Genomic DNA, 72089 nt, shown 5'->3' on the forward strand with positions numbered 1-72089 from the left:
ACAGTTGTGCAATTGTTAGTCAGCTCCTGATGACTGGACTTACTGCAAGGATGGAAGTGTAGTGAGCTTCAGGTGTTTTGGATGGTATTTGGCATGGAGTGTGAATGTGGTTTGAATGTTGTGTATCCATTTTCCTGACACAAACTGAAGGGTGCTTTGAAAGGGAGGAGATGCAAGGTGATGCTCCCAAAGTGAACCCTAACTATTGTAAAGCTGATGGCAGATAGGTCTGCTGATGTAAGTTGCTTGGGTATTTGTCATATCCCCATGCCTACACATCCCATGAGAAGAGCTGAGTGTCACCATGAGACTCAGAAGATGAAATGTTGGAGGAAAGATGCAAAAAAAGATGCTGGAGAAGAGATTGAGAGGAACCTGATAAACAAATGTTCTGAAAAGATGGAGTTGGGGGAATTGAGAAAACAGAAATTAGGCTTCCCTAGCCTACAAGCAAAAGAGCTTGATAATTTTTCTTCTATCCTCTTCTCCATGCTTCAATTCTCCAAACTCCTGCTGTAGCTTGGAAACCTCTGCATCTGCATGAGCTTTTCTAATCTACTCTCTGTTATACTAATTCTTCCAATGATCTTTACATACCACTCAGAAGCCTTATGCTCCCAAATACTCAGTTCATGCTTCTCAAGTACCTGAACATATTGGAAAGATCACAGAGAGGTGTGAAACATGTCTGACCTTATAGTATGCTGTGTGGAAAAGGGAAGATGGGGACTGTGGAAGGTTATTTTCTTCCCAAGTACAAATGAGCAGCTATGACAAGGAAGACTCAAAGCTTCTTCAGCATTTCCCATTTTCCCATTCTTTATTGTCTTACCAAAAATTATAGTGACCTTAGTAATAACATGCGTGGCTTGTGCAAGGAGGGAAGGCATTTCAAATATTGATATCAACAGCCTTGCATTCAATTCCCTGTACTCAGTTCTGCAGATTTAGGAAACATGACAGCTATATCCTAACTGCTACAGCACGTTTCAGCAATGTCATTTTCCCCAAGTGGAATTAGGAAAACACAGCACTTTAGAGTCTGCATAAAACTCTGCTTAAAAATACTACTGGCTTAGTGCAAAGCACTGTCACAAGTTCTTGCATAAGGTTTGCAAACTGCAAAGCATCCAGGCCAAAACTCACTTATATTTCCTGACTGTACCATGGCTGGTGGCTGTGACAGTCTGCCATAAAAGCCTTCTGCTTCAGCAGAGCCCTGTAGTCCCTTTGGTTCAGCTGTTCCTTTCACTGGGACCTTTAATTCCAGGCACTGAGGTGAAGAACTTTCTCAGTTGCCTTTGCTCAACAGAGCACTTGGTCACACCCCCAGCAGCCAAGAACCTGTGGGGTGGATCAGAGCCACAGGTTGAGCCACTTAAACGTGCAATAAATAGATTTTAGTCGAACTGGTTGGTGCTGTAAAATGCTGGGCTTTAGGCAGGCTGTGTTTAAGAGGTTTGCTGTTTAAATGATTAGAAATAGACTAGTGACCCACTCCCAGGAGGCACAAAAAATGTCAAGTCAGTCTAGTCAGCTTGTAAGTTTTTGGTGGTTTAGTGTTTGACCAGTCAGCTTTGAACACCAGCCATGGCTCTGTGACACACCACCCTGTGGCAGGCACAGCACTAGAGGGCAGAGCTAACACCTGACGAGAAACTAGGGTGCCTTAAGGTCCAGGGAACATTCCTTAGACTGCGGATAAATGAACTCCTGGGAAATAGCTGCAGAAAGAAGCTAAGACACAAAAGTTGAAATATGAGGTGACTGGTAAAATAAATGACAAATTAATTGCTATGCTGGAAGCATGACAAACGCTATAACCATGGCCTTGTGTATTCCCTACAGCTGGTTGGGAGCATTTTCAGCTCTGAGGGACTCCTCCTTCTTCCATATTTGCAGGGATCTGTTTGCAAAAAATGGAAGGACTGGATGTGTCTCTTTGAAAACCAAAGCAGAGGTGCTGGAGCACAATTCTGCAGTGGAAAGGAAACTCCATGCTATGAGCTGTGTGCCAGGGAGGTGGCAGCTTTGCTGGGACCAAAGTCCTCCTGCCACTGGCCCTGAAGTATTCCTGGGTCTCCATGCAATGCTCACAGGTGGTTGGAGGCAGTTAAAGTGGGAGTGGATGGAGACAGTGTGAAGTTCTGTGATAAATACTGAAGGTCAGCTCTCATGTGTTGGTCTCTGTTGGCCCTGTGTGTGCAGGGGATGCAGCAGAGCACCTGCTGATGCAGGTACAGGGGCTGGTGAGGGCAGCCTGCTCTGGAGGAGACTCACAGCATCAGGGAGAGCTCAGGAAGGGACTGTCTTTTATCTGGTTGTTGCCCTGGGACTGTGAGAAGATGAGCCACATTCCATGCTTGCTCCTGCCATGCCATATATCCCCAGTGTGGGGCATTCAGCAGCTAGACTGGGTAGATGGAAGCAGATTTGAATTTAATTGCTCTCTCATCTAACTATAGGTCATGGCTGGTGAAGGTTGGAGAGCGTGAGAAACTGGATGAAATATGAAATGGGAGTGTTATCTCTGCAGGCTCAACATAGAAATCTAGGCAAGGTATTAGATTCTTATCCCCCTAGACTTTTACAGATGCCCACAAGGAAAACCATTTGGGTAAAACTACATCATTTTCTACACTGCTACATAACTTTCATCCTTTAAACTGATGCAAGGCCTCAAAAAAAGAAGAAAGTAAAAGTTACCACATTCCCCCAGCCAAATAACACCAACCAAGAGCAGCCAAAACTTTGGTTTACCTCTGTTTGTCAGAAAAAAGAATTGAATTAATTTTGTATATCACTAATATTGCAGCTGCTATTTTATGACCAGATATCTTAATTCTTTTCTTGAGACTGCTCAGTCTCCAAGAAATGAAGTGTGATTTTTACAGTTTACATGGCAATGATTTATATGAGAGTCATGGCCTGTCACATGATAAGACCTGACCCCACACAGCATGATGTAAGTGTAAGAATCCCACTCTTTCTTAGGGTCAGCAGCTACATGACACAGATCCCTGTGTTCAACCCACCACCCACAAAGTGAGGGAAATATGTCTTTTCCTTTTTTTAAAAAATTTCTCCTTTTTTGTCGGCTCCCTGAATTACTTTCAGGTAGTTCTGCACATTTCTACTTTTTCATTTAATTAGGTGCAAACACTCTGTATAAATAAAATAAAAAGTTCTCTGCAGCTAGTAGACTGTTGCAGACTGCCAGACACCAAAAAATGTTTGTCTGTGTTGCCATTGCCTAATAATTCACATTTTATAAACAAAGAAATCTTTCTCTCCCACTTTTTTCTCTCCCATTTCCAGTTAGCTTTTGGGGGTTAGAAGCTTGGATCCAGCTGCAGAATAAGAAGTTTGGATGCCAGTATACAGTAGGTGTACTATCCATGGAAACAATAGGTGTACAGTACTACCAAGGCTCCCTGCCTGCCTTTCAGTCACACAGACTCCATATCCTTTAGGAGATGTCATTGCAGTGCTTGTATGTAAATGCTACATAATCTGTTAGGTATTTCAGATCCCTTTGCGTGGTCCTTGGGAAGCCAAGTCATAATTCTTTATGTCCTATTTCTAGCAGGGGCACAAGACACAAACTTCCCCCATTACAGCAATATGATACTATGGAAGTATCTATAAAGAACTTATGTTGATTCACTAAAAGCATATCAGAATGGTGTGTAAAGTTGGTTATCTCTGTTTATATGTGAAGAGTCTGGAGAGGCTGTGCAGGCTTATGAGTTGATGTGCTACTAAACTGCAGAACCCAAATCCTCTTGGTTTCCAAAGTCCCCCAGTATCTACAGAGAGCCATGGTCAACATGTCTGGCCATAGGAAACCAGTTACTTGTTTGCATTTATATATGGATCAACTGGTATCTGAAAGCTGGGAACTCATACCTGGGCATGGTATCACTGCAAACAGTTATAGAGTTATCCTATAGTGCCATAATTCTGTGTAGATGCTGCAGGTGAGTGTAGGGCACTGAGAAAACTGTATGCCTCAATTATTTGTGTATTTAGCTCCTTTCAACTTCAGCTCAAGACAGGACTTCAGAACTTCCAGACTGTATTATAAATTCTAGTAATCATGATGGTTAGAGTAATTTAGTCACCCCCTTGCTCTCTTTCTGGATCTCTTTCTTAAAAACAAAGCAGTGAAAATTTAGGATGATAAGTAAATCTGAAGCCTGTATCCTATTTAAATTCAGTTCTTCAAGCTAAATTGTGCAGACTGTCAACATCTATTGAAGCTATTGCATTATGCAGAGAATCAAGTTAAACAGAATCTCATACTTTAGTGATAGAAAAGAAAGGTATCTTTTTCTGAACAGAAACTTTATTTCTATTGTGCTTTATTCTGATATGAAAAGTGGCCATTCCTATGACTTTCCAGCATTCTTTCTTCAAAAACCAGTTTCTTGGCCAGCTGCAGCACTTTAACAAATCTCCCAACATCTACCCAACTTAGCTGGAGATAGCAAATGTTTTGGAGTGTCTACTTGCTCAAGACTTTAGGACCCTAGTTCTTATATTGAAGAGGCTCAAGATCATGTGTTAGAATCTGCAGAATTGGAGCAGTGTTTACAGTATATAAATTTTCACTGTCAGAAAGTAAATATTCCTAATAGTAGATATGAAGAGACCAAATACAATAGTATGTAATGTAAATAATTGTGTTGCTATTTGCAAATGTGTCTTTATTCACTTTCATTTGTTTTAGGTGCTTTATTTAGTCTTAACAATCCACTCTAACTTGAACGACGTATTCCAGATGTAAATGTGCACGGATGCTGTTCAGGTTGTAGACGCCCAAACCTTTATTGTGTGCTTCACAGCACACAAGTGTCTTGTGTGTGTGCATTCATACGTGCATGTACATGCTTTATAACCCAGTGCCTTCCTGTGTCTTACTCACTGCATAAAAGTTTGCACACAATGAAACTCTGTTATACGAAATATCCCCTTTGGCACCTTCACTGCTCCCAAGGCAGGCATGATCTATCAGTGGTGTAAAGCTGCAGGCACAATTAATCTTTTGTGATCTGTCATAATACATTGTATTTCACACACTGAATAGTCTGACTGATGTGTTACTGTAGTGCCATGAATGCCGGAGTTTCTGAATAAAAGTTTATATCTGTTTCTAAGCATCTTAACTTCCAGATCTCATTTTGAGATTTTGGTTCCAAGAAGGATTTGGTTCTAACAGCAGAAATTTTTTTTCCTCTATTAATGTTGATTTCAATGCAAAACCATGCATATCTTCTAAGTATAAAACCTACTCTGCTGAGCTCTATAAAAATCTTCCAAAATACACTAAGACCAGGAATTTTTGCTGGAATCTAAGACTGGAAGGACAACTCTTTGGCAGTGAAATACTTACCTTCCAGGAATTCATAACTGGTAAATATCCTTACCTTTCCACACTTACAGACTTCCTTTACAGTTGAGATGGGAAGGCAGGAAGAAGCCAGGTCATTCTACAAACTGTTCATGCCTTCAAAAAGGAACAGATCTTGTGGTCTTGTGGTAATTCTTTAAAATCAATAAGATGTTCTACTCAAGAATATAAGCTGAGATTTTCCAAGACAGAAGCCAGAGTGGCAACATGCCTTTACTTATATCAACACAAGGAAATGAGCCAATTATAGCAAAACTAACCCAACAGACCTTAGGAATTTTAGATAGAAATCCAGAAGATACTGCCCTTTCCTCCACCTGCTTTGGCCAAACTCATGAAGACAGAAAAGGGCCAACAAAGTCATCATCTCTCTGACAAGTGTCAGGGAAACCTGGAGCTATTGCTGTGGTCATGGTAGGTCTCTGTTAATGTCTGTGAGTCTTGCTGTAATTTCTTACTCAGTTCCATGGAATCTCTTTGCTGTCTCAGTGAAAGTGTCCACCACTTTTTAAAATAGGGACAGAACTATTGGTGTATTAGAGGGTTAAAACTGCATTTTATGCCATTAGCTACCTTGCTAATAAAAGAAACATAAATTCAATGCATGTTACAATTTTCTGTTTCCTTTTCTGTTATGTTGTATGTTCATTCCTGTTACACAGAGCATGGAGTTTCTGTTGACATAAAATGCACTTTTGTAGTTGTGTTATGCCTAGGTTAAGGTTGAAGTGAGAAAGAAACTTCCTATTCTTCTAATTTTGGGGGCAATCCTTACGAGTTACGCTGGCAAGGCAATGCAAAACAACCAACCCTGCTGCCCTTCCTATTCTCTGGCTAAACAGAAAATTCAAAGCTATCTAAAACCTATCTGCAAGTTTTCAGCCTGTAGATTCATATGCCAGTTATGGGTATACAAGAGAGGAAGAAGGCTACAATTCTTTTGAAGTCAACAGGATCAGAGCATCATCTTCCCAAATTCATCAAATGAAGTTGTTTTAAATACTTCTACTGCTGTGGTGTTACTTACTTCCTTGAATTTCTTACACAGGAGTTCCTGAGCTTGAGTCATTTTTGTGAGACCGAAACCAACACTGCACAAGTTCATCATTCTCAGACCATGGCTGTAGCTGACTACACCTTGCCTTGGAGGACACCAGGACTTCTGGCAGTGACAAGGGTCAGCTCCTTATTTCTGCTTCTGGTAGCTCATAGTTTCTTGCCAGACTGAACATTTCTGCCCAGCTTCAAATTTCTGAGGGAAAAAATTTTAAGAAGCTGAAATAAAAGCAAAATAGGATGGGAATATGAAAACAACATTTCTGAGCCCTGCTGAGTTCCAACAGCAACACAAAACTATTCCGTTTATATATTTAGCTAAGTAAATCCTGCATCACCACTAGTATGTTTCCTCTCATTGTGGGGATTTCTTTTGACTTGTCTTGGGACAAATATAAGACGAATGAGAATGAGGGACAGATGTCAGTTCTGTAAGTGCTAGTGGGAACTGGAAACTCCCTTCAACAGCTGCTTTCAGAGTGCTCAAACCTCTTACCAAGCCCATTTATCTGGAGCAGGAGTGCTGACAGAGACCAGCTGATGGACCCCAGCTTCAACCTGCAGCTCCTCATGGCCGCCCCAAAGCTGGAATGTGAAACAGCAGGATTAATCCATCCCAGGGCTGCTCTTCAGGGAGGCTTGGTCACCAGGGTCCCGTGCCTTTGTCACCTGTCCTCAGCCCTCACCTGAGCACCATCACTCTCGCTGCAGCAGCCCCTGACCTCAGTAAGGCACCGCTGGCTGATTTTGTGTTGAGGAGAGGAAAATGCTCCCCACGCCTGCACCCATCCCTCGGGAGATGCACAGCCGAGCCCCAAACTCACCGGGAACCAGCACCAGCTATGGAGCTGCCCTTCTCCCTCACACAGGGATTGCTGCTGCTGTTGCTTGTCCTTTCCCCCCTTCTCTCTCCCTGCTGGCTTTCGCCTTTCCTCCACGGTGATCCATTAGGTATTTACGGGCAGGATAATGTGACTTTTCACACCGGCTCTCTGTGCGCGCTGCCCTGCAGACCGGGCTGGGTAAAGCCTCTCCCCAAGCCCAGCTGGCTGGACATCTCCCCCCACCTTCCCCTCCCCTTCACACCAGCCAAGCCAAGGATTCCTCTCTCCCTCCCTCCTTCTTTTTCCACCCCTCCCGCCTTCAGTGCAAACCCAAGACGCAGGATCCTGCCGAGGGAAAGGGCTCCTTGAAATCATCACGGCAGACCCGGCTACGAAAGTGCAGAGGAAGAGAGAGAAAAAGCCTCGGCAGCCAACCTCCTGCGGCTGGGGGCTCTGGAAGCAGGGCAATGGCTCCAGGCTCTCAGAGATTCCCTCTCACCTTTCTCCAGGGCGTGGGATCTGTCTTCTTCTTCTTCTTCTTACTTCAGATCATCTCTGTTCAGGCTGATGGTGAGTCTCCCATTCAGTTTGGGCTGGGTTGCTATGGCTGGAATGAGGACTGTATGTTGAAATGTGTTATTGCAAAAAAGAAAAAAAAACAAACCAACTTTTTTTTTCTTTTTTTTTTCTTTTTCTTTTTTTTTTTTTTTTTTTTTTTTAATAAGAGGCTTAAATACACGCCCCAGTTTGTATTAGGAAACTTCTGATTCAGAGCTTTTTGAGACTTTACAAATATCCTGGGGTTAAGCAGAGAAAGGAAATAAGATCCCAGAAGGCTAAGATTATTTTATTACAACAGAATGACAGGATAGTGAATTTTCCAGAGGAAATAAGAATAAAGAAACAAAGCCAGAACACGACTAAGAAGGCTCAGCTATATTTTAGGAGACCTCTCCTTACAATTCAAAGTACCTTTTCTCCAAAGAACTTTTCCATCTCCCCACTTCAGATGTGTCATTTTATATGGGCAGGTACCTGAGAAGTGACTTTGATAACCTCTTCTGTTCAGTGCCACACACACTGAAAATGACTGCCCACCTTTCTGTATATGAGCTTCATCTGCACTTCACTGCTGAGGGATGTGATCAGGACATGGATTTGGCTGAAGCACCAGCTACCAGTTACTCTGAAATGGGACTTTTTACTTGCTGATGGTGATCCTGAAAAGCTGCATCTCTTGAAAGTATCCAGTAGCCTAATGCCCTTTTAATGATTCAGCTCGTGATAATGATGATCAACTTGTCTGAGTTGGTCATCATTACTTTTGAAACAACTGTATGTTTTCCTGGGACAGCAATGCTGAATTTTCTACTTTTTTTCCATTTTCACAGCTGCAATAGATTTATGCCCAGTCTCAGGATTTTTTAATTCCAATATCCTAATCCTTTACCATTGATGTTTGCTGAATTATTCCAGACAACAGAACTTAAACATTGTAGGGCAATAAAAATCTCTTTTTGTTTGTTCTCACAGTATTTTTCCTGTTTAACTTAAATTTCTTTCAGTTGGTGACAAAGTATGGCAAAGGAAAGGGAGAAAATTAATCTTGCCTGTATGTTTCTACAGCTTCGAGTAGAATGTATAAATATATTCCATTTATACAACAGAATCCTTTCTTGTAAAGTTTAAGCAGAGTTACATTTCATTCAGCATAAAGGAAAAGAAATGCATCAGACAACTGCACTATGTTGCAGTAGGCAAAACTGTGATTCTGTTTTTAGGATGTACTCCTTCCTCAGCAAAATGCCTTTGAAATGAGAAGAGAGGGGAAAAGCCTATCCATGAAAAAGGAATCTTCACAGAACTTGAGGGTGCAGGGCAGGAATAATAGTTTCCCTTGCTAAGAAGGCTTCACCTGAAGATCCCCTTGTTATTTCAGGGGCACATTCCAATTTTTGCTATATCCATAAAACTAATGAAATTAACTTTTTGATTCCTAAACAAGCATCTTCTAAAAGAGATAGGGAAAAAAGTTGAAGATCATTTTAAGGCAGAGGTCATGACAGATTTTAATTGTCATTCAACAGTTTGTCAAATTTACTTCACGTGTGGTAAAACATTCTTAGTATGAAAGGCAGACTATCTGAAATACTTTACAGTTGTCAAGCATTATTACAATAATGTGGTTTGCAATTTTATTTAAATTCTATGTAGCATTGTGAAAGATGTGTAAGTCTGCTATTAACTTCATCTTCAGTGGGTTATCCTAATATTAATATTTGAGGGCACAACTGTAGCACTGTCCTATAAGCCATCTGGGTTAAAACAGAAGAAAACACTGTATACCAGCTTTAAAAATCACTGTTATGTATTTAAGAAAATCTGAGAGTAGGAATTAGTATTAATCCTTTCTTTTATAGCAGATTCTGGTCTGATCCAGTCAGAAATCACCTCCTCATTTTAAAGGTGTGGGTGAAAATATAATGGTGCTAGTTTCTAATACATGTTAATGTCACTTAAGTGCCAATGTTCTGAGTGACACATATGTGTTTGTGTATTTTTCATTTTTAACTGAAGATATCTCACTGTGTTGTAAACTGCTAAAGGGATTTTGAATATGTCTTGTAAAAAACCTGTGAAATTCAGACTGGCCCCTGTTACAGCCAAACCTCTGCAACTGGTTGCAATGTATTTCCTTAAGGAAGACTTTCACTTTATTATCTCTCACAAAAATCATGACAGGGAGTAGGCAATAAAACCGACAGCTGTTGTGGTCTGGTGAAGGTGTAAACCTTCAGAGCTTAATTGATCTCTCTTGACCATTACTTACCGTGGCACATATTGCTGTAGCACAAATAGGCTGCAGAAATACCCAGGCAAATGAAGAAATAAAATATAGCTCCATTTCACTTTGCAGCTTTTTTCCCCAGTTGAAATGATCTTGCTCAAAGCTGTTCAGGTCCAGGTCAGATGGACAGAAGACTCCCCAAGGGCTTGTTCATACTCTGAGGTACCATGGTGTGCCACTGCCTGTGCAGTTACTGGAGAATAAAATGTGTTATTGTGGCAGTTCTCAATTGTATCACTGCGAATTCAGGAGGTTTAAATTGTTTTCCATTTGCACTGGAATAGGAGAACGAGGATGTGACTTCCTGAATCCTGCACAGGAGTTGCCTCCACTTTTTTTGCCTCCCTCTTTTTGTTTTTCCAAGTCTGCTAAAATACCCACACGTATGAACCATAGTTTTCTGCAGAGTGCTTGCTCTGACACAGGAGAGGGTGATGGCGATTCATCCTCCGTACCGAGACACTCCTGAAATGAAAAATGTGCTAATTTCAAAGCTTCACTAATTGTGCCAAATTGGAGCTGCTCTGTTGGCTGAATTTGGATCACATGGAGTCCTATTGGTCAAGCCAGCAGTCAGCAGTGTCCATGCATAGTGCCTGCAGAGGTTGCAGGTGAAAGGATGCAGAGTCCATGGAGCTGGGCACAAACAGGATCTGAGAGACATGCCTCTAACTAGAAACTGATGACATCCAAAGTAGGAAAGCCCCTCTACTAAAGTATTTAATTTGGCTTGTTTTGCATCCTTTTTTTTTTAAAGTAAAGGGAAAAATGTATGGTTTTTTTCTTCTGTTCTCTCTTGACACTCACATTTCTGTAGCAGGTGTCTACACATTTCATTCTCCTGCTTACAAAATAACACACATTCACGGGTAAACAATTCCAACTATTTGGTCCTAAACTGTCCAGTAAAATCAGAATTTAGGCTCAAGCTGGGTTTAGCTGATGGGGAACTCAAAGAAGACATCTTGATTTTGCTGTTTTTCTGATGATGCAATATTTTTTTAATTGAATAAGACATCATTCACTGTTGTTTCTCACAGAAATAAACTACACATTTGTGAACACTAAGTAGAATTAGTAATTAGCCAAATCTCTGTCTGCAATTCTAGAGTGACTGGATCTTCCACCTTTACACTTACAATCAAGATACATTGTTTCACATATCCATAGAAATTAAAATTAAATTTCTCTAGAAGCACAGAAGTGACATTTCCTTCCTCTGCTCTCCTTCATCTCAATTTGAAATTTTAATATTCAATTAAAAATGTATCAGACTCCACTTTTGCACATCTTTCACCAAATTTGTTTTGTTGAAACTTAATCAGTTTTATTATTTGAAATAGGAAGTGTCATGTCGTGAGGTCAGCACACTGGGCATACCTTTTAAAGTGCTTTCATTTTATATTATTTTTGAGGGATGTTCTTACTTGAAGGTATATTTGACTATGCAGTTTTCTGATCCTTCTTCAAGCATGATGCAAATCCTGCTGAAGACATAGGAAATTTGAACTCATTTCGGTGGGCTTTGAGCTGTGCCTGTGCACCTCAGAAGAACTTCTTGTTGCATCTGTTTCTGTAAAAGAATAAATCAGCCAAACTCTTTTCTTGATAACCAATAGAATTCTGTTAAACCCACTGATCTTCTGTAAAATATAAAGAAACAGCTTTTGGACTGGTTTTATTTTTGAAGAACTCCTTTTTTTGCACTTCCACATATCTGATTGTGGATGACTTGAGAGACATTGAAAGCATTATGAGGATCAGTTGTTAGAAGCTGAGTTTGGCAAAATTTGGAGCTGGAAATAAGGTGGAGTAAGAGTAATGAACCATTGGAACAGTTTACTATAAAGTGTGCTGTAAATTCTCCATTACTTGGAGGCATTGAATCATGACTGGATGCATGTTAAAAAGACAAGCCCTAGTTCAACCATGAATTTTTGGACTTGATGGTGGAATTGCAAGGGGAAATCCACAGTCTGGCAATGCAGGAATTGAACAAGGTGATAAAAATGATTCCTAGAAGCCCTGAGATCTATGTCTCTGTGGGTATGTTTTCAATCAGAATACAGTGGGGTACTCTTAAGTAAAAACTATAATGATCTATTGTAAAAAATAACTAAAACATTCTCAATAAATCAAAATATAATCAATATTCTGTAATAATAGTGATCAGATAATGGTAGAAGATAGCAATCTAATATAGGCTAGTTATTAAAGAGGAAATCTCTTTTGTTTCAAGCATGAATTTTTCATGAGAACTCTGAATCCCACTGACAAATAGAGGTTGGAAGAATGATGTCTTATTATTTATGCCTCATCATTGAAGTGAAAAGCTTTATCACTTGTTTCAAATGGGAATCTAAAAGAATCTCACTGTGACAAGAATCTTTTTCATTCTGAACCTGCTAAACTCAAGATGCTCAGTATGCATCCTGAGAAATACTACTTTGCATGGATTTTTAGCTTGATCTTGAAACCAATAGGACTTTCATTGTTTAGAAAAGCTCCAGAAAAGTGTGTCATTTTGGTAACAAATTTCCACCCCCCTGTGGAGGTGAGAGTGTTATGGGAAACGAATGTTACAGGGCAGAAATGAAGTGACAGAGTTGAGAGGGAGCTGAGACACAATGACTGCTCAAAGGTGCCACAACCAAAGGCATACTGCATTCTTCACGTACACATGATCCTCCAGCCTGTGTCTTATGGAAATACAGAAGAGTCTCACATTTAAAACAGAATGACAACACATATCTTGATACTCTGTCAGAGATAAGACTGATTTCAACCACCCCAATATAAAAAAAATGACGGCTATGTCATCAAGTATAAGAGACAATACATTTTTAGGAAACATTTCATTACAAGTAGGACCAATACAAATGTTACAAATAATTATCCAGGACCCTTAGATTCTCTTAGACTGAAAATGATGCCACTTTTGAGATTAAAAGTGAGAAAAATTTAATACATCCATATGATGTATGTTAGCCATGACACTATAAGGTGCAGAATTCAGTGTTGCAGTCTTTTTTGTTTAAGGGGATTTCCTGTTTTCATGTGGTTTTGCGGTTTTCCTGTTACCATGCTAGCATGTCTCCTGTATTTTTTCTATCAATGCCCCTCAGTAATGTGACACATCTCAGGATATTGAGGACTCAGCTATTCCATTGGTCATCCACCTGATAAGTGAACTTTGCTTGCTATTATATTTTCTAAGTAAGAAATTAGACAAAACAAAGGGCACATCTTGAAAACTGGGCACATAGCCAGAGAGCTTCTAAAAGTTTGAAGAAAAATCACAGGTTGGTCTGGCAAACAGATTGGCCTTCTTTACCCACTTGTAACCAAATTCTGTCTAACCAGAATTTCCTATAAAGTAATTCACTGTAACTTCCCAACCTGTAAGTCTTTCCTAGCTCACCTTATAATTCACTTGTTTGTATAATTAGATGATCCCAGATACCTTTTCAAAGGACAAGACTCTGTTGGCAGCATCTCCACAGTTTCTAGTAAAAAGTTAGTGCATCTTAAGTGCTAGCAAAGAACATAGCAGTAGTCAAGGGGAGCTGTCTCAGCCCCTGAGATAGGCTAAACTCCTTTAAAAATGTAACTCTTGCTCACTGGTAAAATGACTAAATAATTAACTAATTCTATCTAGATGGAACTCAAAGCTTGATGATTTTCCTTTCTTTAAGGTTTCTGAGTGAAATACTAATAGCTAGAAAATAAGGGTTATGTCATGTCAAAATAACATTCATTATTTAATTTAGATGTTATGCAAATTTGCCCTATATGTCTTTGACAGTGCACCTCAATCCTGACAGTCTAAATGTAGAATGTGGACAAGTTTTTAGCTGGGACAGAACCTGTAAATCATTACACTTAATCCCTGTTTTCCTTTAGGAGCAAAAGTTGTTTTGCCACTTAAGAATGGCTGTTCAAAGTCATCACCTCTCTGTTTATACTGTCTCTCTCCCTAGGCCATGCACATTTCACTGAGTCTGTCGAGGCTTTGGAAAAAGGAACCACATCAGTGTCATGTGCATTATTTGGGACATGTTGTAAAGAATCCTGATGTTTGTGTACTCAGGGATGTAGAGGCTTGCTGCTTTCACTACTTTGTGTAAAACCCCCTGTTCTAATTACACTTAATGGTTTTGATTACAGTGGAGAATGCAAAGACAATGTAACCTAGTGGTTATCACACTGACCAGTGTTTCTGGCTCTATTCCTTGGTCAGCTACTGTTAACTGCCTCAGGAAAATCACTCTGGGTACTCTGAATTTCTGCTCCTTCTCATAGCTGCTTGTCCTGCTTATTTGAATTGCCATTTTCCCAAGTCAGGATGACTTCCTGCTGGGCACATGTAGAATTCCCATCAAAGTACGAGTCCTCATTAGGACATGTCTACCCTTGTTAGCTAATGTAAACACAAATTACATGCTTGCTGGAGGGAAACTACATTTTTTGATGTAAGGACTGTGATTCTTCTAGTGGGTGTAGTTGTGCACAGGTGAGAACAGAAAGCTGTCGGGGGCAGATCTACCCTGTATAAGTTGCCTGTATTTAGGATTAAAATTAGTTTTACCAATTTGTTGAAAGATTATGTGGTGAGAGTGGCACCTGGTACAGAACCAGGCTGAATCAGTCTGAGAAATTCCCAATACTGGTCAATATCTCCTGTGAGTGTGAAGCTGGCTACATAGCAAACACTGGGTATGTGCTGGAAGTTATGCATTCCTGTAACCACTGCCACGAATCCCCTTTGGAAATAAGACATAAATAAGAGTTTCCAGGCATTTACTGAATGAATGGTGCTTAAAAAATTTCTTCCTGCAACTGCAAGCAATCTCAGTCTGTACCTTTGAAATCTAGGAGGAATTCTGTGGGATGTTATCACATCCTTCAGATGTGATAGAAAAAAAAATAGTTATGTCAAATTAAATGTCAGCTGCAAAGTGTCTCATTGTTTATTTCTTTTACTGGAGCACCCAGCTAATATGTTCATTCCATAACCCAGTAACTTCTCAAACTTCATTGCCAAAACCCCAACTGACCTGTTCCCAGTTGCCAAAACCTCTAACTTGCACCCTTTCAGCTTTCCTGGTATTAGATAAATTAAAGTAAAACAAACTGAACTGAAAATAAAAATAACACAAAAAATGTTATGCTAAATATGTTCTCATGCTCATTCAAAAAAAATAAAAAGCCTTCCATTAATAAAAACTCTATCTCTCTTTCCAAAAAGACATGATAATGAAGCAGTCTGCATTTAGACACCAGATGTCATGGAATGACATAATTTTGATTTTAGAGAGTAAGTGTAAATCTATTTCTGATGTGGAAGGCAGGGCTGCAAAACTGGCTTTTAGGCATGTGCTTACTTTATGGATGTAGCTGTTAGAGAGTAACTGTAAAATGTTTAGTAATGGATTCCAGCATTAGTAGCCTACAGGAGCTGTTCTTTGTGATTTTAACTTTATATGTGCATATGAGAGAGTATCATGCTTTATCTCTCCAGATCTGAAGCACAGACCTACAGAGGCAAGGCAAGCTTCCCCTCTGAGTTAGGAATGACTAGTGCCATTCTTGCTTTTCCTGCTGTGGACAAAATTAAAAGAAAAGCTAACACAAGGATATTTACAGTCCTGATTGAATTAGGCTTTCCAAAAAAAAAAAAAAAAAAGGTGGGCCATTAAAAGAACCTTAGTAAAAGAAAGCAGGAAGGCTTTATTTGGTGATAATTTGCAATATTTATGTTGAATATGTATTGAGTACAATTCCATGATGGATGACATGTCCTTTCTTGGTGTTGCAGGGAAAGTGTTTGCACTTGAGTCCAAGAACAACTCTCAGGGTCTGGATTTAGCTGAAGCTGAGAAAGCCTGTGTTGACCTGAGTGCTCGCCTAGCAACTGCAGAAGAGCTGAAAAGGGCTGTTCTGGACTGTTCTTTTGCTGGCTGCACCACAGGATGGCTCGCCAGTGGCTCTGCTGGGTAAGGACAACAGCATAACACCTTCTGGGAACTATGAATGATGGTTGTCAAGCAAGTTTTCCACCTTGACTAAGATTTACTGAAAAACACTGGCCACAATTCAATCACCATGACATACAGCTAAATTGGCCACTCTCCCCCAAGAATTAGTTTTTTACAGCTAATATTGCAGGTGCACAAGTATTCATCAGTCTCACATTATGATTTCACAGATTTGATGCAATTTCCTGTCCCTGGCCTGTAGTGGGGTGCTGAGCCCTAAAGAGCCTTGCAGGACACATGTCCTTGCTGAGGACACACTGCAGTTGGTGTCAGTGTTATTCTGCAGTCCTTCAGAAGCTCAGCAAACAAAACTTCTCACGGTAACCACGTGTCTGTCTAAGATATTGATGCATGGCTGAGCAGACAATAGGCATGTTCAAAAGGGCACTGAGGCACTTAGAGATGATAACCCACATGTGGTAGGGAGTTTGTTGGGAAAGCCCACCAGGGAACTGACATTGTCGCTCAATGTGTTTGAGGCAGCTCAGGTGACTCAACGTGGCACTAGGCTGAGCTTTTCCTTGCATGAAGCACTGTTGCCTCTGTAGATCCTAATTTAAAGTAGGAATGTAAATGGAGGGAATGTCTTCCCTAGTGTTGAGGGAATGTCTGATATCACTGAAGCTGGCACCATACAGGAATTGCCCAAAAGGAGTATATCAAATCTATTTTCAATGTTCAATGAGGATGAAGCTTTGTTTTATGGAAAAAAAGTTTCCAAACTTAAACATATTATTAGGTTTTGTGACAGTTGCCAGTTATTTTAAGTAAACATTGGTGTTTCTGTATTTTTAGTAAAAAAATTTCCAAAGGACAGAAAAATACTACTATTAATGAAATATTACATTGAAACTATTTCAAGGAAAAGCAACCATTTTCTCCAATTGTATTTTTTCCAGGTGAAAAAATTGTTTGAAAATTTATTTTTATGTAAAAAAGAATATTCCAGAAATGTCACAGGATAAAAGACAGCGATCTAAACCCCAAAAATCTTTTTTCCCAAGACAGTTGCTGAGATGTCTTGCAGGCTGACAAGCCAGGAAAACCATATAACTGTAAGAAGTCCATGGCAAAGTTGTTGCACTGGGTCTTTTTTATACAGCCTTTGTATTCTGGAAGTAAGGATGGGTAGGAGGAGAAATCATGGCTTTTTTATCTAAGCAATACCATTAGTTAGTCCAGTGAGATCCTCATTTAATTGCTACAGGCACTGGAGCTGTGACTATTAATAGATCAGCTGTGGACTGAATATTTTCAATATCAAAATTGTGATAAAAACACATTGTAAACATGGGAAGGAAATGAAGACTTTTCATCCATTCTAACTTGCTGTACTCCATTCCCCCAGTAAACCTGTCCTTAGCATGGAAGTCTCTAAACTATTTATCAGAAAGAACCTTGTGGGGGCACATCAGCACACCATTGTTGTGCAGTCACCAGGTCTGACCTTCACTGGAAAGCTTCACTAGAGAGAAAAGCTCTTCAGAGCTGGAATTTTGTACTCTGGGGCTATTTTACCCATGGCTGGGCAAGCACCAGAATGTATGTTACTTGGTTCGTTGAACTGGGTATTTTTGGCTCTGGGGAAAAATAGGAATTGTGTACTGCCTGAAAAGGCTAATCTGTTTTAACTGTAACTAAATGCAGCTCTAGAGAAGGAACTGAGCTATTGAGCTCAAAGAGTGCAAATGGGACAAAGCTGTTTAAGTTGAACAAGTTCAGCTCCAATACAGAGATTTACAGAGAAATTTAGATGAAAGGGTGAAATGATGCCAAAAGGACTTCAATGATAATACATGCAGGAGGAACATGCAATCTACTTGAAAATATCTTTACAGGGTCTGATTTACCTCTGCCAGGTCAGGAAAGATATGAGGGCATTGCTATGGACAGCACAAAGAAAACCTCTGTCTGACTACAGCTGTAGTAAAAAACAGACAAACAAACAAACAAGCAAATGTTCAGCAAACGAAGAAATTGCTAGAGCGTTCACGGAATGGCATGAAAAATATGAAAAACATATATACACGTAGGTCAGGGTAATAGCCTCCTTTGGAATATTACATGTATTGTTACAGTGTCTTGGGAAAAATACTAAAAGGGCCTCAAAAAAGGGCTCAAGAATGACTAAAGTAATAGAAAATCTATTAACAAGGAATTCCAATTATTTTACTAAATTATTTTTTAAAACGTACCGATTCAATACTTTGGGCATTTCTTGATAACTGGAAACATGACAGCAGGGATAAAGGATAGCTGGTACACAGAAAAACCTCTACACATCAGTTGATGTAACCCAGAGAAGGGAAAGCAGGCTTCATATCATGCCCACAAGTTAGAAAAGTATGGAAAATTATTTCCAAAAGAAAGGACTCTTTGCTGGGCACACCTTGTGTATTTATCTTGATGAAGCTCCACATCTTTGAATGATAGGTGACCTCCCCACATATGGCAGGTCCAGAACTTTTCAGGAATTTATAAGCTGGATCTAAAACCCTGGAATCCTCCCAACAGCTGACAGGCATCCAATGCAGAACACAGAGCTTCAGCTGAAAACTCTCCTGTATCCTCTTAGACTGTGTACATCAGAAAGGAGACAAATAGAAGGGAACATGATAAAAGTTCCTGATTTCAGGAAGAATGAGGTTTAGTTTATTTATTTGGTGCCTGGAAGATATCCCAATCTTTCCCCTGAGGAAAAATGGATCAGACATTGGCAGTAGAAGTAAACACAAGCAAATGATGTGATTGAAGCCATTTCAGTGTTGCAGATTTTCTGACATGCTTCAGCCTTCCTTTCACCACTTAGATTTAAAACTGAACAGGAGCTCTAGCAGACATGTAAGGACTTTTTCACTGCTAGATCCATTCTCCAGGTTTTGCACAAGTCTGTGATTTGTTCACTTCTGATGGCTATTTATGGTTTTAGTGAGTAATTACAATCCCACTCCTGGTAAATATATCCATCACTGTTGATTATTTTGTCCTTATAATTATTTTTACAGCCAAATCACAGCCTGGAAACCAGTGGGAGTTTCTCCTGTTGTGGCAGAGTCAGTGTGAGCATGTTTATACTGCTTGCTCTCTGGGCTATAGCTCTTCTGTGGGCAAAGAGGAGCATTTGGACTAAAGACCCAGTCCAGTTTGGGTGACTGTCAAATTTCTGATGACTGTCATGTAAATGCAGATCATCCATATTTAAATATGTCCACTTCAGTCCCTGCAAACTGGGCTAGCCCAAGCAGCAGGTCTTGATGAATATGAATCATTTCAACTGATGCAGAATGGAAATTGCTTAAACAAATAGATCCCTGCCAGTAAATCCAAATGCACAATAAACTGGGTGGTTTTGTGGTTTGAGCAGCCTGAAACAGAACTTCTTTCACAGGAATAAGGGCATGTTCTTGTCTTTCCCTTGCAGTTGTTCAGGCCAACCCAATTGAGGGTTCAGAGCTCTTCACACAGACATGTCCCTGGCAATCCAGGGGCTTGGGAACTTTTTGAGAAGAGCCACTGACAAGTAGGCAGGGATAACTTCTCCCAGCAAGCCAGAATTAAGCCCTTTACAAGTCAGTCCTGACATGTGTAACTTATGAAACATTACACATTGTTGCATTTCAGGAAATGAAACATCGTTAGGCAAGTCTCATTTGTCAGATGAGCTCTAATAGCTATTTATACTAAAAATGACACTCTTATGACTTACTTGCATGTCAGACAAGTGAGTCAGTAAAACCATCAAGTGATCTGCCAGAATATAAATGAAAAAAGGTGGCACAGTTCTCTGAAAGGCTCTCACTGCTATCTTTTGAATTCAGATGTCATGCTGGAAAACTTTGTGTTGAGTCTTCCAACACTGGGCAGCATGTCCTGTAGGGTTTTGACTTCTTTTCTGGGGTTTTTGAAATTTAGGAAGTGAACATGACACAATTGGTATTAATATCTACCCTGTGCAAACAGCCATTTATTTTAGAAATTGTTAAACATCCTCAACACCTTGTATTAATATCCCCACAGCAAATTTACTCATTTCCAGTGCTTTTGTAGGATGGAAAAGCTGAAGCTGTCCTATTCCCTATCCTGTTCCTTATTTGCCTGCAAAGAGATGGAGCCATGTTTCTCTTCTGTAACAGCTTTGAAGCTCTGCACAGAATTTTTCTTCTATGACAGACTTCCTGCAGGGCTGTCAACCTGCTTCTTTGCATGAAATCCCTGGGCTGGTTCCTACCCAGTCCCTGGAGCATTTATTCCAGAGGGGATAAGTCTGGAGTGAGCAAGCAGAGTCAGCTAGAATAAACTCTGCTGTGAGAGTAAGAAGACAGGGTTTCTTTTCTTGGCTGCCCACAGACCAGGTGTTTGTTACCAGGAAAATTACTTGGTCTCTATTTTTCCTTCCTTTTGTTAGCTCTTTGGGTTTTGCACTGGCTGCGTTTGAATGTTTCTACAGTGTCAAACACAAGAGAGCTCTCACTGCAGATGACACCAGTGGGAAATGTAATAATGAGAGTCAAATATGGCATTTCACAAAACTACCTACTTCTTTTTCTGCCTACTGTGTGGGACTTGCCCAGTACCTGACAGTATGGTATGAAAAGCACATTTCCTGGGAAAGAAAAACAGCAATATCCAAGGAATTAAGTAAAGGGTCAGTTGCTAACCCTTGCCAGTCCTCTCATCTGTATTTGTAAAGCCCTGGGCTTGTGGGTCCCTTGAAATTCATCCAGGTGTACACACTAAAACAGGCCCTCTAGCTCTCTGCAGAGAAGCAGGTCTGGTGATGTGTCACTTTGGCAAGCTCTTGGTTTTATTTCAAGGCTGTGCTCTGCTGACTGGTGATAATGCACATGAATTTGCTCCCACACATGTCTTTGAGGCAGGTCAAGTAATTCCCTTCAAGAGAAAAATCCAGACATAACTGACAGGGCATGGTCCAAATCAAAATGCTGAAGTTGCTTATGAAATTGTCTGAGGAGGTCTTGGGCTACAGAATGCCTTCATGTCACAAACTCTAGTCCCACAGCTCACAGCTCGTGTCATGACTTTGTCTTCTTGTCAAGCTGCTTCTTGTCAATCTTCTCATGCAAGGTAAAAACAAAGTAATTGTGTTTCAGGAATAGGGATCTCTACATAAAGCTCAGTCAGGAAACTTGAATTTAGGAAAAGGGCTTGGCCAGCTTAGTCCAAGGGATGGTATCACTGAGCAACGTAGCCATGAGCCACTTTCCATCACCTTTGGGAGGAGAGAAGCAAAACTTGGGACAGCAGCATGGACAAAGTATGACAGCTATGTTTCTTGTGAAAGAGACAGCCCAATCATTGAATAACTTTTTAGAAGATGTATTTTTTTGAGGAAAAGCACTGCACAAAAGAAAATACATACGTTTTTTGTATTTACTAGGACAAGCACCCAAATCACCATCTGCTGGACTGTAGCATCACAGTCCTAGAGTTGCCATTTGCTAAGTGAGATATGACTCGCACTTTTAGATTGTATTTTTACTGGAAGGTGTTTTGTAACGAACTCAAGGGATTTAGCAAAACTTTAGCAAGCTTTGGCACAAAAGGCATGGGTTTGCTAGTGAAATTAATTAATGCCAGAAGGTTAGAAATCTTTCATAAGACCAAGGAAAAGCAGAATATTGAACAGAAAGACGACTTTAGTGATGGAGTAACAGAGATGGGATGCAATGCAACAGTATTTTATGAAGGCTATTAGGAATTTCTGCCTTAAACCAGCTAGAAAGGCACAGCAGGAGAAAGAGCTGGGTGCAGTCACAGAACACAGGACAGCAGTGGGCTTGTCAAAAAGTGAAATAACTCACCTAAAATTTGTGAGAAAAATGAATGTGATCATCCTAAAAGACATCCAGCAGCAATTCCAGGAGAGAGGGCAATACTGAAGAGCTTGAATGAGGCAGCAGTGGGACACCACCTGCCATAGTGTAATGCAATTCTCTGCAGCCAAACTCAGGAGGTATGGGCTAAGACTACGATTAGACAAAAGAGGCACTTCTTTTATCAAAAGGGGATTAAAGGTGATGATTTGTTTATCTGAACAAATGAAGACAGAGGTGGGATATACTTATTCTTTCCAGATGCACAAGAAGTGCTAATTCCAGGATTGGAACTTGCCAAACCGTTCTAATGAGGTTGATTTTCTACTTTTCAAAAGAAGTTAATGTATTTTGCCTTTTGTTATTCTAGAATCACTGTAATGCTTTGTTGTATCTGAAAGCCTTTCCTCTGAGGATGAAGCTGTTTTGTAAATTATTAGCATTCAAAAAATATTTTTGTATTTTTTTAAACCCTTTGGTAACTAATCAGTAACCTCTGTTATGAAAGCCATGGATTAAACTGGAGCCTGTAAAGTGAAATTGGGTAAAACCACCTTTCTAGTGATGCTTGACATGTCATTGAGCACCCAACTGGTCCAGGCCAGGAAGCAACATGCACTCCTTTGCACACACTCAGAATGCTCAAATTATATGTGCCTAGTGATGTTAGAGTAAAATGGCCATATAAAATCTTTCATACTAGGCTACAGTATGAAAGCCTGCATGAATGGGCCATATTTATTTAATGAACAGAGGCCTTACTATTTCAGTAGTCATACGTACAATTTTAAGCACAAAAGGCTGCATTTTGGTGTATATTTTTAAGAATCTAAAGGATATTGGTTCTGCCTTGGTAAGACCTCCTTTTGACATTTCCAGTGGCAGTATTGCTGTTGGAATGTCTTCATGTCACACTTAGCAGCTGCTTTCTTTGGGACACATCCAGCCAAAATTAGCCTCTATAGTTCCCAGGCAATGGACTTTCCAAAGCCCACCTGCACTCCCCTTCATGACTTTTCAGGGAAATTTTCTTCCCTTTGGTAATCATGAACATGTCATTTATATTTTATTCCTCATCAGAGCCAGCTTTGTAATTTGCAGTTTCCCAAAATACAGAGGGGAAAGACTAAGAATAAAAACCCCCTAGTTTGGCTCCCAGACTACGGTTGGTTTTTTTCTCTTACCTAGTTACTGAAACACAAACAGTAAAGCTGACCCATTAAAAAAAGGAAAAGCACAACATGTTGAAGACTTTTCTTTACCAAGAAAAGTGACGAAGTTTTAAACTTTCTAATTAGGGGAAGGTTTCTTATAGTGTGTTATCAACCAGACTTTCAGAATGCCTCAACAAATACATTGTTCCTGATCTTCTTCTGAGCTGCATATATTGCAAGCTCATACTACTATGAATCAATGTCATAAGACCATTCTGACTCAGTTCAGTGAATTTCAGTTCAGTGAATTTATCGACTAAGACTACAAAACCTAAAATCAACTGGTGGATAAAGTAGCAACTGGAAAAAATATCCCACCTACTGTTTTCTGATGGATCACACTTTATCATATAAACTCAGCTGTCAAATCCATATGTTTTAACTTGGGCTCACTGAAATATTTTCGAGTATTACAAAATTGCCTTGTGATTTTCTTAGAAAGCAAAATTATCAGTGGATACTACTATAAAAAAGGGTTACCATTTATATAAAAATACTATGTCTTTATTAAAAAATATTTTCTTATACATACATACATACATACATAAATTTATGACATTAGCTATAATTGCAACAGTTCAGGCCTATAATTATAATATATTTATTAATACATATTATATTATGGCATATTATGGCATATTATGGCATATTGTAAAATAAGTACTATTCATGCCAGCTTTTCTGCTATTTCCATCTTTGAGAGTGGAGCAAAATATAGCAGTTACTCATTCATTACATAATACATTAGAAAAAAATTTAAGCAGCACAAGACTAAGCAGAAGGCTTCTGGGAAGTCTGGTTCATACCTTACTGTGCCGCATATTAGAATTTCTCTCTGTGTGTGCACATGATATCTGCAATATCTGAGTCATGGCACAGGAAAACAATGATCAGATTGGCCAAGCTCTGATAATTTTCCAAGGTGGGCACAGAAGAAGGAGTGTTAATTGTTCTTAGTTGGATGAATTGTATTGAACAACAGGAGTTAAGCTGAGGTTCAACAGAGTGCAGAATTCCTGGTCTCCTGTTTTCTCTTTTGGGGGAGAAGAGGCATCGTGAAGCAGTTTGTCCTTCCAAGCTGGGTAGTAGTAGACTAAGAAGATTCCCAGTATTTTGTCAAAGAAACAATGGAGACACTTTTAGGCACCTTTCAATTTTTCACCTGAGAGCAGGGGCTGCTGTCAACACCACCAACCACATCTTTATCTTACTGGATAACATGTGGTACTTTCATGGTCTATGGTGATAGTGTTTCTGATTGGTTTTTATGCTGAGCTTGTGAGCTCATGGCCATGTAAGAGTAATTTTCAAGGATGCACAGATGTTTCAGGCAGATGTGGATCACAGACAATTGTTATGGGTGATATGCTGTCCAAACTCAGTATGTTTCTTCTGAGCATGCCTGCCTTCATCAGAAATCTCCACAGAAGGAAAATGAAATCAAATCTGTTTGTTAACTAAAAGGCACAAAATCAAGCACTACACTGCTCTGAGCATCAGATGACATTATATGCTGAGAAATGAGCTTAAGTTCAATTAATGCATGAAATTATCCATAAATAGAATTGAATGTACGTGACTGCATTTTTCTGAATAGCTGTGTAGGTGGATGTATCCCTTAAAAAGTACAAAGTTTGTGACATTCTCTCAGCCATGATGCACACCCCAGGGCAATAATTCAAAACAGTCAAGAAACAAACCAGGCAGCAACACCTCTCAGCAGGGCGCTGGAAAGAGTTGAACAGCTGTACAATATTTTTGCCTCTTATTTCAGAACAGCTGTGCTGCTGCTGAAGAAATTTCAAGATCTGATGAATTCTGAATTGGTAGCCATTTTTCAGTCATGAAAATTGTAACATTGTAGCATCACACTCTACCTTTTAGAACTGTGACAAAAGTGCACCTGTGTATTTAATCTCTATAGATTAAAAGCTAACATTTTAGGATTTAGGGCAACCCTCAAGAACTCAGAAAGTAGACTGTTAATGTGTATTTTTAGTCATACCTGAAATCCCACTGACTGCAAAGAGACTATTTCTATGCCATGGGTATTGCAGGTCTGATCAACTCGCTACTGAGAAATGTTGAGCACTCTTGAAGCTGTAGCCATCAGCAGCAGTAACACCTTACTGAGGGTTTTCAAAGCTTGCAGGACTGAGCTTCAGGTGGGAAAACCACTGTCAGAGAAGAAGGAATGAAAGAGATTAAATAGATATTTTCTTCCTTCAGTCTTTTAGAATCACAGAATCATTAAGGTATGAAAAGACATCTGAGATAATCAAGTCCAATCATTGACCCAGCAGTGTGTCTTGTGTACAAGGCAAGATTTCTTTCATTTCAGAAGAATTGCATTAGGATGCTTACAGCTTTAATCACATAAATTTCAATATGACAAAAATCCAAATTAAAGTCCTAAGTAGCAGATCCATGTAAATACACATAAAAGATCTTAATTTAAAGCCTTTCTTTATGTATTATGTTGAAATCATATGCAAGGTACAACTTTTTAAGTTTGGTCACACTGGATAGCATCTGAGATAGGTTCTTAAAATGAATTAGCTAATTGCTAAAATCTACCAGCTACAAACTTGCAATTTATTGTACAATATTTGAAAACAAAAGGTGAGAAAACTAGCACTTTAAGTATGATATATTACTCATGAACCAGGTATCCTGTTTTGGCAATGATCTCATTGTACCAAGGATGTGTCACCCACAGATAACTTTGTAGCCTGATGAAGAACTAATAAATAAATTACAGTGTTTTGGGCAGAAGCAAAATAGATAGACATAGAAATTGGAATTCGAAATCAGAAAATTCAAGGCGAGACTTTAAAAAATGTCTTCCAATTATCAGGAATTTTAGTCTTTGATAGAACGTAGAAATGAGTCTGGACTGATTTTCAGAGACCAGAATTGTGTGTTGGTAACAGTCTTCAAAACAAATTTGTTTTCTTTTTTGTTTTCTTTTGTTGGTTTCTTTTCTTTTTTTTTTTTTTTTGAGAGAAAGAGAAAGCTTGAAGCCTAAAGTACAAAATTACAGACAAAAAGCACTTTTTTTTTGCAGTCATATAATTATTTGTTTAGTTAGTGTTGCAAGACATAACTGATCCAGATATCTAAGCAACTGAGTAATTATTGGAAAGATTAAGGTTGATGAGTTAATTTTTGAAGGGAAGCATAAGTGTCTCATTCTCATAGACCTTGTAAGACCCAGTGGAACAATATGTGAACATTATATGCATATAGAACATTTCTAATTGATGTCCGGATCCTCCTACTCATCTGAACTTATTTTAGCAGGTCAAGTTGCTTTTGTCTAACTGCTTAATTACTGATTTAGAGGTCACAGACTTTAAATCCATTAAATTATGAGAGAACTGGATTTAAAACTTGTGGGGACAATATTGTCCTTAAAAAGGGACTTTTTTGAAGAGATTATTTTTTTCCCCTCAAAAAATCAAGTGGAACTTTCTATACAAAGGAAACAAATTTGGTTTTAAATCAAGTAAAGGGGCTTTCAGCAGGGAATGACATCATGTTGTTTTCCAGAGGAGAAGTGTGGCAGGAACCATTCTGGTGCATATGCGTGACCACCACCATACGGCTCATTTCATGTTGACTTTGTTTGTTTGTATTAAAAGAACATTAAAGTTACATATTTAACTACTCAAAAGCTAACACATGCCCAAATGAAAATAGTCTGTACAACCATAATTCAGCCTATTTCTGTAAATCTCTAGATAACATTTAAGTGCATGATCAAATACTGGGTTTCCACTGGATCTTTTTCACTCTCAATTAATGGGCATTTTATTTTCTTTATTTTGGAGTCTTTTGTATTATTGGATTTTTTTTAATCTTTTTTTATTCCTCAGATTTAGTGGAGGACTGATGGCACATTAGTTCAACCATTGCAAAATACAAAATTATAAATTTCCTCCACTGGAAGGATTCGTTCTGTGGAAAGTGTTTTTATCTTCCTTTCACTAGAATAGCTGACAGTGCAACACTTCTACAAGCTTGCTGTCCACAAAAATATAAACCCACACCATTTATGTCCAGCTGCAAAAATTTGCTCTGAAATTACTTTCCCAGCCTTTGTAACCTTGAATTTAACAGTAAAACCAATGTTTTCTACAACAAACTCTCTTCCATTTGCTAGTTTTAAGCAGGCAGTACAGCTGAAAGAAGAGATAATTAGCAAACTCTTCATCATCAGCATCCACAGGGTTGTAAAACCCAATACAGACCTAATACCTTTCTTCAAGCCTATCAGGGACAACAGATTAGGTACTGCTGAGTACCAAACCAGAAGAATTGGAGTTTAATCAAAAGTATGAAATTGTTATTAAAAAAAAAAAAAAAAGAAAAGCTGTTTTTCTTCTTTTTCTTCCATGGACCCAAGCTGAATTTTCTAAGTTTGACTGTATTAGCTTTTGAGCAGTTAAATATACAACCTTAATGGTTCTTTAATGTAAATGCTAATAATTTATAAAATTTCAGATCAAATCTTGAGTTTCCCATTCATTTCTATCCAGGTGCCATCGCTGGGAATATATATTGCTGAACTGTGAGAGCAAAATATTGACTTAATTACTCTGGGTGTAGGTCTGATATTTAGAAGTATTACAGAACATAATAAGATAAACATCCTTTATTGCTCCCTATGCCTTGAACTGATCTACAGTAAACATTTTTCTAATTACTTCTATTTCTCCCTTGGCTTTTTTTCATAGATCTTCCCACTCTACTACTTTATGTGCCAATGCTGAAACAGCTAAGGCTAAAGCCTGACTACTCTGATAAAAAAATCTCCAAATTTTACCTGCATGTACAACTCCAGAAGATTTCTGATTATTGTTTTCTTCTTCTTCTTTATTTTAGGACAATTATATGCAGAAAGACGGGCAGCAAACAGCAGAGCGTGAAAGCCATTGATGTTAAAATTGAAACCGATCCCTTTGTGAATGACCAATATGATGCTTTTTGTGTAAAGGATGAAGGTCAGCACTGCTATACTTCTGAAATAACACAGAGTCATCACTGTCTTGCAACATTTAAAGTTTTGCCTTCAATTTTTCTGCTGCTGAGAGAGAAAGGGGGAATGTTAAGGGATTAATCTTTGTAGTAATCGCTCACTGCAAGAGCCAGCTGCTGCAGAGACATTGGTTGCAGCAAATAAATTGCATTGTCTTTTGTCTTTGCTGCAGTTTAGTGAGTTCAAACAGCACTACTGACCTGGCAGAACCCATTTTGGTGCTCACAGAACATACTTTATGGAAAGGAATATATCTGGCACCAATCTAATGGAGATGGCTGAAGCATGTCCCTTACTCAGCACTGTAGCTGACTGTAACACAGGTTCCCAGCTGCAACACACCACCCTGTTGTATATCAGTATACAACATTTGTATTCAAATAACTTCATTTAAACGTCATTTTAGTTTAAATTTGGTTTGGTTTTGGTGTTTTTTTAACAAGTGTTGACAAGGCTGCTAGGGACACTGATATATCCCAGATGATTCTGAAAACCAAATTATTTCCAATTTATGTCAGGGCTTAAATTTTTCAATGTTTAAGTTCCAGAACCCACAAACGAAAATGAATTCCAGAGACAAAAAGTAAATTGTTACTAATAGGTACATAAAGAAATTTGGGATTACATAAAGAAATTACATAAAGATTACATAAAGATTAAAGATTACATAAAGAAATTTGGGAACCCTTGAAAGAGATTGTTGATGCCCACAGTGAGTTTTTGCATCTGATTTCCAAGAACAGCAAGGGTGAGCTGATGGCATTTACTGAGAAACAGTAAGTTCCCAGCACAGGGGGTCATTCTGATAAACTGTCAGTGGCAAGAGTGGGGATGAAAATATGGTTGAAGTGAAATGTGGCAGAGGTGATGCATATTTGATGTACGCCAAATTGTTCTTTTTAGAAGGAATGACTTTAGCAGAGTTTGGCCATCCTCTCAAGTAACCCTTGTGATATCAACTCCAGGCTCCGTGCTGCTGCGAGCGATGCCAGCCTTGTCACCCAGTTGCTAATGTGGTCACACAAGCACCTTTGTGCTTTCTCCATGCTGCTCCTCACACATAGGACCAGCTCCCTGTAAACATCTGCAAAACTCTCTCATTGTCTTCCTTCAAACCTCTTTTGTCATCATCCCCCCCCTTGAAAAAAACCTTGCAGTGGGTTGGGACAGCTGTGGGATGCTGAAATCATTGCTCTGGCCACTATTGTTCCATTGTGCCCTTGTGCTCCCCTGTGTGCCCCCACCTGCTCCACCCGGAATGTTGGATCTGGGAAAAGGAACTGTGTTTACCTTTTGGGTTTGGCTGCTGCTCACAGTAAAGGGGCAGACAAGAACATAACCAGACAAGGCTATGCTGGAAAAGAGCACTACATGGGACTGAGAAACTGCATGTTTTAAACTCTGGGGGAATTCAGATCATTTGCAAAGAGTGTACAATTTGTGAAGAATTTGTTTTGTAGAAGACAGGGAATTTTCTGATGACAGAAAGGGATGATCATCCCACTGCACTCAAGCAGCCTTTATGTCAGAGATGAGCTATTTGTCGGGTGCAGGGAAAACTTGGGACTCTCAATGTGAGATCAGCAAGCTTCGTTTATTGAGGAGAGCATCAGACACTTATACAGCAAGTAATAAGCTTATGAATATTCTGTAATTTACACTGTCCATTGGCCACACTACAACATCAGCTCTTCCCCATTCCTTAGGGGTTACATCTCTCTTTTCTCATGTCTCTTTCACTATTTGTTATCATACTACAACTAAGCCTAAAGACACGCTATCTTGCAGGTGCAAGACTTAGAATGTGCCACAACCTTGTACTTTTCCAATTCTTAACTACTCTCTCAACACCTTTACACACAGAAACATTTCTGGATGACTCTAAGGTTCCCTCTTCCTTAAATAAATAAAAAAATTGGGATGCAAAGCTGATGTTTGAACAGAAAGACTTAAGTGAAGTTGTGTGGCAGAGCCTGGTTTACAGCTGGTATGAAAAGAGCAAAATCTGGAAAGGAAACGGCCTTAGCCGTAACAGTAACACACAGAGCTGTTGGCTGATGAAAGAATATCCTCAGGGATGCCACTTCCAGTTTTAGCAAATATCCAGTAAGAAGCAGCAAGAGTAAACTCTGCACCGCAACCTCACACACAGCATATCTGTTCTGATCTTATGTACATAAGCTAATAACTACACATCTAAGTTTGGATTAATAAGTTGTTTCTTACTTGAAACCTCATGAATATTTTTTTTTTAGTCTTAGAAAAGTGGACATCCCTTTTTATCTATACATTTGCAATTATAATATAGTAGTACATAATAGTTAAGTGCAAAAGGCAAGTTGTTTTGCCCTGCTGGAAGTTATAAATCCCAGGTTTCTTACACTGAGAGCTATATTAATTTCTTCAAGCCCTTTCATTTCTTTTATATCCACCCAACTAATAAAGAGCAGATATCTCATTATTATTATTTCCTTCTTTGTCAGACTTGGCTGAGAAGAGCCAAAGGCTCAGACAGATTGGTGGGCTGAAAACAGACAGATGGAACAGTCACAATCAACCTCTACTTCAGAAACTAAGCTGACATTAATAACTCCCTGCAACTCTACCTTCAGTTCATAGGACTGTGCAGAATGCATCTCAAAACACCATGAAAGTTCTAGTACAAACCAAGTTGACTTCTTATCCCTTGATTTATAACTGATCTTCACTCAATTAACCTTTCCCATGCAAACGAGTGGAGTCAAATTCCTTAAGCACACATCTCAGCATGCCACTACACCAGGGCAGCAGTCAGATGCTGCAAGAGCTCTGGGCGTGCTCACAGCATCAGGCTTCTGCAAATAGAAGTCCTGAAGAGAGAGACAGTTTTTTGGTTTGTTTCTGAAATGGATTTTGATCTGTACACACAGAGGAATCACAGCAATTGTTGAGACTGAGTCATCTTTTATGGGGAATTGATTCTAAGGGCTCTGTTTGACAAGGAAAGACGTAGCTGTAATGTTTCATGAATGCTCTGAGTATCGCTGCAGTTTGTACAGTACAGAGAAATGTGTCTTCTCAGCTTCTCATAAACACATGTTTTATGCAGCCATTAGAGTCAGCAAGTCTAAAGCAACTCTGTACCAGCTCAGGATATGCTGAGAACATTTCCCTTTTAGGCCCTGAGTGCCAAAAAATGTCTAAAAATATATTAGATTCAGCCAATTTTGAAAATGCAGTATCACACCTAAGTTAGATCTGGCACCCAGAGTGTGTATCTCTATCAGAGTTCATAAGAAAATACCTTAAAGTATAAAGTAGGTAAAACAAGAAAATCAGAAAACTGAATTTTTTCCTGCCTTATTTTTTGTAATAACACATACCAATCAATTCAATATGAATATATATAATCTTTTTTGTTTTCTTTCTTATTTTTTTCCTGCAGCAAAGGAAAAATCTCTTTGTTAATAACCCCCAGGTTTTAGTGGTTCTTTCTTTCAGTGACCCACTGTTATTTACAGGCAACAAATAAGATCTGTTCCATAAGGCTTTGATTTGCTGCCACCACAAGAAAACTAAACAGGCAGCAACTTGTAGTAGAGTACAGCATAAATGCAAATCAAAGTTTTTAAAATATGACTGCTGGCTCCAGATATCCATCAAAGCTTGATGGCTTGTATACATATTTTAGTTAGCCTTTTTCAGCAGTAAGAAAAAAAAAGAAATCAGTGTATTCTTTACAGCAAATTCACGAACTGTACTTTACAAGAGCAATCAAACCACAGTTTGCTTTGTGTAATATTTGAACTACTTCTTTGTATTTGTCATGCTTTGTTGTAGATATAATGTTTTTAGTGCTACAGCTTTATTTTTCATGGCTTTGTATATAGCTGACAGTTAATTCCCACTTCTCTGGTGATGTACCTTGAACTAATAAAGTCCCACAAGTCCTGTCTTGTCTTTCGTGTCATAGGACATGAAAGAACAAAAGCACACTACTGTTTTCAAGGTGAAAGGAAAAAAAGGGTAGTTTATTTTCTGACTCCAACATTCATAGTTTTACAAAAGTTTCAGCGGATTGGAGGGTGACAGTGACACCTCTCCAATGACACTGGTCAAGCCAACAGTCTATCAACTCTCTCCTCCTCCACAAAGGAATGCAAAACAATGAGTTATTTACAGAAAGTGTGTGAGAAAGTTCACAAGAATGTCAACATCAGAAGGCTTAGAAAATCTTAAAAAACCAGGGTGACACTGTCTGATGTCAGAGGCATTGGCATCCTAGCATTGGTAGCTTACAAGCAACATTTACATTGGCTATAATTGAGTTTTGACTCTTCATACTCAGTGCTTCTATCCAAACAGAAAAATTCCATACACTTTAGGGTCTCCGCAATCAAGAAGCAAAATAAACATCCTCACTCATCTCATTCACAGGTTTGACTGTTAGGAGTTGCATTTTCTAATTTCTTAATGACAAGATGACATCCTAAAAATTCCAGTGGCCTCTCTGGAAAAGCTCCACTGAATTGAGTGGTTGTAATGGGAGATGTTTTATGTCAAAGGGGATGTATCATATCAGCTTTCAGAGTGTGGTGCACAGTTAAAGCAGCAATTCTAGATAATCAGATTTCAGTAAATTCCTGGTTCTGCCAGGTGGTGTGGAAGCTGCAGTCTGCATCTTCTTCATGTTGATTTTTTTGCATTGATCTTAGGCTATCCTTTCTGTAGACAGTATTTTATCAAGGCATCTCAAAAAAATCTTTGCAGACTAGTGGAATGCTTATAGTTCAGATAAAGGAGATGCTTCTGGTGTAATCTGGACTGGGGAGGAGAATTGCTATGTTCTTAAAATGACACATGCCAACTCTTTGCCAGAAATCACCTGTCACAAAATCCCTTCCACATGTGTTCTGGGTTTAAAGTTACTATTCTGAGGAGATATTTTTCCTAAAAGCCAATCATTACTGCATGTGCTAACTCAATTAACAGGAGATCTCTTTAGTCTCATGTAAAAAATAGTTACTGAGTCTCTAAGATGTCTGTAACCACAGCTGTCACTAGCCCTAACATATCTGTGCTCAACACCCATATATATCTTTGCTGTGCCACTTATTCCCATGCATTTACCAGATGTTGACTCTGCACATGTATATTGAGCTCTTTCTTGACTGTATGGTGACTTTCACTCCAGGACACAATCTGTGCTAAATTACCGCTGATGTGAGGACCTCCTGTGAACTTTAACTAATTTCCTTATATCTGTGCTGTGCTGTCTTGCTCTGAAGCTCAATCCACCCTCTCTTATTGGAGGTCAGTTATCAATATATGGAGGCTTGTTATCTGTTTGACCTCAATGTCAACATGTAGAAAATTCTGGAAGGGTCACGATGTCCAGAAACCAATTCCAAGTGTTCAGTTTTAAGGTATGATCTTGGACATAAGCAGGCAGAGCACGGGACCTGCTTGATGTTCTGCTGGATGGCCCTTGAGTATCAAGCAGATCCAGCTTTTTTACTGGGAACCATGACTTGGGCTAATCGTTCAGCCAGTAGCAAGAAAATATGCAGGTTTGTGGGAGGACAGATGAGGGAAAAATCAGTGCTCCAGATGGATGGAGGAGCCAGCCCTCATCTACCCAACAGCAGCTCTGCAGGCAGCCCCTGTGGTCACCTCAACAAAGAGCACTACTGTTCCTCTGCATGACAGGCTGCTGCCAACACACCCTCTGTCACGCTCCGTGGCCCAGATCTGCCTCCTCTCCTCCAGCAAGAAAATGGCCTCAGTGCCAGCACTGAGCACACACTGTTGTTCGAAATAAGCCCATGCTCTTCCAGCCCCTGGTACAAAGGCTGCACACAAAAACATGGGGCCTGTCCCCAGAAGTGCCTCGGTGTGATGAGTTGCTGTGCCAGTGTCACTTCTGTACGTGTGCCAGAAAGAACAGGTTTGGCAAAAGGCTGAGCAGGAATTGTCATAGCAACTGAGACTGCAGCAGGATGAGGAGCCATAAGATGCTGTAACCTGGAAAATTCCTGTACATTTTATGCAGGAGAGGACAGCAGCAAAATGGATGTAGGAACTTGAGTTTGTCTTTGCAGTGTATCAGCTTTCACTTATGCTTGTCCATGCTGTCACTCACATGCTGTCACCATGCATGACCTTACAAAGTCTCAGGTGAGAGAGTCAAGAGTTCCCCACACAGTGTCAGTCCATGAACATCTTTAAAATCTCTGCTTTTCTTTCTGCTCATGCATCAGCCAGATCTCTCTTTCAGGGGTTCATAATTCTGTTACGGAGTCTGTTGTCAAATTTTACTGTAAAGATCCCTTTGGCTTTCCTCTTTCCTGGAAGGTTATAATGCGCTTTTTGAATGTGTTTGCCATAGTTAACTAATGTGTTGCTTTTCTGCTTCCTCTGGCAACAGGATTAAGAAGCAACGTTTTGTAGATAAGAATACTCTCTGATGTGTAATTGTTCCATACAGCCCATACAGCCTTGGGATCAATACTTTCATCAGAACAGATATACAGCTCCCATTTGTAGGGATGGAAGTAGCTACATAAATAAAGTACACGAAACGCAAGGCTCTGTAGCCTTCCTATGAGGCAATAAAATAATTTTTTATACCTTTCATCCACATCAATCTCCGTTCATCCGGCCAGTTCACAGGAAAGGCATTAGCTGCTAACTGCTCCTCACTTCCTCGGATGTCAAACCTCCATAAGATTCTATATAAAGTGAGCTTTGTGTAGCCTCAAAAGCTTGTTTTTTCTGTCAGTGTGTGTGTGCATAACTCCCACTAACTTCTGAAGGTGTTAGACGGTATATATATATATATATATATATATATGCCTCTGTGTGTGTACAGTACAGAGAACAAGCTTCAAAGTTTGACTTCAGTAGCATGTCCCTGATATTAGTGGCAGATATTTTTCAGTATACCAAGTTGAGAAATGGTTAATCAGGTCTCTCAGACAATTTCCAAAAGCCCGATCCAAAGGAACTTTCACACAGTGTGGATGTTTATCATAGGATTTTCATTACACTACAAGGTAAATGACTGGCAAAAATAAATACATCATATTTCTAAATAAGCATGTATTTACCTATGCCTGAGTCAGAAGTGGGTAGACGATGGGAAAAGCTGCAGCCTGAGACTCACAAGTGTTTTTCAAAAATGTCCCTGGGCAAAAGCAGGAAAGCATGAGTTTTTGCAGAGGGGAGATTGAAAAGGCTTTTCTGTCAAGCCTATTGCCCATTGAAAAACCCAGAACATGAACTTGTGTCAATGAAACACTTGTCTTGCTTGCAAGATCTTATGGTGATGATGCCCTAAAAGTAGACTCTAGCAAAATAGCAAGGATGCTCTTTGAAGATGTTTCTTCTTCTGCATGCTTAGGAACATTGTCTTGGAGTCTTTTCAGCTTCCAAACAAAAGCTTTTTCAAGGAACATCATCTTTGCTTTACCAGGTAAACAATCAAGTTTTTGTACCAAAGCAAACTATTTCAACAGGAGAGATCAATACTAAAACATAGACCTAGCCCCATGTTTCCCTTATCCCATATAATTACCAGAACTCACAGCCTTTTAATCTTGGTTGTTCTGTATCTGGACAAAAGAAGGTTTTGGATCTTCTAGACAAAGTAAAGAGAAACAGCTGATTTTTTTCTAGCACAGTCAATAGGGTTGTAGAGCCACTGGAAAAAATTCCCAGATTTGAGAAAGAACATAGAAGTGATAATTTGTACCAACACTGCAGTCTTTGCCCTTGGGTTTCTTGGTAAAATCCATGTTCTTGCATTATATTTTTGTTTGTTTGTTTTGTTTTTCTGTAACCAAGAGGCACCTATTCCAAAAAGGGCTGTAAAAAACATGGAGGAATAAGGGACACTGCAAACCCCTTGTGAAGAACTCTTGACAGGGAAGAAGGTCTTTGAGGAAAGAGAATCCACAATGCTCAAAAGTTCTCTAGAAAATCTTGATCTACCTTGTTAACAATGGCCAACATCATTCAAACCTGAAAAAGAGAATTAAAATTCAGTTTACACTGATGGTGGCAGCTGTCAGCTGTCAACCTGCCTCCTCTCCACACTTCTTTAATGCAACAAAAACCAGTTTTGATTTCGCTCATAGTAATTTTTCTCCCTGGCTTCTAATGCTGTCAGCAAAAATACTATCAAACATCTTTTTGAGTTTTATGCCCTGCTATAAATTTAGCTCTTCACATTCTCATAGACAGCAGAGCTATGTTACCCCTGGGTGTTCTTAAGCTGAAGTCACTATTTATTTTAGGGTGTCTCTACCCTGAAAAGTGAGATTTGAATATCTGGGAAGATCCCTGATTTGAGAAAGAGTGGAAGATTAGAGATAGTCTGAAAACTGAGTGGTGTTCACCTGGACCTCTTCTTTCTGTGAGTGCGGATTGGGCCATTGCTCGGCCTCTGCTGGTTTCCTACCGTGTAGAAGAGATGAAAGCGCTGGTCTTAAACAATCCCACCAGCATTTCTGTGGTTAAGAAAAATGACTGTGTCCAAATTGTTGCATTCAAGTCCCAACCTGCCCAAGCTCTTGTTAACTTTTGTAGAATCAGGCAGGGAAGACAGCTGTGATCTGGCACCCTGCCTTGTTTGAAACAAGGCCCTTCTAAATGCATGACTGTCAGACGGTAGTGGACCATCACGGCAGTGGCATCGCAATTATAGCCCAGTTTTTATCTTCCAGCTGTAATGGGTAATTACAGCTGGAAATAATTGTGAAAGGACATAAGGGCATGAAACAGATGAGATGTACAGCTTCTGTGGACGTGTATAAGTTCATCCTCAGGAAAACTCTTAGCACTGCTCTTAGCACGGCACTAAAAGACTATTGTGAAGTCTTTACAATGTCATCTCTTTTTTCCTTCCAGACAAGCCCTGTGGGGACCCACCATCCTTCCCCCACACCATCCTGCACGGCCACACTGGCTTTGACATGGGGGACGAGCTGCTGTACGTCTGTGCCCAGGGCTATGCCATGGGCAACAAGGAGTCGGCGTTCACGCTGCTCTGCGACAGCTGCGGCGAGTGGTATGGCCAGGTCCAGGCCTGCGTCAAAGGTCAGCCCAGCCAAAAAACTCTTCTTAATCTGCCCCAATAAACAGGCAAATGCTTTCTATCTTGCACCATGCCTCCAGGATTTTTGTCTGCAAACGCAAGAGTAGTTGCCCAGATATTTACTCCATTAAAAAAAGTGAAAGTGGGTTTTCTTACCAAATGACTTGACTCGAGAAAAGATTTTTCAAAAAAAAAAAAAGACCAAACCACAAAACCCCCAAGCAAATTGTAAAATGGCATTTCCTTAATTTAAACCCTCAATAAAAACCACCTTTATGTGTTAGTTAAATTCTACAGCAGTCTTTTAACTTTCCCCTTCTTTAAACATAGGCTGAACAGTACCATGAGTTCAGACCTACATGTAATCTGAATTCTGCTTTCTCATGTTACCTTGTTCAATGCATAAACCCACCATTTTTCCCAGTATTTAAAAATGGTCATCACAAAATTTTAGTACTTTTTTGAGAAGGCTATCACATCTTTTAAGTAAGGTTTCTGGCAAAACAGATAAATTTTAAGCAAAGGAATGAGCAGCTGTTGGGTAGCTGAGCTATCTGTATGGGCTGGAGTTAGTATATCCATTTCAGAACCTATATATCCCTTAATGTCTGGAGGCTTGCAAGGAGTTATTTTTACTCATGAATATACCATCAGGCAGTGGATAATCATGAGAAAAGGTCAAACTTGTTCTTCGTAGAAATAGGTCATGTCTGTGCACTAGGGAACCAGATTCTCAAACCCATCCAACAAGTATAGATACACAAAAAAACAAAGAATAAAAGCCCCAGCATTTTTCTCAACTGTTTCAGCTTCCAAAACTGTTTTACAAACAGCAGTTCAGATGATTATGCAAAACAATGCAGGACATAGAAGAAGAACGTGGAGGGAAAAAGGAAAGAAATAAATATTTGTATCTGATCATAGAACAGTTTGGGTTGCAAAGAACCTTCAAAGTCATCTGATCCAACCCCCCTACAATAAGCAGGAACATCTTCAACTTACCCAGTGGGTCTGAATCCCCTATAATCTGCACCAAATTGATAATTCTTTTCCTTTACTGAGGTTAATGGAAATGCTATCTTCATCACACACAGACATAAAGCTGTGTTACAGCAAAATAAGGAAGGGAAAGAATCAGGCCATTTAAGTTGTCTGTGTTTCACTGTTTTCTCTGGATAAATAATCTATTTCTCCTGTTTTTCCCGAGCCTTTCACACAGCTGAAGGGGAGAGGAAAATATTTTTTTAAAAAATAGGAAAGCATGGCTGTAAAATCACAAACATCAACACTGAAACTTGGGAGCAGATGTGATATTGTAGATTATGATTTTAAAAATTATTTAAATGTAGACTTCATGCTGGGGGGCTTCCTCTGATTAATGTTTTTAAAATGTTTTAAGGACATGGGACAGAAAATACAATAATTGTTCAAGTAATAATTATGTATTTAATCCTCCTGATCATAATTCCTTAAGAAAGAAGACTTTACAGGATTATTAAAATGTGTGATACTAGGTTTCATTATTTTTTAAAAAGTAAGAATCCAGTGAAAAAGAACAACAACAAAAAAGAAAATTTAATTAAAAGGAACCTGATTTAGAGTTGACTGATATTTTGGGGTCATGGGAGAGAGGACAACAATTATTAAGTACTCCAGAAGTCAGCACACAGACTGATTTTTAAGTGCTTTGAGGCAAGAGAGCACCTTCCCTACCATGAGGGTTAATGATGGGACTTATTGGAGAATTTATATTCCTGTTGGCAGACTGGACCACTTCTGTCCTGGCTGGCTGACATCAATGGAAAGATGTTCATGCAGCCACTCCAGTGAACATTTAAGTGCTATGTTTAGAGCCTGGTAAGATGATACAGTGCCCTTGCTCTGCATCTGTGCTGGGTGAGCAACTGGGAAGCGTAAAATGGTCCCGATGCTCTTACTCCAACAAAAGGGGGCCACAGGAAAAAGCTCTGGTCAGAGCACTGAGAGATAGAAGGCCAGTTCCTACATCTTGCAGTGTCTCTGAGGCTAGGGACAAGTCACTGCCTTATCCTGCTTACTCCACCTCATCTGTGGAAGAGTGACGACATTTATCCAATTTCATAAAGCTTGCTGGGATTTGTGGATGTTACACCTTGAGTAACATCATTCTACTTGGTAACTGCCCCATTATAATACCCAGCTGTCCAGGCAGAATATCAGAATAAACAGCAATAATTGCATGCTTTTCTTGTTTGTGGAAAAGCATCAGACTGGCTTTACATTCCCAGTTGCTCATGCAGAGCAAATATGGAGTCACAGAACTATCATCATAGCAGTGTCTAAATATAGCAGTTAAATGTTCTTTGAAGTCTCTTTGTGATCATCTTTCCTCTCTGTTTTGATCCTGCAAGAAGAGATACAGTCCATTCTGGCACCTGGGATATAAATGTACAGCCACACAGTCAGCAGATTTGCAAATTAAAATTTTTAAAATATGTATATAATCAAATAGTCACATAATGCAAAATACATGGCAAACCGTGGCTATGGGAATAACTGAACAAAATAATTTTGGACTTATATTAAGTGGATTTCACATGCAGTAAAGTATGATGGAAATTTAAGTAGATTCTGGATACAATGAAATATGATGGAAATTAGGAAAGTAGTACATTACAAATGGCTGTAATGTACATTGTGCACACCAGGTAATAGACAGCAATTTTTAATTAAGATGCTTTTTAAGAGAAAAAGTGACTCTGTTTCCTGTAATTCCTTGTGATGGAAAGGCACTGTGTTCTAGCTGAAAGCACAGGGATATTTAGCCCAACAAAGCAACCTTAAGGAGAGAACAGGGAAATACATGGATTTTGGGTTTGGGTTTTTTTTTAATTTCTGTGGAGAGAATGCATTTGCTTCACAAAATATATCCTGAAGAACATTGTAGTAAGGTCTGAAAGCAGATGCATATGTGCCATGCTGTGGCTGTCCTGCAAGCACAGAGATTAAACTGACAATTGCTAAATGACATTTGTTTGTTTTTTTCCCAAAATAAACCATGAGCTCAATATCAGAAGCATTAATACCAATACTTGAGTGGCAGGGGTCAGGGCTGGACTGCATTAGGCTGCATTCTCTAGGGTTTGCTTCCTCAAAGGGAGGGTAGATGAGATGGCTGGGAAATCATGTTCCATCTCTGCCCTGAAACTGGCTCAGAAGAATGTCATGTATCTGTCATTTTCCCTGGATTATTTGGGTTTTCCCAGCTATATGCTTGTGGCAGGAGAGTCCATATCTTCTACACATCTAAGGAATCTCTCCAAGACATCCCTTGGATACACAGCTAGTGTGTTCTGAGGTAGTCCAGCTTTTCCAGACTGAGGACCATCCTTCAGATTCAGTGTAAGGAGGATTTGGCTGACTTTGACCACTTAATCTGCAGCTACCAGGCTTGTTGCCTGGCTCAACAACTCTCATTACTTCCAGAGTTTTCAAGAATTATATTGGCTCACATTCATGTGGTCTGTAAGCATGACTAGCTAGCACCATTTATTTTTGGTTTTTTTATTTTTAATGTGGGGAGTCAAACAAAATGTCTCTGGCTTTTGATCTTATTTGAGAATGCTTTTTTTTTTGTTCATTCTGTGAGTGCAGAGGAAGAGTTGTGACAGACAAATATAATCAGCAACAAATATGTCTGTGGCCTGTCAAAACAATTGTTATGACAAACTTTGGTTCCCTTTTCAGGCCTGTCACTGAGGGGTTGTATTAGATTAATGTAAAGTATTGATCTGGCATGAATGGATTCTGCCAAATGGAATAAGTTGAAAAAAAAAATTGATGGGTTATTTATTTATATTAGCAGGCTTTCTGCTGGAATAAAAGTTATCCTCTTTCTTATAGCTATTGTAAAAGACAAAAGGCACAATCTCTGCTTAGCATACTGTGGTCAACTACAGAGAAATTTGTGTGCCTGATCCAAAATAAATGGATAATTCTTTGAGGTGCTGTAGCTCACAAATATGACTTATCTTAGGCAATTCAATGTACATGCTCCTTTCCTTCCCATCCTTAAAGACAGATGCTGTCTTTTAATGTTTGCTGTAGCTACTTTGAGATTCTTAGACTAAAGATGTTTTATAGAGTACAAATATTTATAATGATGGTCTATATAGAATCAGGTTTCAATTTCCTGTACTCCAAAAATACACCCATAAAATAAGCAGTGCGTTTTATGGTTGCCCAAAATAGCAACACTCAAAATAGAGCTTGGATACCAATATACTATCTAGAAGAAAAAAAATCAACTGATCCCAGAGTGTGGAAGACCAGGCTCTTGGTTTTTGCCTGTCTCTGTGTTTGGTTACTGTTTTCACATTAGGATCAAAAACTGAAGGAGATGAGAGCTCTACAGAACTGGATGCTTCCCAAGCAGGATTAATTAATAATTAAAAGGATTTTACCTTTTAACTGAGCTTCACATCTTTGGTGGTATGTCATTTCAGCATCTCCTGCTGTAAAGTTCTCATTTCAGACTCAGTAATCTCTCAGACAGTGAATTAAAACTCACTGATCCTTGAGTCTGCCGGAAGATGATACGGTCAAGGTGCAACAACGACCAAATATAGAAAGATTTTGATCTTGGATAAATTAATTTCAAGGCTGGCTCTTCATAAAACCAGACCTGCCTAGATAGAAAGAAAGATGCAATCACTTTAAAATCAATTGCTAGCAGTTAAAAAAATATATATATAAATAACAGTTACAACTACTTGGATAAGAGGTGGAGCTGAATCAGGTTTGTTGTTGCTCTTCAGTACCAACACTAAAATTTAGGGAACTGGGAAGTTCAGGAAAGTGCTGAGGAGGTGAGCAAAAAGGAGTGCAGTGAGCAAAAAGCTGTGCAAACTGTTCCCAGAAAATCAAACTTATGGTGGACTTAAAATATTGTCATGGTAACACAGAGTCACTAAATACTGAGTCCAAGTCCCATTTGAAGGTCTGAGGCCCGGAAAGAAAGAATAGAGTATTATTACTGTGTAAGTCAATCCAGGATCATATAAATCAAACCCCAGAGTAAGGGCGTCTGTGTTTCCTTTGATGGTTAGAGAGCTCAATAGTTGCTTTCATTTTGGCATCCCGTAAGCTAACATTAGTTATGTTGATAGTCTCTGCTATAAACTCTACAAATAGGGGAGATTGAATATGAAAATATGTTAGAGCAGCTTTACAACTTGGGCCACAATCTGATTGTGAGAGGGAACAAGACTCCCTTATGTGGTGACGAGCAGTGCATAATGAGCTCCAATCTCGGGATCTCTTTAGACTACAATGGGCTTTTTCTTCCCCCAGCTCTGCATTAAGAAAACACCAATTCATTTCTCTACAGGCAGGATCATGCCCAAAGGCAGCATGTTTGATGGAGACTCTATTGATGGCTCAACAAACCTTTAATATGTTCTGATAGACTGAGGATTTGCACTTTCTTAGAAGCATGTGCTTTTTCCTGATGTGCCTCCATAGGATCTTCTCCTAAGTGCTGAAACCACAAGGCAGGAGAAACACTGAAGGAAAAGAGCTTCAAAATCTCTAAAAAGCCTGTTACAACAGTTGTTAAGCATTCATCAATGACCCACTCACACATACTGGTCAATGAGATGAATACTAGCTGCCCATTCACACTGCTAACTAAAAAATAGGTCTGGAGGAAACAACACAAGCATGTGGATGTAATTTGTGTGTGCAGATGTGTGTGCCTGCTCACTACAACATAAAAATTACTGTTTGAACCTCAGCTGGATTACTCTAGTGTGGAAAGTGAATGAGTGGCAAAAAGAGAGGTTACAAGAGACACAGAGGTGAGGAAAGACTGTTGCGATGATTCAATTACAAAAATAACACAATTACCATAACGGTTGGTAAACGGTGACTCCTCACATTGTGATGTTCCAGTTCATGGACATGTCACAGACACCTATAGGCTCTCCTCAAACACACTGAACTTTAGTGAAGCAGGCATGCCAGGTATCAGCTTCTAGCAGGAGTCTGGATTATTAGAGGATGTAATAGTTTGAGGCACCATTTTCATGCAAAGAAAGTGCCAGCCAGGTAGAAAAACTCTAAAGTGAAAGCAAGAGAAGGGACGAAGTGAGACTAATGTTTGGCTGTCAGTAGATATGCTGCATTGTGATGGATAGGGCCATGCAGAGCTTCATGAATATGTTGCTAAAGTGCCCTGGTATTCAGAGTTATCCTCCATACATTTGCAAGTCTGAAATACTATTGGAAAAGATTTCAGGATTAATTAGAAAAGTGAGAGGCCTACCAGGAAGATTTCCACTCTAAGAGTTTTATTCCCCTGACTGTTAAATCATCCTTGAATGAGACAGAAGTTTTTTCATGCTTTGGAGAGGATGGGGAGGATCTGGAGGATTACACAGGCAGATGAGAACACTGGACCAGGAGGGAGAGGGGTCTGCTGTTGGCACTTGCTGTGAGATGAGAGGACCTGCTAAGAACGTCCAGCTCTACAGCATGATAGCTTTCACAGAGGCATTAACTCTCTGCAGGCTTTTTGGGACACACATTTGGGTTTCCTTAGCACAACTGCCTTGGTTTCTGGTAGACCCAGATACTATTCCAAGGAAAATACCTTTTGCTAATGCTCATTCTATTTTGGCACCTGGCTTAAGCTGTTCTGGCAAAAAAGTGAACTGGTGTGAGCTGTATCACGGCTAAGTGGTTTTGGTCAGACTGGTTTGACAATATTTCTAATCTTTCTGAAGAGCAGACCAAATATGGCTCTGCCAGAAGTCTGGGAAGCAGTCTCCAAGGAGAATGTGACTCAGGCGGAAATTGAGGTGGGCCCCAGATGAAAATGTAATTCAAAATCGGTTGACTGTAAAAAGGCAAAAGACGATAAGGGTTTACAAATGCAGTGATCTGTAAAACAGGTTCTCCTATTAATTCCTTGTTTCCCATGTCATGCCAGGTCTATTCCTTCACTGTCTTCATAAAAGACTAAACACCCTCTTAAAAAGAAAAATTCTCACCATGATTCAGTTTATTTTCCATATCCCAAGGCACTATTTTTTATTACTTTTAATGCCAGCATAAATCTCAGAAATTACATCAACTTTCTATGGAGTAAAATTTGTGTGAACTGAAAATCAACCACTCTGTCTAGTTTGGAAATTTTTTCATTGAGCTAAGGCTTTAGAATAGTGGAAGAAATATTAAGTACAATGCACTATTCCATTCAAATTCAAACATTTAGCTTTGTGCTTTGAGTCAAGTCTATTTTGCTATCAGTGGTAGGTCTGCTGAGTATTTCTAAATCAAGCTCAAGCTTTGTAATGAGTCTACCCCACTGCTGCACTCAGTTTTTTTACCAGTTTTGTTCTGTGCTCGTTTTTTTCTCTTTTCTCAGTGGCAACATTTAATTCCCTAAAATTGGAAGCCCGAGAGTTGATTACTGACAGACAGGATTATCATGTTAACTAGGTGTTAGGCTTTAAGTGTTTGAGACAGAGTTTTCCAGCCTTGCAGGGTGCACCTTGCTTTCTTCAGATGAAAACAAGCAGAACTCAGTGTCAGCCTTGGTGGTGGAGTCTGCCTCAGCCAGCTCTGAAGAGCTCTTAAGAAATAAGAAATCCTGTTCTGGCTCCAGGCATTGTACCACCGTAACACCAAGGTGCTTGAAGAAAAGCAGGATACTGATAAGAACGTGCCTTGATATCTTGAGCATAAGGTACTGAACATAATTCTTTAAAATCATCTGTCTCAAAAGGGATGAAGTTGCTGTAAAACTTCTAGTTTTGTCTGAGGCATTTCTTTTTATTACCAATCAGTAATTGATTAAATTTTTGCTATATCTTTCTCTCCACACACATTTCTTGCTTGAATAAGAGGAAATTTTTTCCTCAAATCTTGCAAAGAGTCATACTAGGGAAAGAAAAGGTTTGAGAAAACAATAAGGAAAGGAAGTCCTTAACTGCAGACAGTGAGTTATTTATATTAATTTTTAAATCTGGAAAGGTAAGACATTAGCAGTTAGCATTGACACCTATTGTGATTTTTTTAAACAAAACCCTTGAAGTTGAGTATCAGCTCAAGGACCGTGCCCTTTTCAAATAAGCACAGAATGACAAATACTGCCTAGAAGACACTTCACATTGCACCTCTCTTCTTGGATTCTTGTAATAAATGAGCTCAGTGCTTAGACAGAGAATGAAATGTTGGCTTATGAGGGTTTTTTTTTAATTTTTCTAGATGAAACCGAGGCACACATTGACTATGAAGATAACTTTCCCGATGACAGATCAATACCTGTTGCTGAGAATGACCACAGCAATGGCAAAGAGGAAACTGAGCAGGACCAAATACAGCTTTCCTTCAGTAAAACTTCAGAGGAAGGAAGAACTGGGAGTACCAGTGGGGTTACTCAGCACACAGACATTGCTGAAAAGGGAAGCAGGGCACCAACTGAGTCCCCCGTGTCACTCCTCAGCCAAAAAAACTTGTTTTGGTTTCCATCAGAAACTTTCAGTGGGCCCGAACCAGAGAAAGAGACAGATGATTCCACTAAAGCACAGTTTTCTGAAGGTGATAACCACATTGGTGTGAAGACAGTCTATGATGAACCTGGTGCCAAAATGTTTTATGACAGCGAGGATTTCCCCATTGGACCCATCCTCACAACCAATGATACAAAGACAGCGATGGGTGCGGTTGCCATCACTGACGAGTCATGGTTGGATGGATACCCAGTAACACAAGAGGTGGTGGAGGATGATGAAGAGGGTGATAAAGTCGATGGTTCCATGGGAACAGAAGATGACATCATCCTCACGACTGACCAGCCAAATCACGTGGAAGTAAGAAAATCAGGAAATGGCAGCCCAGCTCCAGAGGAAGGTCTAACAGAGATTGTGGCAGCAACAACAGCGGCAGGTGATGAAGGGGCTGAAGAGACAGCGGTGCCACCTACACCAGTGAGTGGTCTGGAGAGCTTCAGCATCAGCGGGGGTTATGATGATGCTTTGTGGGAACACCCGGCTACATCTCTGGAAACCGTGACTCAGGAGCCCACTACAACAATGCTGTTTGACATCAGCAGCTTAACAACATCCATGTCAGAGACCTCTGTGACTGTCAGCCCCTCTGATCACGCTCCACACACAGAACCAAGAGACACAACCACCTACCCAGAACAAGTAGCAACCACCGCAACAGCTCCAGACATCATTACTGACACAGCGACCCAGGAATTAGCTGAGCAAGAAAATCTCACCCAGGGCCTTGGAGAAAAGCCTGGCCCCACTTCTGAGCCATGTGAGGGAGAGGATTGTCCCAAGTCCACTAAAGGCGCTATCATAGCAGTAATAGTGATTCTTCTCTGCTTGTTACTGGTTGCAGCTGTTCTGGCAGTGTGGTTTTTCAAAAAAAGGCAGCAGAAAAATTCTGTTTATAAACTAAATGGAAGGTGTCAGCCCAGACATCACTGTTACCACCACTACCACCACCAGCACATCGAAATGCAGAAAGTCTAACCAGGGGCCTTTTGGCAGAGATCAGAAGAAAGAACATACTGATGCTAGAAGAATCAATTGACTCATGGATGCTAAAATCCAGCAGTGCAGAAAGCAGAAGAAAAAAAGAATGCTAGAAGAACATAGAAGACAGAAAAGATTTCATCCTTTTGAAATTGCAGTCTAGCATATTCAACTTTTCAGAGCTAAAGAATCTGTACATTTTTATCACAAAGATCTTTTGGAGACACCAGCAGGACACAGTGTGCTCAGTAGCACACCTTCAATTTGTTCCGCTTTTACGTTTTGCTCCTATTAATAATAAATTAATTGATTAATTTCTGTGTTACCCGGCTATAATGTGATGGTAGGGCTGGTCAGACCTCTGGTCTGTTCTCAGTGGAAGAGGAAAAGAAGGAGAGAAGAATGGAAAAAGGATTTTTTGGAGCAACCACACACTTGGTGTTTGTTCCTTTTTTAGAACCTGCCCAAGCTGGTCAGGATAAACCACCATAACAAATTATTACCTGATGTGTCTTAAAAAGAAAAACTATTTGCTGCCAGACTTTAATGGATAGTAGTATTGCAATAATTACTAAGGTCATTTTCTTCAATGTTGTGAATTTAACAAGCCACAAATGTTGGACCATTATGCTACTTTTCTGGAAGGTGTTCTTTTAGCCTTAGTGAAGAAATGCCATTCTTCACTTCATAACTAATCTTCCTGTAGAAATGATGATGTTTCCCTGGAATTCAGAGAATACTGTAAGTGCCATTCTTCCTTGAGCATGAGCAGGAGAGGAGTCAGAGCACCTTGGAATGCAGGTGTTATGATGAGTAGCCTCTCATCACAGAGCCAAACATTGATAAAGCACTCTCCAGGGGAACCCTCTATAAAATCGGCTGCTTTCTGAACACGATGTTGACTGACCAAGATACTGAACTTTAATTCACAGCCAGTAATACCTCTGGCAGCTGAAGCCATGTGTAATACTTGTGGAAGGACTGATTTTTCACCATTCTGCTCTTGCATTGGCTGGAGGCGTGGACATTGGCTCTGGGAGATGGGCAGCCCCTTTGCCATACTTCTTATTGTGGTTTGAAAGATAAAGCAGACCTGGGAAAGAAATAAATTGCATCTGGTTGATAAAATGCATTCAGCTTTTAGACTGGGTGTTGGTACAAAAGCACTGAGGCTTTTCCAACAGCACATTCCATCTCCAACAGTTCTGAAAATGAACAGGAAGAGACGGGAACATGTTTTGTAGAATCCCTTAGCTTAGTTCATGTGAGTTTAGTATGAGGACCTCCTTACATTCTGAATGAACAAGAGGAAATTCGGCAACTGTGAATAATCTGCAGGTCAGAAATAAATTCATTTGCCATTCAGCCTTAGCCTAAGAGTAAGGAAAGTTGTCTGGGTGGAGTTCATTCCATGCTCTGGCTTGAGTTGCAGTGGTAATCACCTCTAACTCCATGGAAGGTAGGCTTTATGAAATGGAGTGCAGAATTGGGCCCATCTTACATGCAGCCATCAATCTCAGGGCCGGTAAGCAAAACAAAGCATTTTTGGACAATGGCTATGGGTTATCTTGGAGAGGCTGACCTCAGAGGGGTAAGAGTAGAATCTTGTTGCCTGGCAAGAACCACAGTAAATAAAAATGACAGAAACTGTACAGATTTGTAAATATGTCTCTGACACATGCATGACTTTATGCTTTTAATGCATTCTACACCATGAAATGACTCAAAATTTCTGTTGTAAACTATTTTTTTAAAGCAGTTATAAAAGAAAAAGTCAACAATGGATTTCACACCAAGCAACTTTAAGGAGACTGTTAACTCAACTAAAACATATAACCTGTAATCCCATGGAAGTATGCTGAAAAATAAACACAGGAACATCCATTGAAAATATTGCTTAACTGAAAGGTACAGTTCCATGTAGCATCATTCTAAATGAAAAGTCAATTCTGTTTGTCCCAGGAACTGAATGTGTAAAAATGAGACTCAAAATATCATTACAAACACAAATTGTACAAGGATCTTATTGGAGACTTAGAAATACTTGTTATTCATGAACCAGAAGAAAGTGTACATTAACATAATGCTTTGGAGATATTTAAATAAAACTCAAGTTACAAAAACACCAGGAAAGGAAGTGTGTGCATGTGGTTTTGTGCAAGTCATCCAGTTTGCCCACAAGTTTATGGAGAAAAGATAGTCCTGTTACTTTCACAATTCTTGTAGAAGACACCTTGATATTAAAAATATTAGCTAAAAAGTGTTTAGCTTAGACTGCCAGCCCAGTTCTGCTTTAGAACATCTGCCCTCCTTTGCAGCATCATCTGTTTGTATTCACAGTATTCACTTTACCAGGGAGTTTGGGAAAACTAATAAACAAATGGGGATAAACAGCTCTTCAATTACACATTTGACTTGGACTTTCTTCTGTGTGTGAAACTTGGCTAATCACAGATAATGGGAATGGCAAACAGCATACACATTATATGATGTATACAAAGTCTTAACATGATAAGGTCAAAATAGAGTAGGAGATTAATGATTTAGAAATTAAAGTTGAAACTGCCAGCTGCATGTTGAAATTAGGAGAGGAAAAAAATGGGGGGAATACCAGGAGTGCTTTTGTGATGGTGACATCCAGACATTGATCTGTTACTCCGTGATAAAAGTTATGTAGCATCCTCTTCTAGGGAAACCACATGTTACAGCAGGCTGGTCAGAATTTTCCCACTGGGGTCAAGACTGGGATATCATCTCCCTTTCCTCTCCTTTCCCTTGTTAACCTATTAACTTGGCCCCCATTTCATACAGACCCTGTGCTATACAGAGACTGTACAAATTCACTTCAGCAGGCTGAAAAGTGGCACTGTGGGGTGGGACATCACAGCTACTGGCAGTGTTTGGGGCTTCAAACCCGCACAACCAAAAGGAGACTGTCCCCTTTGTACAGAAACACTGGGTTTTGTGCATTTTAGGTGTTTGCTAAGTTCTCAGACTGAAATCCCCTCAATTTCTGCTCTTGTCCTAGGAATATATGGTTATTGTGTTGTACTCCATTATTTCTTACTGTACCTCAAAAGCTACTATGCTGGAGATCTGTTGCCATGGACATAGGACCCAGCATAGATTGATTATTTTGTTCAACTGTTCAATGATTTGCCTTTTTAAAATACCCAATAATTTATAATACAAAGATAAACCATAATACATATCTGTGAAAGATCACAATATGTAGCTTTGAATGACCATTTAAAAATTAGCCTTAATAAGAAATTATTACACTATCATAAGACTTGTCAAACTACAGGGTTTCCACCAGCTCAGGATAATACTTAAGTGTTTAATCCTTTTTCAGATAAGTGATAGTGAGAATGGGGCAAAGGCAGAAAGTCCCTTTTTAAAATTTTCCTTTAAAGTGAACAGTCATATAAAATTACTTCTCTGACTCCCATATTTCCACTTGAAAGTAAGCAAGTTCCATTACTTTGCAAAAGAATTAATCAGGAAAAAAAATGCACATTTGTTACCTTAGGGTGCTGAAAAGACCTTCCTATGAGATATATCAATGGGAAGAAAAGGTTAAAAATAATCAAAGAAAACTTAGAAAGTTTTTCTACAGGAAAGGCTAGCATTTATAAACTTCAAAATTCAAACTCTCTACAGAATTTCATTTCCATATAACATCAGTACTTTAAGGAGAGAGAAGAGGAGAAGGAGAGATGGATATCTAAACCACTGACTATTTCCTTGCCAAAAATAAATAAATAAAAATGTATCTATTTATTTTAATATTTTTTCCTAGGCACTGAAGAGGACTTAAGATACATAACCCTGATTTGCTGGGGTGTGCAATCCCAACTTACTTTGGCTATTTCTTACTTAACTCCTTTTTTGTATAGAGCTTAAACCCTCCACACTAGGTCATTCAAGTCTTGAGTCACCAGGAAAAAGAAGTCGCTGTTTAAAGCATGGCAGACGACCAAAAGTTCAGACAGCTGCAATGAAGGATTAGTTGTGGGTTTTTCTCACTGCCTTGCTACAAACTGCATCACAGCTCTATGTTCAAACATTATTAAATGGGAATGTTTTCTCTGGCACTGACTACTCCTCCCCACAGTTTAAGTATTGAATTTCTTTAACTGAAGTAGCTTTGGTTTACAGCTCACATTAGAACTTAAAAACATATTTCCATAGTAGCTGGCATATGCAGGCAACTGTTTATTCTCAGTACCAGCCATAATAAACACTTGTACTTTTATAATCCAACAAATCTTTGTCTAATCACAACTCTGTTTTCAGGGCTGTAAAATTTGCATGCTATTTAAACCATTTTTCATGAAGACTCTCCTGAAATGGAAAGATTTTCTAAGTGTGCCCCCATTATCAATACAGACCAATAATTCACTGTAAGGGATGTGAAGATAAATGGTGGGTGTTGATGCTAACTGAGAAAGAACTTTGTAAAGCAGGGCATGCTATCAGATTTTCAGGAGGAGAGTTTGTCTGGAAAGCATGGAGAAATGACACCTCGTTGGTTGGATGGGCTCTCTGGGTGAATTAGGACAGCAACTGACTGACTTTTGGGTTTATATTCTAGCATTCCAAAGCAGTAAAGCTCTGGAAAACGGAGCAATTTGAATTTGCTTTTGGCTCATGCCTTGTCAACAGAAGTAATGAAGGTCTGCTTGCAGGATTGCTATGGCAAATGAAAGGGCCCAGCAGGACATTTGTATTCCCTTTGAATTTGCCAGAACTGATCATTCTAAAAGTATTTGTTTTTCATAGTTGATTTTGCTGGCAAAAGGAATCACCGAGGCACAGAAATATGGAGCCTGAAATGCTCTTTTATTGGAGCAAAATTAAGCTTTGAGGAGAAAAATTACTACCATCCTTCTTCTTTTTTTTTAATGGATGCTGCCATTTGTGACGATGAATTCGCAAGGAGCCAGTAATAAAAAGAATTGCTTTCAGCAAGAGTAGGTAATAATTTGAAAAGGATTATACTCTAGGCAGAGTCTGTGAAATGCACTGATTTTCATCCTGTGCATGTCTTCCCTTACCCAAGCTTTAGTGCTTACTGTCCTGAAAGCCAGTGGTTGAGTTTTTCACCTAAACAAATATCCCCCTCAGTGCGACACTGTTTCTGACTCAGTTTAATCTTCAGCTTCCAAGCAGCTCCCGATCATGCAACAAGAACACAATTTCCATTCAACAAGAACACAAGCTCAGGAGTCCCATGCATGCAGACCCCTGTGCCAGGAATCTGCCAGGGGATGGCCTTCCCCACCATTCACCTCTAAGGGGTGATGGAATGACATGCAGATGGAGTTATTGCAGACCCAATTGTGAGCACTGACAGAGCATCAGAGACCAACAGCAGCTACCAGGATAGCCAGCTTTGTCACTAGAAATGTGAGTGATTATTAAAAAGTGTAGCTGTACAGCTCTGCAAGAGGCAATACTACCACCAAGGTGGACAGAGACACAGCACCAGTGCTGCACTCAACCTGCCACATAAACACGGTGTGTTCAGCAAGATGATGTTCCCATGAGCATCAGCATCACACTGTTAGCCTTGCCAAAAGTGGAGACAAATCTAAATATCCCATCTGGTTAGGCAGAAGCTGCTAGCATCTGAGGCAGACAACTCACAACTGCAGGAATTTGGGGTGGCAGAAGGGGGGCAGGAATATTCCCACTGCCTCCCAAGAAGAGTTGGCAGGATCAGAGAAGTGGAAGAATAGACACTAAGTTATTACAGTCACATGTAAATGTTGGCATTGAACAATAGCAGCAGGAAAAGAAAAATCAGTTAAAAGAACCTGAGAATGCTGAAAAAAGCCACAATAAATACTGAAGAACTGGAAGAGGAGCTATTTCTCATTAGAAAAGAACAAGGGTTTGAGAACTACTTGTACTTATTAAGATGGAACTGGCTTGGGACTATACGAAGTGGAAATTAAGAAAGCCAGAAAAAAAATCCACAGACACTTGAACAAAATGAAAAAGGGATCATGGTGCCGTCTCACAAGGCTGCAAGAGTATCAGTTGCCTCCTCAAGTTAAATCAAATTGTAAAGGACATCAGACTTACTTTAAGCAGGCCTAAGAAAAATAAATCATTGGCTAATGGACATCTTAGTAAATCATGAAATCCCCACCTGAGAAGGCACAATGGGAAGAGAGTTTAGCTGCAAGATCAAGAGGTGAGGAAATGAGTGAACCTGAGAAAGGATTAGCTAAGGAGGCCTTGAACACCAAATCACAAGCTTGCCAGAAAATTGATAATACCTGAGAGAATTGGCAATAACCATTGAAAAACTGTTCGGTGAAGAGGAAAAATCAGGGTTCATAGGAACCAAATGTATTCTCACTGTAATTTGTTGAAGTCAAATGAATCACAAAACAGGTAACCCTGGTGCTTAGTTTTTACTGGTGGAGTGAAAAAATGGCAGTATTTTACCACATCCTTTGCTCTTTAAAAAACATAACAGGAGTCTCAGACAATTAGTGCTAGAAAGGGGAATGGAGTTCTTTAGCTGGAGAGAAATAATTCTGGGTGCAAAACAATGAGGTCCTGGAACTTATTTTCTCTCATCTTGCACCTACTGCTACTTGCTCCACCAACAGACAACACCTGATTAGGGGTTTTATGCATATGTAATTTCCATACAGGATGTACAGCCATGGGACACCTGGGGCTCAGGAACCTGAATTACAATCACTCTTGGAGCCTTTGAGCCTACAGACACAGCACACAGGAGCTGGGACACCACAGGGCACCACAGAAACAAACAGCCAGGCAACAGGCAGAGCTCTGAAGTCGGTTTCTAAGTGATGATAGCAAAAAAGTGAACTTAAAACACTGTAAAAAAAATGTAGATGGATACATCCTCTCCAACCAGCTCCACACCCTTTCATGGTGGGATTTCTGGATTTGCATGCTAGAGTATCAAAGATGAAGATATTGGCTGTCACAGAATCACAGGATCAATATTATAAGCTGCAAGGGACTCACAATGATCATGGGGTTCAACTCCTGGCCTGCACAGGACACCCCAAGAGTCACACCACGGGCCTGAGAGCATTGTCCAAACTCTTCTTGAGCTCTGTCAGGCTGGTGCTGGGACCCCTCCCATGGGGAGCCTGCTTAGTGCCCAACCACCCTCTGGGTGAAGAATCTTTTTCTAATATCCAACCTTAATCTTCCCTGACATATCTTCAGGCCATTCCCTCGTGTCCTGTCACTGGTCACCACAGAGACCAGGGCCTGTCCCTCCTCTTCCTCTCACAGGGAAGTTGTAGACTGCAATGAGGTCTCCCCTCATCACTGGCTGAGCTCCTGAGGACAAAATCTGGAGTTGTCCATCAGTATGGAAGGACAGAAGGGGACTCCAGAGAAGGAACTTCTCCTTTGAGCATACACACACCTCTAACAAGAGAAAACTAAGAATAAATTGGAGAAGATACCCCAGTAGGATATTTCATGTATTTCATGGGGTGAAGCGATGGTTTACAATCAACTGCTTGTAAAGAACTTTTAAAAGCAAATTTCAATTCTTAGATAAAGTTGCAATGAGTGGAGTGCTAATATTGTGTAGAACAAAACCACGAGGAAATGAGATACATCCAACCCTCTGTTAGTTCAAGGCACACAGCAAGCCAGATTCTAGTCTCCTTACCACAAGCTGAGCTGGGCAAATCTCCTAAAGTTAAAAGGCTCTGGATGGATTTTCATTTTGAGATTAAAACAGTCTGCCCATCAACCTCAGTGGATGAGCTGTGATTTATATTAAAGCAGTCAAAAAAGTCAATCTGATCTTCCAAACATCTTTCACACTCAAATTTAAATGTTTCATTGCTGTCATATGGTGGAGGACAATGAAATCTCATCCTATGGATTCTCCTTCTTATTCCCTATAGACACTCAATGGTGCAGACTACTACAGCTTATATAAACTATAGGAGTAACTACTTGTCAAGCTAATGTAGATCATGTTTTGCCTTTTTAAAAACTCAAAGCAGATTAAGGGTTTGTAATTCACTTCCATTCAGCTGAATTACAGTTCCACCATAGGAGGTGAATGAATGCTCATCTCCCCTTGATGCAAGCAGGATGAAACCACTTGGAGGGCTTGATCCTTGAAAACAAAAGAGGAAAGCACAGGATAAAATCCTGTGTCCTCCTCTGAGTTCAAGGGGATTTTTGCTCTTCAGAAGACTTAGACACTAATTCATTACCCATTCTCTATCATTACACCTTTTTTGGTCTGTACCAATACTTCTGTATTGGACTCTGCTGTGCAGTTAACAAAAAAGACAGGAATTCACATGTAAATATTTTTCATTATTCTACTGAAAATCACCTCAGTTTCCACCTGTACTTACCCTTGGATGAAAGCTATGCATAGTCCCACCAGGTTGAAAAAACCACACAAGCTATTTTTTTACAGAAGACAATACTAAATTAAACAATCACCAGTATTTCATACAAGACTGGCCCCACCTCAACAGGGACTGTTTTGACAGAAAGAGTAAAAAAACTGGTAGGAAGAAAAAAATATTTTTATTCTCAGTTTCACATAATGGAATTTAATTTAGCTTTCAAGAAAGATCAACACTGCTCTCAGAATTCTTTAACCAATGTTTATAAGATCATTAGTTGTGCTTTGTTAAACACCTCATTTCAGCTATTCAAATGCACCTTAATATCTTTCAGGTGCACTGGGATTCATTATCACTTTATTCACCATCACATAAAAAGACATATATAAATAATACAATTCATAGTTCAGAAAGAGGAACTGTTATGTCTTCCATAGTTCATAATCTGACAGAAGTTCTTGAGAATTTAGCTGCACTGCTACAACTCAGTAGAACAGCGCTGAAATGAGGAACCTTAGTGTTATCCCAGAAAACAGAAATGGTCTGTTCTGTTGTGTTTGTGCAAGGGAAAGGAAGCTCAAGGGGAAGCTCATGTGCACCAGTTCTGCAGGGTGAAAAGCCATGCTCACAGAAGAGTCAGTGCAGCACGAAGTGACCTTTCAGGAGTGGACCTTGGGACAAAAGGTGCAGCTCAAAGAAGCACCTTTGAGGTATATCTAACTGGAACTACAGGCGATCAAAAACAATGGTAAGGAGCAATGGTGAGTCTTCACTTCTGTAAAGTACTTCCTGGTGGTTTCACTCATCAGGATTCCTTCTTTTCCTCCACTTCCAACAGCTCATCAAGGAATTCCACAACTTCACCCTAGAAATTATTAAATTTAACAGAAAGAAATTAACCCAAAAACCTGGTGGGAAATTTCTGCTATTTTAATAAAAAAATTAACTGCAATAATAGTTGTGCAAATATTTTTAACACCCTCCATGCAGACACTAGTTCAACAAACCCATAAAATACAGGTAAATGGTCCATACCAGTGTAGCCCAAGACTTGCAGTGACACAGACCTTAAAAGGAGAACAAGTTATATACACTTCACAGTAAATCCTCTCATACTTTTACAGGTACTTAAATAGACAATGAAATCTTCACACTTAGAGAGGAATAAATGTTTAAAGCACCTGTTAAATTAGGAAGTTGTTAGAATCCCATAAAACATTAAAAAATTTTAGAAAGCTTCAAAATTCGAAGCCAAAGCATTTTGTAGAACCATAACTTTGACTTTGTATGTCTGCTCTAACCTTTTACATTCCCTGTCACACCCTTCAACACACACCTTCTCCATTTTCAACCACAGATCTTCACAAGCCATGCTTCAATGCAGCAAAAATGTGGAGAACCAGAGATACTAGAATGTTTTCCATACTGGAAACAAATAGACTGGATTTAGATTCAGACCAGAAAATTTACAAGCTGGAGCTAACAGCTTACACAGGGTACCAACACAATGTAGCAATCTAACTTTATTTAAACTACTCCTAATGTAGTTCTACATCCTATACCTTAGTTAAATGTCTTCCTGCATTCCTGTGGTGTTTGTGAGATCCCCAGGATGAGGTGAGAGACGAGAATCTGACTCCATGTTCTCAGAAGGCTCAATTATTATTTTATGATATTATATTATATTAAAGAATGCTATACTAAAACTATACTAAAGAAAAAGAAGGATACAGACAGAAGGCTTAACAAGAATGAATAATTAGAACTCGTGACTGACTCCTCAAAGTCTGACACAGCTGGACCATGGTTGGTCATTAATTAAAAACAATTCACATGAAACCATGTGAATGTGAAACATGCACCTGTTGGAAAACAATGTCCAGACCACATTCCAAAGCAGCCAAACACAGGAGAAGCAAATCAGATAATTATTATTTATATTTTTCTCTGAGGCTTCTCAACTTCCCAGCAGAAGAAATCCTGGCAAAGGGATTTTTCAGAAAAGATGACACATTCCAGCCTGAGTACTCTGGGATGATACAGCTCCACTGGCTGGAACTTACTGTCCTATCAACAAACTACAGCAGCTGAGTTAAAACCTTCTGTGATCGCTTTCAGCACAAGGTAACACCCTCAGTGGTGCAAAGCAGGTGGTCAACAGCAACTGTGCAGCAGCATATCTGGGTCTGGATTGAAGGCACTTGAGACAGTAATTCATGTTCAGGCTCAGGTGTTTATTATTTCTTATCAGTAAAACATTCTCACTACTGTGAGTTCAGCAGCTTTTCATTAGAAGGCACAAAATGGCCAACAATCTCTTGTTACAAGCTCTTTTAAGACTAAACTATCCAATTAAGAACTGACACCTAGATTATTTTCCCTTTTAACCCAATAATTGATCCCAAAGAGCTGCAATGAGGACTTTTCTGCCCAATTACAAAATGCCACCCAAAGCCATGAAGAAGAAGGAAGAAGAAGCATGAAGAAGAAACTCAGGACGACACCCTGCGCCCTCCATCCTGCTTCCATATACAACATTTTAAAAATTCCAAAACCTAAATTTCTCTCCGAGTGATACACCTACACTACTCTACTATAATCTGTTTCGCACTTTTGTGGATTCTAGTCTATCCTGAAGTCCAGGAAACTTTCTCCATGAATGAGGGTCAAAGTCAGTGCTCCCTGGGGGTCAGGGCACCCCAGAGCAGACAGAGAAATATTCCCAGTGCTCTGGGTTTCCACAGCAGCATCTCAAACTCCTCAAAACTGCCTGTAGGAGCCTGTCTGCTGGCACCCTCAGAAACACAAGTATTTGCTGGTCTGCCTTCCACACACAGTTCAGAAACACTGCCTGAGAGGGAGTTCCCTGTGGGAATACCTGTGCCCATCCTCACTTTTTGATATGACTTAGAGAGATGCAGATGCTCAATGCTACATTTCCAACATTTTACTCTAGTAATTACAATGTTCTGATAAACTTTGTTTTCTTTAAACCTTTCTGTTCTTTTTTTCTTGACAGAAACCTATGGTCTAAAAAAATCTTGATATGTCATTTACGTTTTTTCCAAAATAAATTGCCATTTTCTGCTGGAAAAATTCATACTCACTCATCATATTTAAATTTATGAGAACTTCTTCCAGTTATGTTAAAAGCAAGTCATCCTTGTTTGGATCCTCATTCTCCTTCTTCACTTCATCACCCATTCCAAGTCTATGAACTGTACTGGGCTTCTGAGTCTGCTCAATCGATGTTTACAATCCCAATTACATTTTTAGCACATTTTTGTCTAAACAGGCATTCCTTAGAAAGACAGCATCTTCTAGACACTTACATTCTGAGACTCAAAATTTTACTGTTTTCTATTCTGGTGAGAAAAGGGCATTAAAACTCTGTCAATGAAAACAATAAGAGGAAATAGAGAAATTCTGCCTATTTTGAATACAATAATGGTATTATGGATATTGTGATTAAAAAGTATTAACATCACACTTTTAGGATGCATGACTTTTAGGAGAGAAATAACGAAAGTAAGGAAACAACGATAAAAGCAGGAGGAAAGCTGGCTGAAATTACTGCTATTCTTGTTCCCTGCTTCACAAAGGACCACTGAGGTTTTGAAACTATGAAGTGATTTTAGCAAGTCCTGAAGGACAGCAATTTGTTCAAAAGATTTAAGCATCCAACACATTATTGCCACACTCATCACTAAGACAGAATTTTTCCGAAGACACACAACATACAGACAAAATTCAAGTTGTCTGGTATGTTTTCAAATCCAGAAACATGTAAGAGATGAAAAAGGATATTTAAATGCAACTATTAGGCAAAAATCACCCTAAAGAAACTTGAAGTCTGAAATCTCTAGTGTCTGAAACTGAGCTCTAAAGGAAAACATTGCAGAAGCTATTGTGGTCTAATTAGATGTACTGAGGAATAAGAGAGGTTGAAATATGGCAAAAATATAAAAACAGTTGCTGAAACAATATACATAAAATATGCTGCAATACAACTGAGTAAATGCCTGGGTGTTGGTTATTTTGGAAAAGGCAAAACCTCCAGATTAAAGACAAACAAAACCCCAGTTGAAACATTTTTGCCTGTGCCTTCACAATCAAAATGTGAAACATTTGCAAGTTGTCACTGGAGAGAGGTTGGCAGCCCAATGAAGAGGTGGTAACTCTGCCCCAGAGGAGGAGATCACATTGTCACACTGGCAGCTGTGCCGGGGCCAGCACTGCCCTTGTTCCATTAGCACTCACTTCACACTGCACAGACATCTCTAGCTGAGCTCAGCACATATTCCACAGATGCTCATTCCAGGGAAAGAAGCCCTCTGCCTGCTGATTTCTAGTAACTTCCTGCTGATCCATGCCTGCAGACCTGGAGTCTGAAATGAGTCTTTGACACGATTTACTCCCTCAGTGAGACTGAGTCGCTCCTGTCACCTGCTGTGCTCTTTGGTTCCTCCCTACCTTTACAGGAAGAACATCCCATTTTCCATGCTAAATCGGCTGCAAACCCATAATTCTTTCCACTGCCAGCCACCCGAGGGCACAAGGGCCAGCAGCTCCAAGGCAGGAACACAAACACACGGCTCCAGCCCAGGGCTGATGTCAGTGGTGGTGAGCAATCCACGGCCCAAAGCGAAACAGAGATTTTTGGAGTTCACTTGAATTAGCAATATGAATTAAAGATTTAAAGTTTAGCCTGTAGAACTATATGTTGAATTTTAACCTTTTTACTTAAGAAACTTCTGCCATGGTACAAAGGGCATAGGAAAATGCAAATTTCTGAAGCTTCTTGCATAAAGAACAATACCAGAGAAGACCAAGGGATGCAAAGAGCCCAGATTAAGGGACTCCTCCATCTCCAAGCTAATCAAGGCCGACAGACTCCTCAGATAAGCACCAAGGGACCAAAAGCACATGCACAAAGGAGAAAAGTTCAGAAGTTCAGTCGTGAGGAAAAACACAACCTTCAGCCTCAGAAGCCACCAGAGACCCCTGTGAGACCACCACAGCAAACAAGGCATGCCCACAAGGGCGTGGATATGATTACCATGCCAGGCAAGGACAGGCGGGGCCAGGGGCTGGATATGCATGGAAAAGTTGTGCAATGTATTGCATATGGAACACCTTTGTGAATAAAGATGTGGGTCAGACTAAAGCTCAGGGCACAAGTTTTCATGAGAGCTATCTCGCTTGTGCTAGGCACTGACATACATACCCACTTCATGACTATATCTGCTTGTGGAGTGTGAAAAGTGCATATTATATGGCTCTACGCAGATATTTACCATATGTATTTTGATATATTGACTAGTAGTGCTGTATAAACATTTTAATAATAGATGTAGTCTTGTAATTAGAAGGTAACTTTTGTAGTTAAAATAAGAACTATGTTAGAGGGTTTTTTTTTTTAAAGAAAGGAATGAGGCACTCACACCAGATAGCAGTCCCAGGACACCTAAATCTTTCAGGGAAAAGAATTTATTGTCTTCTTATCAGAAGACACTAACTTCTTCCCGCCTTGAAGGCGCTGTTAGGATTAGAAGGAAGAAGCTGACGATGATCAGACAGAATCCTGTATTTGAATGGAATTTATGCATCATGTATGAAGTGTATGAATATGCAATGGGCTATTGTTCTTAAGGGTTAATCCTTTGTTAACAGGGATCCTTTTTTGGGCTGTGATGCCCAGAAAGAAGTACCCGGAGATCTGTAATTCTTTGTCTCTATTGTCTCATTTTGTCCTAATTCAATTTGTCCAAACTGTTATTACTCTAATTGTGTTACTAATTTTTTTTTTACCATTTTATTACTATTAAACTTTTAAAAATTTTAAAAACCAAGTGATTGGCGTTTTTCACATGGGGTTTATTTATTCCGCGTATCGCTTCAAAAGGGCGATGCAGATCTCTGGCTGCTAGGTAGGACATCAGGAGGTGAAGGCTGGCTGGCTTGGGAAGAGAAGGATTTCCTGCCACACCAGTAGAGGCGCGACAGTCAGGCAGCCCACAAGTGGGAAGCACACAAGAACACAGCTGGGCTGCTTGGCCAGGTGCAGGGAAGCATTTCCTCCCTGCCCAGCCCTCGGTGCACAGTTGTGTCCTCCAGGTTGGCCAGGTACGGGTTGAGCAGCTCTGTGGCACCCCACAACCTCCCTCCCTGTGCTTCCAACCTCTTCCCTCTCTCAGTCAGTGGAAAGTGGGACTGATAGACCAAGGATGTATGGGAAAAGACGGAACCGGTATAGCCTGAAATATGAGAGGTGTGATATCGGGCAGAAAATGGGGAATGTTCCCAGGCTGGTGTGAGGGGCAGGAGGAACCAGAGAAGCTGATCTGTCCAACTGGAACCTCTAATTATCTGTTAGATATGCAAAGTGAGCACCCTTGGCATAGATTAACAATGGAACAGAGGCACAGACAGAAAGAACAAGTTGTGTGCCACAGTAATTGATTCAAGGTTTTACTGAGGATATGTGAGTAAGTGGATTACAATAAAAAAATAATTTATAACAGAGTTTTTGGTCAATTCTGAATAAGCTAAGCCAGGCTAGTGAGGTTGGGGCACCATCTTACAAGAAGGTAGAGCACTGGAAAAAAAAAAGACCTAAAAAGGAGAAGAATGCAAAACTCCTCACTTAGTATCTCAGTGTACTGAGTGTCCAAGACCATGATATACATTGGGCCAGGCCCTTCCTTATGCAACATTAAATGTCACATCCACACTCACAAAACACAGCTTTTTTAGAGAAACAGTTGTATTTGGAGACTCCCAGCCAACTACTAAAATAAAACAGCAAAGAGGAAGAGCTACGAGTACCTGGCTCTGCGATGGCACACTCGAGGTTGATGGTCCAGCGCCAACTTTTCTTTCAACAGCATCATTTAAAACCAGCAGCAAGCAGCAGTTGCACTGCCCACTGACAGACCCAGACCCTTTGCCACTGCTTGCAATGATTGCCTGCTGCAAATGCCAACTTTAATCCTTCATGGGTCCTCGCCTCCACCTATAATCTGTTCTGCCATTTCTCAGTGTGGACAGGAAGAGTTATGGGACACAACTAACTTTCTTGTAATAACCCACATTTTCCAACACAGATCTGCTGATGGCCTCTCCTCTAGGCATTCCATATGTCCTGCAGTGGGATATCCCATTCTTCAGGGACGCAACAGAGAAGACAACAAAAGACAGTACTCTAGAATGAATTAAGATCCACAGAAAATTATTACTCTGGACATGCTTTTGCGTGTGATTACCGGTGAATGAATAGGAAACAGCTTTTATTCTACCTCATCCAACAAACAGCCTTAAGAGACAACACACAGAGCATGAAGAATTGGCTGGATATTTGTTTCCTTATAATCTATGACCTAAATAGAAAATATTTATCTCACAAAATGTCCCTTGTTGTCATTCAGAGCAAAAATTCAAATTTTGCTAAACTTCAAAGACCTCAATGATTGGAAACTTGTTCAACAGTGAGAACAACAGATTTGATTCCCCCATGTACTGGGTGTAGGTGATCAGGTTGTGATAGTGAGAAGGGTGGCCTCTAGGTGAGGATCTAGCAGCCCTGCAATTAATTATTGTCCTGCAACTGCCCTAGTAAGCAATGGGAGTAGTCACAATGATTAGGTTATCAAAACCAGCAGATATTGTTCAAGAACAAATGAACACCTTGCAAGAGTGAAGACAAAAGATTGATATGGATGACTGTGAAGGACATTTTGTCCATGGACCTGACAGAGCCAGCGCATCCACACCACAAAGGCCACTGGCCAGCAATGTTTTGGAGAGGGAAAACATTATTTCAGGGTAACAGTAAGGCATGTGTCAATGAGTGGCTCAGCCTGAAAGGTTTATTCAGCCTTCAACCAAGAGCGAGTTCCTTGATCTAACCTTCAGTTAAAATCTGAGAGTTAACTGTAACCACCTCAAAGCCCTGCCAGAACTTCCATGAGCTGCACAGTCCAGGCTGGACATTCCTCACATTCTAGCTGGGGAAAAAAATAAGAAAATCCCTCAATTCTTCGTGCAGAAAAATTATTTGACCCTTAACTTATTTCTTTTTCAGATACTTAGTCCACAGTGTGACCAACTGCCACATGCTTATAGGGCTTTTTGTTTTTTTTCAATATTAAGAGAGCTTAGTTGTTTTTACATGAATATTAACTACTTTCTCAAATATTTTTCCATTTCATTTCAGCTATAGATTCTGAACCTTTACCTGTTTTTTTTCCCATATATTATGGGAGACTACAGTACAGTGCAGTTATTACAGTAGTATTTTACAGTAAACCAGTAAATGTGCTTTCCTTTTAACTTACTTATAAAGCCTATAAAACATGAGTCAACCCAATTTAAGAGGGACTTCAATATTGCTCCAATTGCACTGAAAGCAGAAGCCTTTCAGTGGTCCTGTTTCTGAGCTCTGCTTATGCTCTCCTCCCTGCTTTATGTTGCATGCAGAAGTGTAAGAGAGTCTGGGCAGCAGAAGTTCCTACTAATGCCAGTACCTGCAGCTTGGGGCCATCCATCTGAGCCCAGCCATGCTGGCAGCTCCCCATGCAAAGTGGCTTAAATGGCAGGAGGAACCCCTTCGACAAAGAAACGCATCCAGCTGTGCAGAAGCAAGAGGAAAAAGCAGAAAAACCCAGCCATACGGGGAGAATCTCTGCTAGAAAATTATGATGGCAAAAAAAGAAACAACCTCATCGTTTTTCTTTAAAAAAGGGTGTATTGAATAGGGACCATAACACTGCCCATTAGCTGGCAACCCTCTCTGAAACAGCTGCCATCAGCTCTTAGGGCAGCAGTGCTGCTGGAGCTGTGCTGGGCTGAGGTCACAGGCAGGGCAGGGTTTACAGCACTTAAAACTTGCTGGTACAAGCACACTCGTCTAAATCATTTGAACATATGCAAGGAGTGAGTTAATAATGCTCAAAGTATATTGTTAGCAATTCCCAAACAGAAAAACAGGCTGAATTCAGATTACTATTTGCTATCAGTACTCCACTGGGGGCCTTGTGTTTTGATGCTATTCCTTACGTCCTCTTTCCACCAGTCACGTTGGTTCAGTACTTCTTCTTCTTTGCATTACATGGATGTGATGAAACACAGAGAGTTTTAATTTCAGCCACTACACAAATGGAACACACACTATACCCAAATAAAAAGAAAGATGTCCAAAAAAAAGTGGGTAAAAACTACCAACAGCTTTTCACCTACTGATTAAGTACTGAAAGAAAAATCATATTGTAGGCTCATCCCCGCCAAATATTTGTGGTTCTTATGTAATTTAGAACAACTAAGTAGCTATGTCCCTCCCAAAGAATTCCATAAGAACATTGATTTTAGGGCCAAAAACATGTCTCATACAATTAGTGTGGTGCTGGAGTTACATCTACACTAGCTGAGTGTCTGGCTCTTAACAGCATCTCAGTTTGCCACTTCAATCTGTGCAGTACCAGGAGCTGTATCCATGATAGCCTTGATGCATTACACATCTGAACAGAAATTAAGAAACTTGTCAATCCATGGCCAACCAAGATGACAACACTGTAATGTTCTTTTAACTTCCCTGTGGAAAACTGCAAGGATATTTAAGAATAATTACTTTTTCTTAAAAGTAATTTGTAGCTAGCTGGCGCTAATATTCTGTCACCTCCACTGTGTTAAATGTTTGAATTAAGAGTTTTTCATTTCCTTGTGGAAAAAAATTAATAGAGTAACACAAGCAGGACAGTATTTCTTGTCGTAACATATGCAAAAATCATTACTGCCTGTTCCATCCTCTGCAATTACTGCTATGTATTCCTGAAGAAGCCAAATGTTTTCACTCTCTTTGCTAAGGGGTATTTAGAAAGACACATGCATGATCTGGGCTACAGGAGCACTGAGAAGTCTGGATAAAATGAGATTCTCCACTTGAAAATAATGGCACTCACATAGGAAGTGATCCTCTTGCCACATCAATCCTTTTCCTTCCGCCAAGGGAAAAAGAATTCTTTTTTTCCTGCATATTATCTTGCCGGCTATCTTACCAGCCCACAAGAAACTTCACAAACAGCAAACATGGACCACAGAAACTCACAGAAAATATGGCCTATGGCCCAAGGAGCACATGGTTTAAATAAACAGAGTGCACTTAGAAGAGAGCCTGTCTCCATCCTTAACAATTTTTAATAAAGTTTTTACTGCAATGCCTTATCTGGGGTTTTCATCAGTTTTCAACATTCCTATGGAACAAACTTTTCTATCCGTGCCAGAAGAAATATTAAACAAAATAAAAAAATTCCACTTATACTACCAGGTCCTGCCCATAGAGCAGAAACTGCAAGGTAGAGGTTTCACCTTTGCGCTATTCCTGCTCTGTCTGCACTCCCTGGAAGTCTCCTGCAGCCAAACACAAGTTCTGGTAGCCAGCGATTTATGAGTTCACTACCAAAAGCCAGAGCCAAGCCAGAGGCATAGACAGCCTCCATTCTCCCCAGGTTTTTGGGCCCTGGCAAGGGAGGGCACAGAAGCCCTTCAGCTTTTCCCCTGAGGAGAAGAAGAATGGTAACTTTCCCAGACAAAGAGAGTGTGAGGTAAGGGTATCTGCAGCATAAGCAGGCCCAGTAATTTTGGTTGTTTAACCCAAACATATAATCCAGTGTAATGTGACTTCCTTGTCAGCCCAAAAGTTTAACTGAGGTTTACACTGCACCACCCTCCTGCAGATTGCAAGGTCATTTGTAATTGCCCTGGTGAAAGGGGCTGCAGGAATGAATGCCAGCAGCTGAATGCTTGTTCATTCTACACACAGTGCTGAAGATGGTTCCATAACCCCTTCTCCTAACAACACATGGGGAAAACCCTCAAAAAGGGCTTCTTCACTCCCCTTCTTAATTAATCATCCCTGTGTTTTGAAGTAGCAGATAGGAAAGAAGGAAAAAAGTACAAATTAAGTTGATGCCTAACATAAGAAAACATCATGGACAAAGCACAAACCAACAAGGGAATATAAAAAGCGCTCAAGTATTTCACACCTTGATGAAAATCCATACAGAGCAGTCCTCATCTAAGCTTAACCTTAAAGCAAGCTTATTAAACTGTCTTTCAGGGGGTTTTATCCCAATGGAAAGTCTTCCTGAAGTCTGGTAACCTTGCAATGGAATTTTACATAGAGTTGTTTTCAGATCACAAGAATACTGAAGGCAGCACAGACATTACTTCTCTGCTGTAAAAGATTCTCACTCCCTGTGTTTTGGATAACAAAAATTGAAAAGGTGTTTTAATTCTTTAACATAAGCCATCTTCTAATCATCTTTCTAACTAGAACAGACCTCGGCAGTGCTCATTACAGATACCCTTGCCTCATGTCACAGCTGAGCACAGCTCTGTCTTTGTCAATGCCAGCAACATTCCATCATTTGAAGATTTTTCTAAACCTCTAAATGAAAGGACCCAAAAACAAAGCAAAAGGCAATCCAAAACCTCCCATGAATTATACTTTAATTTCAGTTCAGCCCTTTCAACAATTAAACTATTTTTCTTGCACCAAAGTAAAAAAAAATCCCTTCTTACATATTTTCCAGTGTAAATAGTAGTCATTATGTGTTATTTGACCACGAATTCCAACCATCTATAAAGCATTACTGGGTGACCAAAATGCCACTAAGCAGAAAAAATAACAGATAACAAGACTTTCTTTGGACAAAAACTACAATTTAGGTGGTTACTTCTGGACAAAATTGTAAGGACCTTTAAATCTAATTTAAATAACATTCAGAAAAAAAAAAAAATCCACACCCCCTCCCAGCCCCCTCCAAAACACCAAACCCAGAAAAACATTTGGTTTAAAGATATATGCACCATTTCTCTGCCCCCTGGTGTTACAATTCGAAAACTGGGTTTCCTTTCTTTTCTGTGGGCTCAGTGCATTATACATTTACCTTTGTGTTAATTCTGTCCATGTTTTTTTTAATGGTACATGATGTTCTTTGGGTTTGTTCTTATATTCCACTTACCAAACAAAAATTCATTATAAATTGGTCGTGGTTACAAGAAGATTTTTCCATATTAGTGAAACCCTGGAATTACAGCTATGTATCATCTTCACTTTAAATGTGATTGCTGCTTTTTTCACCCTGATTTCATTTCTGGCAAACTCACCTCATCATCATCCATCAGATGTTCCTTCGCGAATTCATACAATTCCAGCTGGAGCGTGGTAATGTTGTGGTACCGAACTGCCTCCTATCAAAAAAACCCAAAATTCTGTTACTTTAGGGCAGCAAGACAGGCCAGTGCCATCACATGCCTCCTGAAACCATCCCAGGGAGGTCACACCCAGACCTAGCAAAGGCAGATCCAGGCAGGGATGAGAAAGGAAACAGCAGAACAGCAAACAGCCCATTCCAAACTCTTCCGTGGATCTCCCTAAGCACAGGCTTCCTCACTGCAAGAACAAAGCACTCTCCTCCTTCTCACGTTTCAAAGCACTGGCAGGCCTGAGAATAAGGCAGGAGGCTGCCAGGGCTGAGCAGCAGCCTGTGCCTGCATTCCAGTGGGCTTTGGACGGGAGAAAGGCTCTGTCTCCCTGCGCTGGCTGTGGCAGCAGGCAGTTCTGGGAAAGAGACCCACGGAGCTGTTCTGCATGATAATGACTCACCAGCCTGAGCCCCAACCTTGCAGGGGAACTCTGCAAGGTCACTCACCTGTCCCTCCTCACTTCCCCACTGCACAGGGTAGCTCAGTCTCATAGGGTCACATTTGTGAGTACCAGCTGCCATCTACTTTGATTATTCCATTTAACTCCTCTTGGGGAAGAAAACAGGAGACCCCCTCTTTCACAAGAACATATAAAGGTCAGTGCCAGAGCCAAATGTTGCTGTCATCCCATTACCACTTTTAGAAAATATACCAGAGGCATCATGGTTTTCGAGGCAAGTGATTAGGACAGCAAGCAACTTCTGTTTACAGCTACACAGATCAAAGTACAAGAAAATACAGCTGTGTGCATTTAATATTTTGTATTTTAAAATCAAATTATCTGTAGTGCCCAGCTCCAGAAGTCATCAATGAAACATTCAGAGTGCATGTGTAGGGCCCTTGTTCTGCCCCCTCTGCACTCGTATGCCAAACGTGCCTGTGGTTTGCAGTTTCATACTGTTGCTACCCCTCACTCCCACCACCACCAAACATTGTCTCCAATATGGTCTCAAAGCACCATTCTGTTCCCAAAAGCAGCGACAAAGGAGCAGTCCCCTTCCCCTGGGAGCTCAGACTTGCTGCTGCTGCTGCCTGAAAGGACCAAATGCATTTTTGTTGCCTTTTGTCTCAGTTGGCCCCGCAGGGCAGGCCTGGGCTCCCACTGTGCCAATAAAGTGTGTGCTCTAAGAGGCATGACTGGAAGGCACTAAATTTAATTTGTGGAACATGTATTGCTAATGACTAACTAGATGTACAGCCCATATGACTGATGCCTAAGCAGTCAGTGAGTGCCACAATTTAGCTGCATGACTTAAATCCTGGTAACAAGAAACATTAGAAAGTCCAATTTGATGTCACGGTCCAGGCTGTAAAATTTCCTTGGACATGGAAATTTAAGAACAGCATAGAAACCCATTTTTTAAATAGTCTTCCAAAGTCAGATGACAACTATTGCTGGACAGACTGGTGTCTTCTTTGCAGCAAGCATTTTAATTTAGATAATTAGATGAAATGCAGTCCTGAGCCTCTTTCCATCCTCATCCACCCAACTGTGTTCTAAATGGAGTAAGTGGAAAGCCAGTTTAGCCGGAGTTACCATATTCAGCCACATTCCAGTGCCCACAGAACCTGAAATAACAAGCGAGTGGGCAACCATGTGTTGGCAAATAATGATTCACAAAAGCCTGAATGTCACTCAGAGATTTCATCATCAGAGATTTCAGGGGCCAGCTGCTTTATTTATAAAGGTACATAAAGACATAAATATGCCTAAGTGTCAGAGAAGTACCAGCATGGGTTTACTTCTCATCATATATTATATGCTATCATAGCATGTTTCAACAGAAAGGGAAGAGTTACAATGGCATTCACTGTTTACATGACACACTGCACCTCTGTGTACAACTTTCTATATGATTTTAATAAAACAGGACATGTTAAACTCCAGAACCAGAAGATATCTCACATTTTCCCACTGAATTTCAGAGAAATATTTGAATGTGTCTAGAAGGCATTTTAGGTAATCCACCTACCGATCTGGGCTGAAAATCCTCCTCTTTAAGTCCCCACTTGTCTTTGTGGTACTGGTAATAGACCATGTTCTGTTTCATTACTTCATCTTTTTCATCAAACAGAAGGTAACTGGCAGCACAAGCAGCTGCATTCTTCATGTCATTCACTAATTGAGAAACACACACCAAAAAAATCCAGGTAAGGTAAATGAACAAATTCCTGTTATTATCTAAGGTCTGGAAAACTCAAATGGAAACACAGCCCATGCTCTACCTCCTCACCAGCTGCATAGAGGAAAAAAAATTGCTCCCCAGAAACTATGTGCTATTTTTGCTCTAAAACACATAAGGCCATGGTTCAAAAATCAACTCATCACCAACCTCTGATGGTTTTCTACGAAAATCCTAACCAAATGTTCCTCCCAGGTATTCCAGTATCAACCCACAGCTTGGCAAAACACACTGGGGCATTTATTTAAGAAATAAAAAATATATATATTAAACTCCTCCCTACTTCTCTGTACTTTGATAAAGAGGGAAGAGTCAGGGTGTTAAGTGTGTAGTCAAACAACACAAGCAAGAGTCATTAATGGCTTGATGCTACATGGCTGATGTGCCTTCCCTTTGATATTGGAGCCTGCAGGAACAGCTGTAAGGGCTACATGTGCTCTTTACAGTGCAAGCAGTTTCTCAAGAAACCACAACTTTCACTGATTAATTTACCTATCAAGCATGTCATCACTGAGCAATGAATACTACAATTTCTTTTAAGTGGTCCCCTCTTTCTTCAAAATCTATTTAGCCCCATTCTAACAGGATGATAAGAATCCACTAGGAAAAAAAATCAAATAGTATGAAATACTCTGTAGGTTTGTCTGTGGAAGAAATTCTGTCCCATGTGTGTTAACTACAGTGATAACAGGGTGCAAAAGACATCAGGAAACTTAGATTTTCTGTCCCAGAAAAGTGTAAAATGAAGATTCTGGAGGGCACTACTTATATTCTGAAGCATAAAATTAGAGGGAAAGTATTACGAATGGAATCCGTCCCACATCATCCAACATCAGTGTTATTTAAGCACAAAAAATTACTACTTACATTTATAATACGCAAACTGCAAGTAATGGTACATGGTGGCCACAAATTTTTCAACGACAAAGCCTCCAATAATGGGTGTCAGATTGCTCTCGCACTGCACTTTGCATGCAAGGACTTCAATATAATGGTCTGGAAGGAAGAAAACAGCAACAGAGGATATGGATAGCACAGAGCAAATTGTTATAATCACTCCCATTAGTCACCCATTAAAATCTGGCCTTGTAATGCTCTCCTGGGTCCTGTGCCTCTGGCTCTTGCTGCTTGGAAGTACTCAGAATCTACAATTCCATCTGAAGTGTGAATCAAGTGTTGGTACTAGGCCCTTCTGCAAAAATCTGTGTGCCTGACTTTTAAGGCATCATCAGAGCTGGAATTCCAGAGAGCTGAGCACTGAGGTTTCACTGACACCTACAGGCAGTATGTGGTTGGTGGGTTTTAGAGAGTATTACACAGTACTGCATTATGTCCTAGCTGTATTTCTAAATTTTGCAAACCTTGGCAATTTCATTGCATTATTGCACTAAGAAGGCCCCCGTGGTGCTGAGTACAACTGTGTCACAGACAGATACAGCAGGTGATTGCAAAATAAACCTCCAGAGATGGCTGCTTTACAGGCCCAGAGTTTGGATGTTTTAAGGCAGAAGAAAGAGGAGAATATGCTGCTCACCACAGAAAAACTTTCAGCCAGGAACATGTAAGTTCACAAGCTCACCCAGTCTAAAAATTGCTATACATAATGCAAGACTATTGCTATATATAATATAGGACTATAGGTGCTGTAGGAATATAGGACTATTTATCTTCAAGAAAATGCATTTCAAGAAAACCTTCCAGCAAAAAATTTCAAGCATTTTCCAAATATATCACATTCATCAACAGCACAGAAAATAAATATTTTAAAGTCTTAGTTTCCCTCTAAGCCACATTTGGCAGGTGAAAGCAAGTTAGCTAAGCTTGTGCAGCAAATTTCTGACCAAGACAAAAGAACTTTTCATCCCTGACAATTACTAACATGAAAAATACTGAGGTTAACTAAATATAACTGCTGATACTAATTAAAAATAACTGGCCAAATGAAATTCCCAGATCCATCTTTTACAAGAGCAGTGGAATCTCCAGACACAGTAGTGCTCAATTCCAGCCAGCAGTTAAAGCCAGAGGTGTGTCCCTCAGGGAAGTGATCCCATGCAATGAGGACAGCTGGCTTCCTAACACAACTCTCTGCTCAGTGATAAATACATGCCTAGGGCAAGAGCCAAACACTTCTGGTGAACACTTACTGCTATATCTGCTTCCTGCAGACCCTTGGAGGCAGAATATCCCTCCCTGGAACACAAGCACGATTCAGCCCAGGCAGTGCAAATAAATTTGAGTGTTCCTATCTCAAGAGCGAAATACTTGAAATGCATGAACATGGCCATGGTGACATCATGCTGTAATTCCTGCCTTTCCTTCCCATCACTGCTGCTGGGAATTGTCCTTCCCATCCCAGGAGGAAGAGGGAGGATGATAGT

The 72089-nt window shown here is 39.9% G+C and overlaps 2 protein-coding genes across 2 annotated transcripts in view; one reads left to right on the forward strand and one right to left on the reverse strand.

Annotated features, from left to right (window-relative positions):
* The first annotated feature begins 7000 nt into the window (after positions 1-7000).
* SUSD5 (sushi domain containing 5) lies at positions 7001-46874 on the forward strand. Its single transcript, XM_064703377.1, has 6 exons — positions 7001-7195; positions 7617-7863; positions 15960-16137; positions 28115-28233; positions 37158-37346; positions 45595-46874. Exons 2-6 carry the CDS (start codon positions 7761-7763, stop codon positions 46872-46874), a joined length of 1869 nt encoding a protein of 622 aa, XP_064559447.1. The 5' UTR covers positions 7001-7195; positions 7617-7760.
* Positions 46875-55438: 8564 nt separating this feature from the next.
* Positions 55439-72089, reverse strand: part of CRTAP (cartilage associated protein) — a 22932-nt gene continuing 6281 nt past the window's right edge. The window contains exons 4-7 of the mRNA XM_064703378.1: positions 70576-70704; positions 69499-69644; positions 67427-67510; positions 55439-56126 (exon numbers count right to left, since the gene is read on the reverse strand). Coding sequence (XP_064559448.1) covers positions 56067-56126; positions 67427-67510; positions 69499-69644; positions 70576-70704 — 419 coding nt within the window. The 3' untranslated portion in view covers positions 55439-56066. The remainder of the gene's footprint in view (positions 56127-67426; positions 67511-69498; positions 69645-70575; positions 70705-72089) is intronic.

The sequence above is a fragment of the Zonotrichia leucophrys genome, chromosome 2, assembly GCF_028769735.1.
Source record: "Zonotrichia leucophrys gambelii isolate GWCS_2022_RI chromosome 2, RI_Zleu_2.0, whole genome shotgun sequence".
Classification (NCBI taxonomy): Eukaryota; Metazoa; Chordata; class Aves; order Passeriformes; family Passerellidae; genus Zonotrichia; species Zonotrichia leucophrys.

What these genes read in the sequence shown, in the direction of transcription:
- SUSD5 (XM_064703377.1), top strand. Translation starts at nt 7,761, where the DNA reads ATGGCTCCAGGCTCTCAGAGATTCCCTCTCACCTTTCTCCAGGGCGTG. An exon ending in CTCGCCAGTGGCTCTGCTGG is followed by an intron (nt 16,138 to 28,114) that starts GTAAGGACAACA and finishes TCTTTATTTTAG; the next exon opens with GACAATTATATGCAGAAAGA. An exon ending in TTTTTGTGTAAAGGATGAAG is followed by an intron (nt 28,234 to 37,157) that starts GTCAGCACTGCT and finishes TTTTCCTTCCAG; the next exon opens with ACAAGCCCTGTGGGGACCCA.